Below are 66,533 nucleotides of genomic sequence, written 5' to 3'. Positions count from 1 at the left end.
ATTACTTCAAAAATCCTCTGATAGTGAAACAGTTCATTAGGTTTACCGTAAGAGTGAGTGAGACAGACACGCACTGTGCTTCAAATTTGCCTCGCCAAAATACGTTACACACGACTCGAAAGAATACAGTCTTAAGCGCCGCAAGCTTTCATACATATTACGTTGTTGTGATCCAAGCATCTCGTCAAGCTCGATAGGTACTATTATTGAGCTAACGACTTGACCAGTTTAACGTGACCTATCGGACTAATTGATTTGTATGACTTTTGTCACTTGTAATAAGGGAGCTCTCTTATACTGGACGGTGAAATATTTGTTATCGAAGCGTTTTGAAAACGCGGCGCCCTTGATATGAAACACGTGTTGACGACTCGCCGCCCGTTCCCGCTACTACTATACTAGCTATACCTACTCTGTGCACGACCTTATTCTGCAGGTAATAACGTTCATATTAAAGCGCAAGTAAGAAAAATATCAATTAAGTAATGAATCTTACATATTTGTTGTTTAATTGATTTCGTATAGTACTAAGAATATATTAACGGCAAAATTTACCATCTTTCAATTTAGTTAGGTATTTTTCCTTTCCTAAAATTATCAATATTTAAGATTTTGAACAAGCGCCAAAAGTATTGGTATAAGTTTTAATAATTTATCAACACACGTAATATTATATTCATAATAAATTGCAGGATTACGGTTAACAATATTTTCTAGTGAAATACGCCTGAAAATGTGTAACTTACTAAACCTTCTTTATAAATGATAGTTCTGTATGAATTATTTATAAAAATTAGATGTTTTTATATGAAATGCAGGTGTCACAACATAATACAAGCACTTTTTCCGGATTACATTTAATACTTTAGTTATAAAATCAAAAAATATTCAAAGTTCGTTTTTATTTTTTTTTAAATTGAATCAGAACCCTAATTTGATTAATAATTTGTATTTTAACTATCACTAATGATACTTTATACGACAGAAAAAGAAAATTACGGTTATCGAATTATGTCCAGGTCAAGCTATTTTTCCTGGTCTACAATGTTTCAATTGGTGCCGTGACCAATATGCAAAATACTAAGGAATTTACACGTCAACTGCGTAAAAAAGTGTGATCCCTCTGCGTCCTGTGGGTTATTCATCATTAGATATAAACAATTATACACACACGACATCCATACTAATACATATTATAAATGGGAATGTGTGTGTGTCTGTTTGTTTGTCCGTCTTTCACGGCAAAATGGAGCGACGAATTGACGTGATTTTTAAGTGGAGATATTTGAGGGGATCGAGAGATTCGAGAGTGCCAAAGGCTACTTTTTGTCTCTTACTAACCGCGCGAAAAGGTCTTTTCATAAACTAGCTACAGGCTTAACACAGCAGCGACACGACAGTATCTCCCCAAGTCCCCAGTGAGACACAGCATAAATTGACAGCACCCAATTTATGTAGTTCCAAAAAGACGGACAATCTATCTCTCGCGTTATAGATACTGTCGCGGATAGTGCGGAGCCTAGCCCATAGAGGTCGGCATGATTTTTTAAAGAATAAACTATCTGCAGATATCGTCTGGTAAGGAATCTCAGTCTGCCCCAGAAATTCATTAGTTTTTTACCAGTTTACATTTCTTGGAGCCTTAAACCGTTTTCAACTTTTCACATTATCCGATCCGATATCGTCGGAAGGATTTCAATAGAAAAAATCCAAGATGGCGCCTGTAATGTATGGGATATTGGTCCGACATCCGATATCGGATCGGATAATGTGAAAACGCACTTAAGGTAAGCATCCTATTCTTGGCTCTATGGTTGCTACAACTCACGAATGGAGTTCCTTAAAGAAAAGGTTAAGAGCGTCACTTTTATACTCAAAGTAGGTGTAAACCATTATACCCTCAACAACTTTCAAGGTCTCGGACGTCTAGGTCGTCTCTACAATATGTATATAAACATTTGACCAGATATAAAGGTCAAATTGCACAATACGCGAAATACTTTAGCAGTCCGTCTATCCGGTTTGCGAAGAAAGTAGAGGACTTAAATGGCTTCTTATACTCTTGTCATACTTTATAAGTTAAGTAGATGACGACCTACTTACGGCATATAGGATTAATATGTTAGACAAGCTAAGAACTTTTAAAAAACCTATATAGAGAAAGATGAAGGCATGTATGTACAACATAAAGTACAAGTTCTCCAGGATCCCATTTTGATTGTCAAAATTTAACCGCCAAGACGTTATCACATGACCATATTCTACGCGGATGATGAATTTGTGACGGATATCATCAGACCCTTTAGCACAACTTGCCTTGTCGCGCGCGAGTCCATAAATCACGCGATTTCAAGTATGGACTCGCCCGCGACAAAGCAAGTTGTGCTAGAGGGGCTGATTTAGTAAAGTAACTGTAAAGGACATACCTGTATCCTTTCAAAATACATACATATTTTAAAATATGGAAAACCTGCTTACATTGAAATACAAATAGCGTAATTCACGTTGACTTAAGAATTAGGTGCTTGATTTGAGTGACCCGTTGTATACCTTTAACATCAGACTCTCTCGGGAAGAACGTCCTCCTTTTATAAACTCAGATGAAAAGAGAAATCAGCCAATGGACCCAAACTACCTATATCATAAAGAACCAAAAATCTGGAACACCTGATGGTCATTGGCAAGGTCAGCGGACGACCAAACTCAGTGTAGGTATGGCCGCCAAGAGCTTTCACTTTCTTTTCAGGACAGGCTTGTTTGCCCTCTGTCGCCAATATTTTGTTATCAAACAAGCAAAACGTTTAAAAGCAAGAAATAAATCTTTGTGAACGGGTTGTATCCCCTACAATGATTTTAAAATTATATTTCTAAGGTTGAATTTTTTGTATAAGTGTTTAAGGAGAATCGAAGAAAGCTCAATTGAGGAGTGAAAAGTTTATAAAAGTCTATATGACTTTGAAAGATAAAAATCCCTGATTATTGATTAGTAAGGGCTGTCAATAGCACATTGATTCTAGTAAGTATGTAGTATTCTGTGATAACTTTGTCTTTGTACTGAAACTTTTTATTTTATTTAAATGTTTTGTATTCTTTTCTTGTAATACAATAATACAATAAAGTGCTCACTTATTTACTTATTATAAGTTCTTAGAAGTAATGCGGGAATTTTATCCCACTTTCCAAATTCAAAAGTAACAACTTCGCCGTCCAAGTACCACAGTTTAAAATAAGATTCAAAGTTCCTCATAGAAACCTCAACGTAATTATCCTGTACCCATCACTTAACCCAAGCCGAGCAAACATACAAACATTCCACATACATAATAGTGTTCAAACAGTACGTGCTAAAATAACGAGTTATCTCTTGCGTAACCGACCGCTGCAAGGTTGAGCTGGACTTGTGGATATCGGTTATGTTATGGAGGGGGAAAGGGGGGAGGCTTGGCAGCTTGAGAGTCAATTTAATTTCTCCAGGATTCTTTGATCTAAAATATGACGAAAAAATGTATGGGGAAAACTATTACACCACGCTTAGTACTAGTACGGTTGAAAATGTCGTTTATAGATTCTGTTGAAATATAAAGTGAACCGATCTTTCGATAACTTTAATGTCGATAAAATTATATTTTGTTTTTAAAAGCAATGGATACTAATATTTATTTCTGGACGTTATTTTACATTGTCCCAAAACCGAGCCCATTTTATATTGATTTAGACTAACACGATTTGCACTCATAATTTTAGAACAAAACGGGACTTAATCGCGTAAACACTTACATTTATATTAGGCCCGACGTTTCGAACATCACATTATGTTCGTGGTCACGGGTAGACTGGCGAGGAATTGCATCAACATCTTCTAGCCGCGCGAGTTTCCCGAACTACCCGCACTTGTTCTTGTAATATAAATATAAATGTAATGTAATGTGTTCTTGTAATATAAATGTAAGTGTTTACGCGATTAAGTCCCGTTTTGTTCTAAAATTACGAGCCCATTTTATCGGAAACATAACTGTTTTTTTTTTTTAACAATAGCATAGTAATTTCTACTAGCACTAATACACGCTGATTGAAGAGGTTATGTCAATATTCGTGTCTAATCTAAGTGACATTTAAAATGACGTTTACACTTAAAGATAATAAGTAAGCAAACGGGAAGCCATCACGTACCTATATGAACATTTTATTACATTAGAGTTCATAAATATGTGTACGTTTTTTCACCTTATTGCAACTAGTTAAGGTGAAGAAATGTACACATATTAATGAACTCGATTGTACAACATCAAACAATTTACTCAACCACATAATATTATTTCTAAACTCAATATTTCCAGTTGCTGTGATACTTTACATCATCCTGGACGCACTTTGGTATTGTACAGGCAATTTTGTACATTGAAACTTGAAAAGTACAAAAAAAAGACCACGACCTGACAGTGACACTTAAGAATACCAAAGACCGGGCAAAGTCAAATATTGAGTCGGAAAAAGCGGACCCAGGCTGAGAAAATGTGAACAGGTTGAGAAGAAGGCCTTTTCTGACAAATTCGATAGTGCTCATAAGGACCAATCTCTACCAGGCAATAAGGGCCCCATCTACACGGCGCGCGAGCTTGCAAGCGATTTTAGTTACATTGCGTTGCGGACTATTGAGTTGAAGTTAAAAACAATTTAGCATATCGCTTAAATACCGCAATGTAATGAAACCTACATGATGTGTTTCATTTTCATACTGTGTAAATGGGCTCCAACCCCAGGTCAACGGGTGTACATAATTCGATCCAAACGAAAGGTAAAGACATGTAGTTTAGAACTCGTAAAGAGAAACAGGTAACAATCCGACCTAACCTGTACAGCCAAGTTAGTTAAAGCAACGCAATGAAGAAATTACGAAATCTACTAATTATGACATGACTACTCAGAAGACTGGAATACATTGTGTACTTTTCCTAAATAATTATACGTTTAATTATCATTGTCCTTTATTTAAGATATCAAAGATATGTACTCATTTAGATGGAATAAGATCACGAATATATAAGGATTAAATGGGTAGACTTTCTGCTGACATTGGTTGAAATGTACCGCAATGGCTAAGTTACGAAATCTACTAATCGTGTGTAATGAGCTATTGTCCCGGATTTGTAAATTCACATTTTTGACACATTTGTTTTGAAGTATGTTGCGATGTGGCTAAGACGGGATACCCCCATTTGCCAGAATTTCATTTGCCATAATTTTATTTGCCATCCTATTCAACAATCATAATATTGTTTCTCATAACATCTTATGCCATAATCATTGTTTACTATATTAATCTAGTGCCAGAAACTTTGTTTCCCATAAAGTCAGTTTCCATAATGTAATTTGTCAGAATCATCGAAATCCGTAATTACCACATTCCATACCATCATTTTTCATACAAATTAGCGTCCAGAAAAGTAAATTTCCATAATGTGCTTTGGCAGAATCGAAAACTACTATAATAGGTACTAGAAGGACTAGAGAATGAAACTGCTATCAGAAAGTAGGTTAGGTTAGGTTAGAACTGTGACCCCCTGGAAAATGAAACTGCTATCAGAAAGTAGGTTAGGTTAGGTTAGAACTGCGACCCCCTGGAAAATGAAACTGCTATCAGAAAGTAGGTTAGGTTAGGTTAGAACTGTGACCCCCTGGAAAATGAAACTGCTATCAGAAAGTAGGTTAGGTTAGGTTAGAACTGTGAACCTCTGGAAAAGGAAACTGCTTGAAAAGTAGGTTAGGTTAGGTTAGAACTGTGACCCCCCGGAAAATGAAAATACTATCAGACAGTAGGTTAGGTTAGGTTAGAACTGCGACCCCCTGGAAAATGAAACTGCTATCAGAAAGTATGGTTAGGTTAGGTTAGAACTGTGACCCCCTGGAGAATGAAACTGCTAGAAAAGTAGGTTAGGTTAGGTTAGAACTGTGACCCCTGGAAAATGAAACTGCTATCAGAAAGTAGGTTAGGTTAGGTAATAATATGGGCAACAATTAATATCAATCAATCAATCAATCAATCAAAATATTCTTTATTCAAATAGGCTTACAATAAGCACTTTTAAATTGTCAACAGTGTACAATATTCATCTTATTCTAAATATCAGAGCAATTTATTGGTGCAATAAACAATATTGTTTTAAAACTACATTGATTTAATAAAATGATATCAATCTAAATTGTATAAAAAAATACTAGTATAAAAACTTCTAGAATAAATTCTAAATGTCAAAAAAATTGTGTAAAAATACATTGAATTATCAATATCATCATTAATAAGCTATATAATTAATGGTTTTCAGCAATACTTGTATCCCACAGTGTTTCATCATTCATGTAGTCTTGTGTGCTATAGTAGGCTTTAGAGATCAGTATACGCTTTACATAATGTTTAAATCGATTAAAAGACAGTTCAGTGATGGCATTAGGAAGTTTGTTATAAAATCTTACACAATTACCCATGAATGATTTTTTAATTTTATGGAGCCGAGTGAAGGGCACTGCAAGCTTATGCTTATTTCTAGTGTTTATATTATGTACATCACAGTTTTTCTTAAATTTACAAATGTTTTTATGTACATACATAATATTCTCATAAATATATTGACAATGCACTGTCATTATATTAATGTCCTTAAACTTATCTCTAAGTGAGTCTCTATGGTTCATTTTGTATATTGCTCGAATAGCCCTCTTCTGCAGAACAAATATGGTATTTATCTCTGAAGCACTGCCCCATAGTAAAATACCATATGACATAATGCTGTGAAAGTAACTAAAATAAACTAATCGAGCTGTTTCCACGTCTGTTAACTGACGGATCTTGCTCACTGCAAATGCTGCAGAGCTCAGTCTATTCGAGAGGGTAGCAATATGGGGACCCCACTGAAGTTTAGAATCTAAAGTTATGCCAAGAAAAACTGTACTATCTACCAGTTCCAATTCCTCATCCTTCACAACGACACTTGCTTGTTCATTTTTAGCATTACTCGTTACAAACTTAATACATTTAGTCTTTTTCTCATTTAACAATAAGTTATTAACACTAAACCAATTAACTACTTCGGAAATAGCATTGTTTACATTTTCACAAGTTTGTTGCTGACGTTTGACTTTGAAAATAAGGGAAGTATCATCTGCAAACAATACTATATCATGGTGGGTCTTTACAAGATATGGCAGGTCATTAATGTAGATAAGGAACAGGAAAGGCCCCAATATTGATCCCTGCGGTACACCCATAGAGACTAGTGACCCCGGTGAGCGCTGTCCATTCACGTCGACCCTTTGTATTCTATCGTGTAAGTAAGATTTGACTAAATTCAGTGCCGATCCTCTCACTCCATAGTAGTGCAATTTCCTGATCAGTGTTTCATGACAGACGCAATCGAAAGCCTTAGATAAATCACAGAAGATACCCAAGGCATCCTGTGACTCCTCCCAGGCATCGAAAATCTGTTTGATTAGCTCAACACCAGCGTCGGTTGTTGAGCGACCCCGTGTAAAACCAAATTGTTTATTGTGCATTAGATTATTGATGTTAAAATGTTGCAATAGCTGAAATAACACTAACTTTTCAAAAATTTTGCTGAATGTCGGTAACACTGATATCGGTCTAAAATTAGTGGGGTCGGATGTGCTACCAGATTTAAATAATGGAATGACTTTACTGTGTTTCATAAGATCAGGAAACTCACCACAATCAACACTGTTATTAAAGATAACTACCAAGTCAGGCGCTACAATTTCTATTAAAGATTTAACACCATGGACAGAGACTCCCCAAAGGTCACAAGTTTTTTTAACATTAATTGATTGAAATGCCTTAATTATATCTGAGGTACTAACATGTTCAAATACAAGGTCTCTACTACATTCTGTGACATTATCTTCTAACAATGTAACGGCAGATGCAGGTGATGAATTTAAGTGCCTAGTTGTGGAAACTGGTATATCAGTGAAGAACTTTTCAAATTCTGTTGCTACTTCTAAATTGGAATCTACAATTTTGCCATCAATTTTTAATTTCAGTTCATTTGTTCTTTGCTTTGATCGACCAGTCTCCACGTTAATTACTTTCCACGTTGCTTTAATTATATCGGAACTACTTTTAATTTTCTTGCTTAAATAATTACGTTTAGCGGTATGACAATCTAATTTAAACTGTTTCGAAAATTGTTTGACATGTTCTTTAAATTCATCACTCGTATTAAACCGCCGTTCCTCATACAAGGCATACAATGCACGTCTTCGTTGATGTAACTCTGCAGTTGCCCACTCACTAAAAACTGATGCATCACTAACCGTGACCGTTTTTGTTGTAAATATCGTATTATAATTTTCCATATATGTGTGAAAGAATGAATTATACATATCATTAGGACTCATGTTTGGAGACAGAACGGGTAGCGCCTGAACTAAACTCTGTTTCATTCTTTCCACGCGGTCCGAGGTTACTGGTACAAAAGTTATCTGTTTTTTCAAGGTATTTTTCCTAGCAGCTTCAAATACCATTAATTGACCTAAATGGTCGGACTCTAAATTGCTGATTACATTTTTTGTAATAGGAAAAATATCTGTGAAAATATTATCTATACAGGTTGCACTAGTAGCAGTCACTCTAGTAGGCTCCATAAAAATGTGGTTCAGATTACATGATTTGAAAAAATTCAACAGCCTACAACTTAATGTCGAATTTTCTAAAATATTTACATTAAAGTCGCCGCAAATAAGTAATTTCTTGCTGGAAGGCGATATTTTCAGTAGCACAGATTCCATTATGCTTTCAAATAATTCAAAATTACTTAATGGCGGCCTATACACGCACACAACAATAAATTGCTCCAATTCTACTGCACTTAGTTCTATAGTCCGTTCAACAGTATGGCAATAATTGCTTATGGCGTTTGAATATTCTATGAAACCATATTATTGCACTTAATAATATGGCTAACAAATAGTATGGCATTGTATGATTATGGAAGGTAATATTCGGATAAACAACGAGTATGTCATATGATTTTTATGGTAAACAAATCATTCGGGCAAATGAAATTCAGGCAAGTTAGATTCGGGCAAATGAATATTATGTTAAATGACTGTCGGGCAAACAATAGACAACCGGCTAAGACGTATCGTTTGCCAAATCTAAAGATTAATTTCGAATTGGTTGAATCGATTAGGCCCTATGTACAAGGAGGCGCTTAAACAAATATACGATTTCTATCAACTTACTGAAATGTCATTTGAATCGAAATTACAGACTCTGCCACAGCACTAGTTTAAAAATAAAAATGAATGATAAATGACAGAATAAGTAAATCCTGCGTGATCAATTAATATCGTAAAATACTCACTAACGAAGATACGCAAAAATGTAACATGTGTTAGATTATGTTTAAAGTAAGCGAAATATTGTTTTTAAGTACTTGATTTTTTTAAATATTATTACAGGATTTTATTTAAAATGTCATTAGGTTGCGCGAGTTTATGTTTTGTGGACGCTGCCATGTGTCAAAAAGAGGTTCTTACAGCTCTGGGATAGTAATGAGACAGCCTTGATTAGAATTCTGCACATAGTGCTTTAGTTTAGACGTCATTGAAGTTGTCAACAGGACACATTGCTAGGCAGAATAATGGCATGTAGACTACAATAAAATTGTATGCTTATAGTGCAGTGCAATAAGAACCATCTCATCTGAAATTCCAACATAAATTCGTCGTAATTCGTTCGGTGGACGACATTCGGAAGATTGCGGGTATAACTTCTTTAGAAGGGGGCCCGTGATCAGCTGTCATGCCACACAAATTGACCACGTGACCCCCTCCTGAGAGCGAAGCTGGATCCGCGCTTGTTAGCAGTTAGCGATAAATGGCTGGTATAATGAAGTTTAACCACAAATTGTAGCCGGGATGTCCCTTCGGAAATGTTGAGTTGGGGATATAAAACTATAAAAAACCGGCCAAGAGCGTGTCGGGCCACGCTCAGTGTAGGGTTCCGTAGATTTTCGTATTTTTCTCAAAAACTACTGAACCTATCAAGTTTAAAACAATTTTCCTAGAAAGTCTTTATAAAGTTCTACTTTGGTGATTTTTTTCATATTTTTTAAACATATGTTTCAAAAGTTAGAGGGGGGGGGACGCACTTTTTTTTCCTTTAGGAGCGATTATTTCCGAAAATATTAATATTATCAAAAAACGATCTTAGTAAACCCTTACTCATTTTTAAATACCTATCCAACAATATATCACACGTTGGGGTTGGAATGAAAAAAAATATCAGCCCCCACTTTACATGTAGGGGGGTACCCTAATAAAACATGTTTTTCCATTTTTTATTTTTGCACTTTGTTGGCGTGATTGATATACATATTGGTACCAAATTTTAGCTTTCTAGTGCTTACGGTTACTGAGATTATCCGCGGACGGACGGACGGACGGACGGACGGACGGACGGACGGACGGACAGACAGACATGGCGAAACTATAAGGGTTCCTAGTTGACTACGGAACCCTAAAAAAAGGTAAAGTATGGAGACATATATGCTAAAGTTGCGCTAATTGCCAGCTACATATATAAAATGGCGTAGTTACGAAATTCACTAATCATGTGTAGAGCGTCGGCGACCCCGTTGGACACGGAAGACCTGATTACAATTCTGCACACGAGTGTAAACACCTGTTTTGTTTAGCTGCCATTGACGCAGTTGTCATGTTTAACCATCGCAGTATTCGCTAATATTTATTATTTATTAACACACCACACCAGAGCACTGTGTAACTATAAATACAGCATAAAAATACCCCGTTGTCCCGGAACCGTCGAAAGACTACAGCTTTCGGCCAGAAGTTTGCGGTCGCGATGGTGTCCTGCAGCGGCCGCGGCACGCGCACCACAAACGAGCTGAAGTGCACGTAGCGGCAATATGTGCACTACTGGTACTGTTCTAATTTTGAAGGGCTTTGCAATCCATATTAATATTATAAATGAATGGGAAAGTGTGTGTGTCTGTTTCTTTTGCCCGTCTTTCACGGCAAAACCGAGCAACGAATTGACGTGATTTTTTAAGTGGAGATAGTTGAAGGGATGGAGAGTGACATAACATAAGCTACTTTTTGTCTCTTTCTAACCCCCCAATTCCCTAAAATGGGGGGGGGGGTGGAAGTTTGTATGGAGCATTCCGTAATTTTCGCGAGCGAAGCCGCGGGCAAAAGTTAGTTTTTTTATACTATAAAATGGGCTTACTCGAGGCCACAGACTAGCAGAGGTGAAGACGTGGCTTATGATGGAGCGAGCTCGCCCAGAAGGTGCCTGTGGATCCGCCGTAACTCTAAACGCCTTCTGGGAAATTACAAGTTCGACGGACAATAACAGCGTGTCAGTTCAGTTATTCGTCACTATTACCTTTTGCGATTAAGTGACAGGTAGTCGGACGAAGCGAAGATTTTTTCCCATGAAATTTGACTTAGCTTATATTTCGTGACAAATATCAGCTTGTCATCCTGGATACTATCTAAAATACACTTCACCATGAGGTAACTAATCGTAATCAGATATAGCATCATTCTCATTATTGTTATTACGTTTAATTTTGATAATCTATAATGATATAAAATGAACAGTAGCAATTTAAAATCTTAGCTGACAAGGACATTGTTTTATTTGCACAATCCTTACTTAGACAAGTATAAACACTTTGGATACCTACATATGTATGTATAATAAACGTTTAAAACTGACCTTAGACGTTTCGAGGACGGCGTTGTCCATATACGGGTCTCAGAGAAAACCCTTCGTGAAAATATTAGTCATCAAATAATATACCCATGCCTCCAGCCGTATTTTTGCCGTTCCGGATTAGCGACTGTTAGTTAAGAATGCTTAAACCTAAGGTCAAAATACTCAAAATCGTCACTTACCTGACCTCAGATATTCAATTGAATTTGTATAAAACTTCCTGAATCTTATTTTGAACGGACTCGCGAGACCTACTGAACTTATCTCAGTGCTCTTGGCATTGAAAACATGACGTAAGCGATAAAGCTATCGCTCCTCGTAAATCATTCGATTTCTTTATGTGGCGTTTTCGCCTATGGGTCCTCCCGTCCTGTGTTCGGTAATTTACCCGATTTGTATGAGATTACTTCCTGGCCTTCCTGGGAAATATTCCCTTATACAAATTGTTCCGCTGTGCAGTCAACCAATTGGATCCCTAGGCAATTGACTAGATAGATAGATAGATTTAGAACGTCACTGTGACATAGTTCTAAAGTGGCCTGGGGTTCCTGGTTGACTGTACCTTGTAGGTAAATAAATAATCAAATCATTCAAAATTAATTTGTAATCACCGGGCTTTGTTATTCACTTTCAAAAAATAGGCACACAATAATAGGTTGAATCACCAGTAACCCAGCATTAGTGTGTATCGTCGGATCTGTCATCGTTGGATTGTCCTCCAAGCTCCAAGATTGCGCGAACGGAGTGATTTGCTAACGTACGGGTTATGCTGTACTGCTAGCGATTTTTGTTCGCCATAATCACACTTCGTGTTAAGACGATACAGGAGGGGTCAATTCTCCATACAAACGCTCTCGACTATTTCCTTCCTGGTTTTTGTAGATAGAGCAATGATTTTTTTCAACACAGATTACTATTATTTTTATCTGTGTTTAGATTTTTTTGATATTTTTATTTTTAAAGACGCTAGCCAATCAAAAATGACCAAAAACGGCCTTTTTCATTTTGGCGCAAAAAAAGGTATCAGATACTCAAGATTGGTAACAATTAGCCAAAAAACTAAACGGTCCGACACAGATTATTTCATTGTTGCTCAGATTCTCAAATTTTGTTACGATTGATTAAGTTTTGAAGGAGGAAACAGTCGAGAGCGGAACCTCGATTTTAAAGATTATTTCGTAATATCTTACGGAGTTGTTCTTAATGGACAATTTTCGCTCCTGTAGCGTCTTAAACCGATCGTAATTTACAACCGCCCCCTGACGAGAACCCGCTAAGTTCACGAGTGCACACCAAGCGGGTTCTCGGTTACGAAAGTGCTACTCCACAATCGACCAATTGTGGCATTCCATTCCATCACATTAGGATTTCGAATATCAGATGCAATAAAGACGAATGAATATGCGTATGGACTCTACGCTTGGAACGCCATATTTAAGGTTATGGGTGTGAGGAAGAATTCGATGGCAAGCGGTGCGATGAAAACGTAAGTCGGCTCCTAGTGGATTGCAGACTTAACTTTATTCACTGAGCACTGATGAAATTTAGATTCTAAATCACTCCTACTTTAGGTAAATTGCAGTACCGAGGTCAATACGGTAAACGTTTTTCACAATCTTCACATTGAACCTTACTAGTATTAAAATTGAATTTAAAATTATATGACATATTTAAGGGATGTTAGGATTAGGACGTTACGGTAAAGAATTTTGAACGGTTTTGTCTCATATCACGCCTAATTATGAAGCAACTACGTTACATTGATGTACACTTATCATCATTATCGTCAGCAAACGAAACATAATAATTACCTATGTCTCATAGGCCATAATGTCCGTCCGTAACTTACTCTCATCTCATTGTACGAGTACATTGTAGGTAAGGTACAGCGGGGCAAATCTCGAGTGGGGGGCAAATGTAACGGGTCAATTTTTTCCATGTTTTACAATGTTTTGATTATTAAATAGAGTGTCCACCGGATATATATGGAAGGCCTGTTCAGTGGATACATGTAGAACTCAACATCAGTGTAATAATAAAAAAAAATGGATTAGTTACAATTGCCCCCCAGTCGAGATTTGCCCCGCTGTACCTTAGTAGTATTTTGGCGTAGCGAGTTCCGTCTAACTCTAGCCCCTCTGACTTAGATAAGATAAATATATCTTATGTTTAAAGTATGCACATCAAAATGCGCTTATGAACGCCAAATAAAGGCATGAACATAGAGAAGATTTGCAAAAAGGAAATCGGAACATAGAGGCAAAAAATATCAACATTTAAGGTACGTTAAGTACCCATAAAATCATGCCCAATTTGGGCACACGACTGATGACATATATTACGTAAGACGGCGAGCCCAAAACAGGTGGATTACGTATTTAATGCACAATGTATGCACACGCGTGTTGGATATTTTAGGTGCGTTCGGGCCACAGACTGAGTGCACAGACGCCGCATGTAGCGTTCACGGTTAGCCGGGTATCCACACAGAGTGATGCACGTCGTCGCGACTCGCGAGGCAATGTTCTAGGACTTCTAGGCGACAAACGTACAGTCGCCATCAGATATATAAGAGCGCCCGAGGTACTCAAAAATATCTGAACACGCCTCTATTGCCTAGGCGTTAGAGGCGTGTTCAGATATTTTTGAGTACCTCGGGCGCTCTTATATATCTGATGGCGACTGTACATAAGCCGAGAAAGGTTGCTCACCCGAGCATAACGCGCGTACTGCTTGAGCCGAGACACGTAAGCACGTAGCACTTTTGCCGCGCGAGGAAATCGCCTCGCGATGTGCCTCGCTGTGTGGACCCGGCTATAATAGATCGCGTCATACTTTTGACCACGCTGTTTATGACGTCTAGGGTGGTCACAGGCGTCTTTGGAACGTCAGCGTCTCGTCAGCTTTATGGAAAATTGCGTAGCTGCGTCATTCATAGAACTGAGTATTAGACGCAGATGTTCGAGAGACGCGAGTTTTATACAGACTACCTATCAAAATAGCTTTATTTAGATTTAGATCAAGTATCTTTTTGCTAACCTTTCGCCCGCGAAAGTAACAAGTTATACTAATTAGTTTTTCATTACTTATAAGAATATCCATTGTCGATTGGCAGGTAGCCAGGGTGTTTGTTAACCTCTTGCACGAATTAAGTTTGACAGGGGCGTTTTAAAAAAAACCGGCCAAGAGCGTGTCGGGCCACGCTGTGTAGGGTTCCGTAGTTTTCCGTATTTTTCTCAAAAACTACTGAACCTATCAAGTTCAAAACAATTTTCCTAGAAAGTCTTTATAAAGTTCTACTTTTGTGATTTTTTTCATATTTTTTAAACATATGGTTCAAAAGTTAGAGAGGGGGACGCACTTTTTTTTCTTTTAGGAGCGATTATTTCCGAAAATATTAATATTATCGAAAAACGATCTTAGTAAACCCTTATTCATTTTCAAATACCTATCCAACAATATATCACACGTTGGGGTTGGAATGAAAAAAAATATCAGCCCCCATTTTACATGTAGGGGGGGTACCCTAATATAACATTTTTTTCCATTTTTTATTTCTGCACTTTGTTGGCATTGACATACATATTGGTACCAAATTTCAGCTTTCTAGTGCTAATGGTTACTGAGATTATCCGCGGACGGACGGACGGACAGACAGACATGGCGAAACTATAAGGGTTCCTAGTTGACTACGGAACCCTAAAAAAGGCAAAGCAAAGACTCTCTTTTTTGAGGTCGTAGGTACTTATATCGATCCGGAAATAACGCAACTACAGAATCATCACAAATCACAATCGTGCGTTTTTTTCCCGACGAAGACGCCCAGATTTGTAAAATGTGAATCTAACCTAGCAGCATAAAGGTGCGTGCGAAAGCACTCATTTTTGTGAATGAACCGACCAGATGCGTGTAACGTGTTGCAAAAATGATCTGTGATCCGCACGCCTGACAGGATTCTACGCGTGCTTAATTACAACTATTACGAGTAGTGTGCGCACTGCGTTCCACATTTGGGACGTGTCATAGAATTTAGGACACCACTAATGTTTTTCAAGTTGAATGGCATTTTAGTTTAGATGTTTTTATAGACCGTTTAATGATCTGTATGTGTTTTACACTTTAAGTCACCCAATAATCCGGTTCATTTTACATTCCGTCTACTTACAAATAATGAGTAAGCGAGTACTAATACGGTCCGAAAGCTATTTTTAGTAAGCAAAAGCTCTTTGTTGCCAGAGGGATTGCACAAAAAATCCCGACGGGTCGACCGGGTCGACCTAAGGGACCGGCCACATCTAAGAGACGCATGTCCTGAGGTGCGGAACGGACGTCCGCGCCACGCCGCAAGACACGCGACGCCTAAGTGGGGTCGGTCCCTAAAGAATCCAGAATAAAAATTCAAGTCTTGAATGTATGTCTTCTGAAGGCCCAAAGTTCACCAGCATTTAATCTTTTCAAATACTGATAATCCAGTATTAAACACGAAAGATAAGAACGGTAGCACTGAAAGTAATCCTTATCTGTTTTACATGCAAAGAGTAAAGAATATGCTGTGAAATAAAGTTAGTTTAAGGCGAGATATGTCCAAGACTCTTTCTGATAACACTGATATTCTAGATTTTTTCTTTTTATATTGGGGTACACCTTCCACAGATCAACCTAGCCCCAAACTTAAACCTAGCAAGGTTCGAGAAACAGCCCGTCATTCTAACTCCTATTTACCTATCTTCTTCTTCCTTACCCTTATCCTACGCGTTATGTTGGGTCAGTACAACTTGTCTTCCTCTTCCATTCTCTATCTTTCGCCATCTCAGCACTCACTTCTTTCTCATATTATCCTCTTTCACACGATCCATTTATCGTTGGCAAATAGAACACGGTGTCAATAAGACACGGTTCTCGAGTGGCCTAAGATTCAAATTGGTTGACCGTACAATAAGCTTGTTTCCTACTAGTCAACTGTCAAAACCATTTGCTAATATGGAATTACTATGAAATACTGAGGAGTGACGTCACGGTCAATTCATTTACTTTATATCTCTCTTTTTGACTTATTAAATACATAGAAGTTATGTTTAAACATAACTACTGTCCACATTTTTCTCCTAATTATGGTGATGCTTTATTTCGTGCACTGTATAAAATATTTTATTTTAAGTATAGGAAACTAGCCTATTCCGTCAAATAAGGTTATTGGATTCCTTTACTTGGTAGGTAGACCTAGAAATTAGGTTAAGCGGCTATTAGTAAGTAGTTCTCTTTTGGCACACTCACCTAGTGACGTCGAAGTGTCTGCTGTACTGTCTGCGTGTCAATTGGTGGACTGACGAAAATAAAGTCCCTCAGACAAACGTTTTGCCGTATATTGTTAGCGCTTTGCTTCTTCTTTTCTTATGCGTACAACGGCAAGGAATTTCAGTCCTTGGCAGACCGGAATGCCTTGCCGGTGTCTGATTCCAAGTTCATATAGCAAATTTCAAATCAAGGCTGAACAGCCACCTTCTGGCCGAGCGAACTGCATCACAGTAATCATAGACCACGTGTTCGTCTCGGCCAGTTGAGTCGATCATGAGTAGGCCCATTTATGATCTAAAAAAAGTCGAGGAATGGTCGTTGATTGGATCTAACGTTCAACTTTTCTGGATGTCGAGGGTTAAACTTCTGCAAGGCGAGCACATGCGACATGTCTATCTATCAAGATAGACTACACCTCCCACTTTAATTAACACGGTTAGAAAAGAACTGGTAGTCCATATCGTGGGTGAGACAGTTTTCCATCTCATCACGTGCTTGCTCTGCTGGCAACCTGTCTCGTGCCAAAGAGGTTTTAGGATTTTCATTGGGAATCAAAACCCAAGCCAAATTGTCCAGCAGCAGGAAGTAGATAAATGTTGAATTATACATACACATACGCTTCTATTCTCTTATGGGGTAGGTAGAGTACATGAAACTGATTAACTGATCAAGTAACATTTGAACGCTTAAAAACACTGAATTATAAGTATTACTAGCTTTTGCCCGCGGCTTCGCCTGCATTAAATTCTTAAAATTGCGGAATGCTCCATACAAACTTCCACCCCCCATTCTAGGGCAGTGGCGAGTTAGAAAGAGACAAAAAAGTAGCCTATGTCACTCTCCATCCCTTCAGCTATCTCCACTTAAAAAATCACGTCAATACGTCGTTCCGTTTTGCCGTGAAAGACGGACAAACAAACAGACACACACACTTTCCCATTTATAATATTAGTATGGATAACACTTGAAAACCTTTGAGAGGCCTTCTTCTTACCCTTAGGCAGCGTTCCCACTTATGCGTCGCGTGTCTCGGGGCGCGCAAAGGGCGTCCGCGCCACGCCACCTGAGTGTAATTCAAAAAGCGTCTCCTCAGTACATTTTGTATAGGAAGGACGTAAGGCGCGCCGCCAAGCGGCGCGGCGCGCGCCCCGCCGCCGCCACGCCACCTGGGGCGCGTCTTACGTCTTTCCTATACAAAATGTACTGAGGAGACGTTTTTTGAATTACACTTAAGCGGCGTGGCGCGGACGCCCCTTGCGCGCCCCGAGACACGCGACGCATAAGTGGGAACGCTACCTTAACCCACGTTATTTGGGGTCGGTACAACTCATCTTCCTCTTCCATTCCTCTCTATATTTCGTCTTCTTTGCACTCACTTCCTTCTTTCTCATATCCTCTTTCACACGATCCATCCATCGTTGTTTGGGTTTAACCCTCCCGCTCCATCTCCCAACATTCTTCTCCAAAAGGTAGTAGAATAGTCATACGAGTAACAATATTTTGCTAACTCCTCATACGTCACCAAACATTGTTTTACTTGACAATGGCGCCTCTTCTGTACCATCACATCATAATACTAAGTAGTCTAATGTATACCTTATTATAAAGCAGAAGAGAGTATTAGTGCTCACTGTTGTAGTTAATATTCTCACCGCGTTGCGGTTCGTATTATGTAAAAGGTAAACTTATTTAAAACGTACTGAAAATAAATATGAGACGAATGGCCGGAGTAAATGTGGTAACTGACTAATATATTCATATAGAAATGTGTCACTGTGCGAATTAAAGATTGACAGACGGAAGACAATGTCAAAGGCAAAGGTGACCGCATACCTGAGTCATTATCTTTTTAAATAACCTAAAGACTAAAGTATATAAGAACAGTTCCGGATCTAGACTTTTGCGAGGTGGGGCTTAAACAAAAAAAAAATACCGTCCCCGTCTGCATACACAATGTTTTTCCAAGTCCGATCATTTAAAGGGTACAGTCAAATAATTAGAACTCTAGGCCACTGTAGAATTGTCATAGTGACGTTATAAATCAGATTGTAAGAAAGGTAAGAAATCTCTTACTGCTTGTCATTTTGAAATGGTTGTAAAGTGACGGTTTTTGAGCGTAAATTCAGTAATTTTATTCGCAGGAAGAAGCTGGTACTAATATATGATGTAATTTGTAAATGATAGGTAAAGTAGCTATAAAACGCAGAAACCACTATAGAGTGGTAAGTACTGGAAATAACTCATTAGCTCATTACGAGTATCGATCGAATTCAGATACTGTATATGTTCCTGTATCCGACTTTACAGTGCTATTGTTATGCAACTAATACCTATAACTTCATGATACGAACATAAACACACTAGGTTATTGGCTTAGATTTAACATTTTAATTTGAATTAGCTGTTTTAGTGCTCCACTGCTGGCCAAAGACCTCTCGCTTTTTCCATTCGACCCTATCATCGATGTTTTCCCACCATTTTAAATAGAATGCGTCCAAGTCCCGCCACATCTTTTGGTCTGTGATCTGTCCAACGGCCTGTGTGTGGCGCCGTTTTTGGTGTTCCGTGGATCCCACTCGACCATTTTGGCCCACGAATTGCAAGAATTCCCGACCGCCGTCAAATTAGGTTCAATAAAACTTTTCGGAAATTCCATCCTAAACTTTCTGAAATTTCAAAAACTTCAAATGTACAGATCCTTTGTAAAGTCTGCTTTCTCTGTAGTTGATTGTAGTATGTATTATGTAGTACACTCAGTTTGAAGTATTTTATCAACTTAAAAGAAGTTATAACTCAAACACGGCACAGAGACAGAGACTTCAAGGAATGGCACACATGACATCATATGCAAATCTTGCGTATGCGCATTGAATACTTAGTATAAGTACTGTACGCTTGCTACTGGAACCAGAGCATGACTAGTAGTTCTTGGAATCCCAAAATTCCCACTGTGAGTATCGGTAAGTTTTATGTCTGCAATAATTGATTAGATGGTCTGTACTCTGTACCTAATAACTTAATAAGTAAGATTTTTATTAGTGTAAATTCCCAATCACACTAATTAGGTTTGTACAGTAATAAATCATGCAATACATTTTGAAAAAAACCCCGACATTTATCAAACATGGCTAAGAACACTCCCGACTATTAAATCAGCTTACAAACAAAAAAAAACGAAATCTAAATTCGAAAGCTACGATGCCACAGACAGACACACACATAGACAAACACGTCAAACTTATAACACCTCGTCGTTTTTGCGTCGGGGGTTAAAAACGCGATAGAACGTCAATCAAACCCCTTTCTTTCCCGTGTGGTGACGGATTAGGGTTTCATCACCCCCTTTCTTCCCGTTGGTTTCGTAGAAGTCGACTGTGGGATATGAGTTTAATTGTGGAGTCTTAGGTGAGCTAACTACACCTTTCACTGTAATGGCACAATTTCGATTTCTTTCAACCCCTTAATTGCCAAGAGTGGCACTGAAACTTGAGTAGTTTCATCAAATCATCAGTTTCATGTGCTCTGCCTACTTCTTTTGTAGGAATACAGGCGTGATTAAAAGAGCTTTGGTATTTGTTTTTTGCGTATATCTAAGCATGTTTAGTGAGCAGATACATATGTCAACGCCAACGTAGGTCTTTATCATCTTATGTAAAATTAATATTTGTTTTGACACTATAAACTAGAACCAACATGCAATAAGTGTTTTGTCATGTTTGTATTATCTCCGTACTCTTCGGCAAATATCCTATTTATGTAATTCCAAATAGGGCTTATTACGTATCTTGGACATCTTGGTGTCATTTATATGTAGGTAGGTTGGTACTGTTGGTAGGTCAGCATCGCATATACTGTGGCAGCCACATCCTTATTTAAGACTCCGCGCACACGGGCGACAAAACTGTTTTGTCTCCGTCGCTCGGTCTATGGGCTAGTATGAAGGTGCGCACACGAGGCGACGCAACTTTTCATACAAATACGAAAGTTGCCGAGCAACTTTGTCGCCCGTGTGCGCGGAGCCTTACTGGTAACAATAACCTAACCACAAAATTAAAATTTTGAAACACCCCCGACCGCGACATAGTATACCGATTTTCATTAAATATGGCTAAGAACACTCCCGACTAATTCAGTTTTCAAACAAAAAAAATAAATCGAAATCGGTTCATCCGTTCGGGAGCTACGATGCCACAGACAGACAGACAGACAGACACACACAGACAGACAGACACGTCAATCTTATAACACCCCGTCATTTTTGCGTCGGGGGTTAAAAATCTGTTAAAGTATATTCGACGCTGACTGCATATATGTATGTATACCTTATACTTTGTAAATGTATATTTTATCTTTTACCAATAAATTACTGTATCACTGTATCACTTTGACCACCACCATCGACTTAAGTAACTGATCATTCTAGAACCCTGTTTCAATAACATAAGCTTCTATATTAGACATCTTGAAACGGTTTGAGAAATCGCACATCTGTATCCAGATTTAGTCCATGACTCACCCACATTCCTGGGAAGCCCACCATTGTTCTCATTCCCAGTTCTAAATGGGAGTAACAGGGAACTTAGCCAACGTCCGAATCGCTTGCTTCGTAAGCGTAGTAGCTACAGCTATCTCTCCCTATCGCTTGTAGTGTCGCGACAGAGACAGACTGCGTTTCGTCCGTCACGAAGTATCAACGAACCAACGAACTTAATTTCATGTTAAAAATATATCTTTTTTTAAGGTTTTGTAAGTAATTAGTATGTAATTGAAAACTTAATTTTGCATTCTTGTTTTTTATTATTATATGTAAGTACTTAGTAGTCGTCTTGTGTCACCGCCTCAACCGGGCAGGCTGAAAATCAGCGCCGAAACCACGCCGGAAGGTGAGGCTCCAGCACATACTCGTAGCTGAGACTGTCCACTTGTCACGAATACCTAGATTGTAAGTTAAATTTCCTTGTATTGTATAGGTTACATATAACTTTAGATATATCATAAGGTACAGATTGTAACGATCATGTTGTGACAATAAAAACAGACCTCTGGTGTTTCGGGTGTCCATGGGCGGCGGTGATCGCTTATCATCAGGCGACCTGTCTGCTCGTTTGCCTCCTATCCCATTAAAAAAAAAAAAAACATTTATCTATCATCTATCTAATCTAACGATTGCCACATCGGCTATAGGCTGGCAGGAATCTGACGTACCTAAATATCCTAAGCATTTATGGATCTTATACCATTGAGATAGGAGTCAATAGTCAGTTTAAAGTGGTTGAGGGTAGGACGTCATTTCTAGATGAATGAGGCATGGGTTTTTTGACTCGAAGGTGTTCCCTTTGGGCGAATCCCATTTTTTTTACACAGACTTTATCAATGTAAACATTGTAAACGATCGAATGTATTATTGCAGTGGTTTTCCAAACATTCGTTTAAATATTTAACACTTTCGCTACCAAGAACCCGACTGTCGGGTACACCGCTCGTAGAAGCGTAGCCGATTACATGGGTTTCCCCGTATGTAGCGAAAATGTCGTAGCGCCGCGTAGAGCCCGGTTTCGAAAGTGTTAATGAAATAAATTCAAATCAAACGCCTGAGATCAAGGCACTTTACAAGATGTACCCTATTTAAATATACATACCTACTATAATAAGTATGTATAATTGTATATGCAAATATACAATTATACATAATTGACGACCGGTCTGGCGCAGTCGGTAGTGACCCTGCGAGCTACGCCGCGGTCCCGGGTTCGAATCCCGGTAAGGGCATTTATTTGTGTGATGAGCACAGATATTTGTTCCCGAGTCATGGATGTTTTCTATGTCTATAAGTATTTATATATTATATATATCGTTGTCTGAGTACCCACAACACAAGCCTTCTTGAGCTTACCGTGGGCCTCAGTCAATCTGTGTAAGAATGTCCTAAAAAATATTTTAAAATAAATATAAATATATATCTTATACTTTTAAACGAGCAATTCTTGTATATTTATTTATTTATTTATATATATATTTATTTACACTGACGATCTCGGAAACCGCTCTAACGATTTCGCAGAAATTTGTTATGTGGGGGTTTTTGGGGTGAAAAATCGGTCTAACTTATCCTTAGGTCCCGGAAAACGCGAATTTTCGAGTTTTCATGCGTTTTTCTTCGCGCGCCATCTCGTGTGCAGTAGTTGTACTGTTAAGACAGAATTCTTTCGGTCGATGTAAGTACTATTTATTGCAAACACTAGATGGCGACACAGGTCAAGGCTAAAACGAATAGAAAATACACTATTTGAGTTTTTGTGGCGAAATGCGCGCCATCTCGTGTGGAGTAGTTTTGTTGTTAAGGCTGAGAATTCATTGAAAGATAATGTTTTAGGTAAAATCTCGATGTAGGTACTATTCATTTTTGAACTAGATGGCGACACATGTCAAGGATACGAAACAGAACCGAGCGAAGCTCGGTTGCCCAGATATTATTAAATAACGCAGCATTTAGATTTGTTTTAACATTTAGAATAATTGAAAATAACTAGATGCATCTCGGCCAGAAAAATAATTATTACCAAATGTTTATTAATTATTGAAATTCATAATTAGTAGGTATTAGCAAAATTGGTTGGCAATTAGTAATTATACCTCTGGTTATAGTTTCAGATGTTACAGGGGAGGAGATGCAAAATCTAGCCGAAAAAACCTCGAGTGATTTATGCCTGAGAGCCGGTTGCATGACTGCGTCAAACCGTCTGTCACCGTTAAAGCATTCGTTAAATTTTATTGTATAGGAAGTTCCATAGACATGTGCTGCGTGACGATGATGTGTCTGTCAAATGCGGTTGATGCAACTGGCCCTTAGTCTATTATGTTACGAGTTACGATCTACATCTCTGGTTTCGTTGAAAATGGTGCCAAAAGGGGCCTAAAACATATTATTAAGTTTTTTTAGCTTATTTTCGACAGTAAGGTTAGATAGCTAGTCAGGAGAGTTTTTTTAGCGGTTTCGGGGTTGATCCAATAGTAAATGTTTCTCAGTATTGTTTAATATGGTGTCGTGTCATTGTCAGGTAGGTTTTCAGTAGCTGGACTGGCTGGTGGAACAATCTGTACATTCCTTCGCTGGACCATCATAACTCGAGAATTCAGTGCAGACAAAGCAGACTATGGTATGAAATTGGTATTATCTAAGATGACGTACTTTTAAGTAGTTATTAGGTGTAAAAAGAGCAATAAACTGCTAATGAAGTAACGAGAAATTACATCACCTGTTTATGGGTTTTACTGTTACCCGCCGGACCTATTAAGCTAATTTTAGATTACGCTTTTGCATAAGGTTTTTTACGCGGATAAAGTAGAAAATTATGACTTTCGAATTTATTGAAAGTTTAAATCAGTGGGCTATTTCAACTCAGTGACATTGACAAAATGAGCATATTTCTGTCAGGGTTCGAAGATATATATCCGATATATATCGGATATATATCCAGCGGGGTTCGAAATTATATATCAATGGATGTAAATATCCGATAAAATATTTTTTTTTGTAACATTGTTAAAAACATATTTTTTTTTGTGTTTGTTACTGTTTTTCTACTAAATGTTATGTTTTTAGTAGAATTGTCCTTATCTAAAGTAGTATTCATAAATAATGCAACAAAATAATAATATGCCTTCCATACAAAATGGATATATACACCGTGTTTCACTTAACACTAAAAAAAAACCTGAAAACACTTTGTTCAGAATCGAGAGTAGAATCGATTGAGCTATATCTTGATGGGGGTAATATTTTTATTTAAATTAGTATTATTAGTTATTTTTTACGTGCCCATTCTATTGTACTCGTAATACAACATTGTGTATATCGTATATCGCATTGATAGAGGTTGTTTACCTTTTTTCAGTATTTAGGGGTATTAATACTGGCCGGTTACTTGGACGATTATTTTTTCCGCTACTAGTTTGACGTTGTTTGTCAGTTTAATCTTAATGTTTATCATAAGTCATAACAAATTGAACTCGTACCTAATTACAACCTTGTCATTTTGAATATTGAGTTTATTTGCTTACTGCGATTACCTGTCCAATTTGAAGTTTACTGTGACAAAGCTTTAAAGTGTTTTACAGTGACATCTTAGCTGTCTATTGGTAAACCTTATGTCGTTGCAGTAACGTACACAAATAAATAGTCTTATGGTTTATGATGGTAGTTAGCAATTATTTTATTGAGTGTAGAGCTAAAAGTCAAGTAGAGCTGTACAGAAAATTAAAAATTCAATTAAAAAAAAAGTAACGATCAGATTAAAAGATGAATACTCTAGATGAGTTTAAAAAAATAAAAATCAGTTGGGGTGTCTGAGGTTTTGAGTGATACCGGAAACACCGTGTATATCAAAGTTGATATATATCCGATATATATGATAAATATCCGATATTTTGATATTTATTATAAATATCGGATATTTTCGAACCCTGATTTCTGTAACATTGTTACTCAGCGTCAATATTTTTTCGTTGAACAGGCAATGAACGGCGAAGTATCACTGTCGGCCGACAAATTGTCACTGTTGTGAAATAGGCCACAGGTAAATCGTTAAACAATTTTTTTAGTACAGATGGTGTTTTTTCTTCAGTTACTTACTAGTGCTTGTAGTGGTTCATTATATGCCAGGCCGACACTTCGGAGGGCCCTCTGTACTGAAAAACGTCGTACGATACACGTGCAAAAAGGAAATTCGTCGAACTACCTTTTTTTACGCACTTGTATCGTAATGTACTATTTTTTATATGCAACTAAGCAGCAAACGGCGTTCTCAACCTTTAAGAATTCCAAATACCTGAAGAAATTCATGTCATCATAACTAATCAAATTGTTCGATGACAAGTGTTGAAATGATGAATGACAATTATTTATATCCGTGTCGCAATTTTTTTTCCAAATTGTCGTCACTAAACAACCGGATTCTCTGTCATTAGATCAGAAATCGACCCAGAAATCCTTAGGCTCTTGTCGGGTCACAAAACCGGTCAGTTGGGAAAGTACGGATGTAGTAGATGTACCCTAAGTACATTGAGTAAGACGAGTCGAGTGGAGTCAAATATAGACTCGTCTGGCCACTCGGTTCATTCATAAAACGCGTTATCTATGAGTGGTTGGAGTAAACATTTTAGATTTAACGTTTAAAAATAGTAAAGGCATGAACAGTCACCATTAGCATTAGCACAGTATAATAAAGAGTACTATCGTACAGTATGGCCACTCCCACTCACCGCTGAAAGCGCTGCCGACCCCTTCTCGGTTACCTCACAGTTATCGCCTGTCAAAAACGCGAACAGTCGGCCTGTCATATTTCACTCATACAAGCATAGCACGCGTTCACCTACACGAGCTCAGACTGTGCTAGGAATGCGCCTCTTTAATATATTTGATCGTCAGTATCCGAGGTGTGGTCGCGTGATAAACGATATAACTGTGTGGACCCGGCTAATCAGGTTCGTCCACACGCGCTTATTACCAAACGCTCATAAACGCCTATCGGGCCTTATTTGCGATAGGAACTTCTGTACCTAAGTCCTTGAATGTGACAACACGCTGAACTACATACGGTACTATAAATCAAGTTTCGGGCAGATGGTTGCGCGCCGTTTTCTCCGTTGCATAATTTTACGCATGATTTCGCGGCGCGCACGTGAGTTGTGCGCGTGCGGACATTGAGGGGTTCTGTATGGCCTTTCCTGCCCACTACAGTTTGTAGTTCCTGTCAGATTCTTGAGCACCCAAAGATATTTATTTAAGCATGGAATGCCCCCAGCCAATATAGCCCAAGCCTTTTTGTAATTTAGCTTTTTCAGAATATTTTTTAGGATTATACAGTATAGAATGTGGGGGTTCTGTATGGCCTTTCCGCTTTCGTACCTACTGTAGTTCCTGTCAGTATTCTAAGATATATTCGGTCAAGCAAATCTTGTCACTAAAAAAGATGCGAAATTCTAATTTTCCATGGGATTTAATATAAACCTTTGCTCTACATTTTTCAAATTCCCCGCATTTTAGTGACAAGATTTGGTAACTGTACGAAGATGTGTAATTTAGCAGTATCTCTTCAAAAGGGCTTGTTTTTATATGGTTTCCTTTTGAAAACACACAACCTCGATTATGGCTTATGGCCTTTTTAACCCTTTCAATATGTGTAGGTGTCACGAGGATTAGATAAGTTATTAAAATAACCTTATGAACTTATGAAGTATACTTAATTGAGGAAAATTCATTGCTAAAATAAAATTATGATGCTCCTTACTTAAAGGTTATTAAGTAAGCAGCTATGCTATATAGAAATAGAATAAAACTTACTAAAAGCTATAAATAATTATTTAAGATTAGAAATTTAATTCCTCATACATATTTTCATCAGATGAATTTTAAAAGCATTTCTGAATATAAGTTTTAACTCAGGTTTTCTTTTAGCTTTTCAGTCTAAGATTAAATTTCTACAAAACAGGACGGTATTATATTCAAATTTAGAACTTGCCATTAACTAGGCGAGGTTAAAATTTAATAATCAAAGTTAAAAATAACTATTCATAATTATGTTGATAGCAAAATAAAATAACAATCTTGTTGTTCAAGTATTAGAGCTACCATATGATATGCATGAACCAGTAATAAAACACTAAATAAAATTTGATGCATTTACTTAGTTAAAATGGAATGTTAAAAACTATGAACCACATTACATTACTTCTTAACCTTAACAGTTGTTGGCAGACATATTGGCAAATGGAACTGCGTGTAATAATAGTAGAAAAAGAATAACAAGAAATGAGAACAGGAATATACAGAAATAAGCAGCGGGAACAAATCAGGGAACTGAGGGGGAGGTGTAACGTAAACCGAGGCACCGGTTAAAACTACCATCCCCAGGACAGAAAAGAAGAAATTGACACTGAGAAGCTTAAGTAGAACCGAGTTTTCCATCTTTTCTGGGTGTATCGCGTTGTAAACCTTCTTAGCATTAAAGAATGTAAAAAAGCCTGCATTGGGCATCGCCAACTTCAAAGTTATACTATAGAAACTAACGTAGATTATGTTTGTAGCGATGAATGGCAGCAGCAACCCATCTTTTAATAGTAGAGGAAGCATACTGAATGTAGACACTAATAGGAACCAGAAACACATGAACGGGTCTTCGGGAAAATGAACAGCCACCGGAATGGCCGCTAATAATATTGTTTTCTCATGAACTTGGAACGAAAATAGAAAGAAGGCTAATGACACATTGATAAGACTTAGCACAAACTTCTTCCTGTTCATTCGGAAGAATAAATCTACACAAGACGGAAGTGCCACTGACGCTGTAGTTATAAGGCAAGTCTTTGCCATTTCTTCATTTGAATAGTAAGTTTTCAATTTGATAAACACATTAACCACACACCACACATTTGATACTTTATCTTCAAACACCCCTCGGCTAAGTGGGAACAATCTACGAATTAGTTGAAAAATATTCTCCCATGATCCAAAAAACGGATACCAGATGATAATAAAAGTGGCAATCACTGAGATAGCCAGCTTGTTGAAACGGTGTATAAGGTGAGCTGTTCTACTCCTGTGTGGAAGGTCTATAAATATCTTCCGTAACAAATAAAAGAAAAACGGCAATGCATGGTACAATTCCATCTGCTTATAGTTTAAAGCTAGGACAAAGAATATAGTTGCTAAAACATCATTCTCTATAGCCACAATATAAAATGTAGCCCATAAAAATAATCCTAAAGACACACAGTTGTACTGGAAATGGCCATGGTCTATGAGAATCAAACCCGGATACAACAAGAATAAAATAGTAGATAAGTCAGTCCGTTTGAATACATTGACAACCTCTTTGGGCTTCACGCGTTCAGCGTCTATACATATCACTAACACGGCAGACACGTAGAAGTACACATCACTCAAGAAAACAGTCCATCTCATAAACGTTTTGTGTGATTCGTTCTCATAACCTCTCGACGCGAATAGCCGCACAGATTCCGGGTCGATCCAGTCCGCTACCTTCCCCATCAATAGGCTGTGGTAGGCAGTCAGAGGCGGGTAGTCCAGTCCCCAGTACTGAAGGTCATTCTGGGTCGTGTTAAAGTACCACGTCGCTGCCGGAGTGTGCACGGTTATCTCCTGCCAGTGTCTCTGAGCTTCAAAATCACCGTACATGGGCGGTTTCTTGTACCCAGAGTAAGGATAGGAAGCCACACACCACCGAACAAGTAGAGCGAAAAACACGCCCGGCAACAGTGCATCTTTCGTCACGGTAAACCTATCGGGATCCGCTCTTCCTCTACCCATCGCGGTTATCACTAATTATCTAACTTTTCATTTATTAACAATGATAAAATACTAGTTTATAAACCTTAATTTAATGATTTTCGTGACAACACGACAGCTAGGAAATTTGACAGTACTTACGACGTGAACGGCGTCCAATTCCTTGGTCAGCTTTTCCTTCAAATATCCTTCCGTATACACCATATTCGTCAATGAAAGTCCAGAAATCGCAAAAATGATTACTTAAAACTCATCCACTGATCACAATTATAATATTACACCGCGCGCCTGAATATACAACGCGGATACCAAACCCGAACTGATACAGTATTTAGTGTTTTTTTCGAAAGTGAAATGAGAAAGTGGCACGAGAAAGTGAACTTGAATTGCGGACGATTGACTGGATCGGACGAATTTCACACCGGATGACTTCCGTAGGCTAAAATCCGACTAATTTCCAATTGCCTTTGTTGTCGGTCAAAGATCACATTACGTAGGATTAACGCAATTCTGTTGCATAGCCATGGCCATGACCTTGAAGAATAAAATTGTAACATAATTCATTATTTATTATTTACAGTAGAAATGGATATTCTTTGTACAAAAACTATTTCAAAAAACTATTGACAAATATAAAAAAATATTAAATCAAATAAATTTAGATTTTATCGAAAAAAGTGACACATGGCAACACCCACCATTGATGTACCATAGATAGACTATGAGAAATTATTCAGAAAGGTTCATGCCCGCATGGCGGACAAATTTAAAATAAGTCGATACAATTTTTATTTTGTTCTGGCTCACTCGCATTCTCTGAAAGTTTAAAATTGTTTTACAATGAAGATGGAAGGAGAATTATCAGTGTTAAAGAAAAATTTAACAGAATGGAGATTCAATCAATATCCAAAATACATATTATTGCCTATTGACGAAAACAATGATCAAATTTGTTCTAATATAAAGAATGTTGTTTTTTCTGAGGTAAGTAACGATTAAAAAGTAATAATTTTACGCTTTTGTGGTAATGGAAATATTTTTTGTAGGTTACACCATGTCCGCTAGAGCGCAATATCCAACTAGTGTGCGTCTCAGAGGATGCGCTGATCAGTATTTTGGATATGGATCCGGATATTGCTAATCGGGAGGAGTTTGCTGAATTTATTGCCGGTCGGAAGTTACCGTACGGCGCCTTGCCAGTCGCTCATCGGTAAATATTTATCATACGATCCATAGCATAGCGCTTGTTTCTTAAATAGGTAATTTTATTGTATTACAATAAAGTACTTTACTACCTGTTGATGATTAGGATTTTTGATTATGATGATGATTAAGTTTAGTATTCCTCAAACCTCTTCTCACACTTTTTTTCTTGACAAATTCAATTTAAACAAATTTAAATCTACTTTAGTTGGTAATAAACATGACGAAGCGCCTATAGAAACATATTAGCATAAGCAATATAAGCATACAGTATTTTGCTAGATTTCGAATTGTGCTGCTAGTAGGTAACTGTATAATGTACCGTCTGTATCACTTTACAAGCACCAAAAGCGACTACTACCTATATTATTTTGAATTCGTAAAAGGAACAAATGTAACGTGAGTTTTCATATGTCTGCAATAAATTTTATACGGATGCGAAAATGGAATATAAGCTATACAGTTCCTCTAGGTGCACTACCACATGTTCTATTTCCGTTCCTTATATCTTTTTACATTTTAGATATGGTGGCCACCAATATGGGATGTGGGTTGGTCAGTTAGGTGATGGAAGAGCACATATCCTTGGGGAATACATAAATAGGTACGCTACATACACAAGTGTCAAGAAATATTTGTCTCATCTTGAATAGTCTGGCTTTCTTCTAGAGATAAAATTTGATATCAGTGATATAATATTTACTACTTATTCATAAATTTAAGGTCACTAAGCTATACTTGTGGAGATTCCTAATAAGGGCGGGCATCCACTAGGCTCGCCGAGTGTCGAATCTCAATAATGAGCCTTCTGAATTTACTATTCGAATTTATAACGGCGTTCATTAGCGACGCGTCGAATCGAATTCACTGTTCATAGTGAATGTATGGAGAACTCGATTCGACGCGTTTTATCTTTAACTTTTCTCAATGTGGCAGGTTAACTTTTTTTTAATGATTGCCAAGTTAGTGAAGGGCGAAAAATAGTACTTATAATATAATCATAGTTTATGTTTACAGGCTTGGTGAACGCTGGCAGTTGCAGTTGAAGGGATCTGGCCTGACGCCATATTCACGAGTGCATGATGGTCGGGCGGTTCTCAGGTCCACTTTGAGGGAGATGATTGCTTGCGAAGCATGCCATTTCTTGGGCATACCTACAGTGAGAGCGGCGGGTCTTGTCGGTAGAGTATCTAATGTTTTACTCTTTTTTTTCTGTTTAACAGAAACAGAAAACTGTTTAATATTTGCATCCTCTATTTGTATTGTAGTAAGTGACGAATCAGTGGTCCGGGACGTGTATTTCACCGGCAACCCGAATCGCGAGCGTGCGGCCATCCTGCTGCGGATCGCTGAGTGCTGGTTTCGATTTGGCTCACTGGAAATACTTGCTAGGAATGGTGAACTGTCTGTATTGAGACAGCTCTCTGACTTTATTATAAAGGTTATTTTGTTCATTCATTATGATTTTGTAAGTGATTATCATTTTGTGAGTAGGTTTAGTAAAACGTCCCACTCTGTCGGTTACCATAAGGCGAGATTTACTTGTTGAGAAACTGACAAAGTGGCTTCCCGTTTTTCCCGTGCACACTCACATTTTATCTTTCAACCCAGACGGGACTCCGAAAAAATTATACCTACTTACTAAACTTTATTATTTTAGGAGCATTTTCCAGATATTCAACTGTCGGATGAGAATCGTTTCATAAGGCTTTTCTCTGAAGTAGCTCACCGCACACTGGATCTTGTGGCAAAATGGCAAGGTAACTAATTGTTATAGTTTACTCAAGCACTTTATAACTTAAATCTACGTTTCACTTAGTGTTCTGAACAGTTCTGAGCGAGCATTCGTTCGTTGAGTTCGTGCACCGATAAAGGTAATATGGAAGTCAAGTGTAAATAATTTTCATCTGCGCACGAACGGACGGATGCTCGCTCAAAACACTAAGTGGAAACGCAGCTTAATAATGTAATAAATGTATTAAACAAGGTATTTTAAAATCATTACAATAAATTATAAAAAAAAAATATATGGGACCGTTTTCCAATATTTATTTATTTTCTAGGCTTCGGTTTCACCCACGGCCTCCTAAACACGGATAACATGAGTATCCTGGGCATCACGTTGGACTACGGTCCCTTCGGCTTCGTCGACTCGTACGATGGTGGATTTGTGGCCAACTGCTCCGATGGCGAGGGGAGATATTCCCTGGCTAAACAACCTGACGTAAGAATTTAACTTTTTGATAAGTAAAACGTTTATAATGGATGCCTTAGAATAAATTTAAATTTTCCCGTTGATGAGTTTTGAACTCACTGTTTCTGGATGTGGGTCTGAAGAGCTCTGGAGTATCGATCCAGTGGCCATGAGTTCAAGTCTCAACCAAGGCCTTCAAGAAAAGAGTGTACACCCACCTTAAAGCCGGCAGAGCACCTCCAACTCTTGTATCCACGGACGTGTTTCAAGTAAGTATTCATGGATTCCATGAGTACTGAAACACCAGATTCACAACATTTGTTTACTACCAGGCGACCTGTCTGCTCGTTTGCCGCCTATCGCAAAAAAATGCACTTTTTAATTTATAACGTCATACTTTACTGAAATAATGTTATTATTTTAGGTAGTAGTGTGGAATGTGGGACAGCTGGCTAACGCACTGAAGCCGCTGCTAACTTCTTCACAGCAAGTTCACATGGCGCATATCTTGAAAACGTTGGATACCTACTGCAAGAACAAAATACTGTAAGATTAAGTTATTTTATACGGTGTAAGGACTGTACACGCAAGAACTTTAATTGTTGAGCCATTTAGATACAATAATTTTGTTATCATAGTTAAGCTATAACGTGTCCATAGAAGAAGCTAGAATTGGATCAACAATAACAATTAAAGTCCGTGACCTCTAAAAATAATTGAAGTTCAAGTAACTGATGTATAGTATAGCCATTATGTTGATTTTTCAGGGAAACATTCCTTTTGAAAATTGGCTTGAAAGAAGAGAAATGGGGAGATGAGCAACTGATCGAGAAATTACTTGATATGATGCAGAAAACTGGAGCAGACTTCACAGCAACATTCAGGCAACTTGCTGAGGTGAGATTTTTTTGTTTTTTTTTTGTGTATACTTACACTGCTGTGCGGCGGCACGCGTTAATAGTGTTTTTGAGACAGAATGAAAGGGGTAAATTCAATGTGTAATTGAACAGAATTCCATCATAGGCGTAAAATATTGCCTGTTATAAAAATTAAATCCCAATAATGTCGACTTTCGGTTGTTTATAATTTAAGATATTTTACATTGTATCGATATGATATACAATATATGGTCTGGTTTGTTTACCTAATTACTTATAATTATTTTGCAGTTGGAACCTTGCGAAATGGTTAACGAAATCAAACTGAATGAGAAATGGTCGTTGAAGCGCTTGTCATCGCATGCTTCGTGGGGCTGCTGGTTGGACCAATATCGCGAAAGACTAGACAAGGAAGCTGGTTAGAGCACTTAATTATTCATTATAAAAAAAAACCGGCCAAGTGCGAGTCGGGCTCGCGCACAAAGGGTTCCGTAGCAGCAAATATAATAAACCAATAACTTAACCAAAATTACAGTTAAATCAACCTATCTCAAAAACTATAAGAGATACTTTGATCAAACCAAAAATCGTTGAAAGAGTTAATTAGCATGCATCACCTCTATTTTTTTTAGAATTTTATACCCCGTAGTTATAAAAATAGAGGGGGGGGACATACTTTTTACGACTTTGAGAGCTGATATCTCAAAAACCGTTCACTTTAAGAAAAATGTTTTTTAGAAAACTTTATATCATTTTAAAAGACCTTTCCATTGATACCCCACACGGGTATGTACATCGAAAAAAAAATTTTCATCCCTCAGTTACATGTATGGGGGCCCCACCCCAATTCTTTTTTTTTACTATTTAGTGTCATAATTTTGTAGCGGTTCATACAACACATATTCCCATCAAATTTCATCACTGTAGTACTTATAGTTTCCGAGTAAATCGGCTGTGACAGACGGACAGACGGACAGACGGACAGACGGACAGACGGACATGACGAAACTATAAGGGTTCCGTTTTTGCCATTTTGGCTACGGAACCCTAAAAAAATGTGAGATCATGTACAACCACATCTTATAGATGTAGTGTAGGGACGTCCGGCTGGAAGCACGCGGGCTGTCGATAACTTGTCGTGTTCTTTCAACCTAGCTCTCTGGAGTTAGAGCTTCAGGTTACTGTTCTGGCAGCACTCCCACACTTATTTCTTCGAATCTTGTTTTCCTGAAGACCAGAAGGACATCTTTGAGTTCGACATCATTGAGTTCATCTTCTCTCAATCTGTCTCTACCGAATTAATTGTGTCTCAATCTGCCTCTACCCAATACGTAATACATTCTACTAGCAAATGCACAACCACATTTGTAGTACCAAGAACTCATATACTTTCCATGGACACATCCATTTCCAAGGTAAAAATCTTCAAAGTGGTGAAATTTAATATAAAAATTTTACCTTCCAATAAAATTATTATTATTTTGCCTGGTATATCCGAGGTCTTTATAGAGAGTACGTCGTAGACGTCGCATCGGACCGATAGATGGCGCCATCGTTCGTTGTAAGTCGCTCCGGCGTCACACCGCCGCGATGTTGGTAGTCCCGTTTTCCCCACCTGCAACATAAGGCTCCTCGCGCCCCGACCCGCCACCAGCCACCCTCATTGTTGAGGAGAAGTGCCGATGGTATATTAAGCCTACCAGGAAGGCATCACTCAGACCTCGGATATACCAGGCAAAATAATAATAATTTTATTGGAAGGTAAAATTTTTATATTATTTGTGCCGTTTGTATATCCGAGGTCTTTATAGAGACCTGTTTATTATCTCCTGGTGGCGAGTCAGCTGGCGCGCGAGCCTTTGGTAGCCCTATCGGCATAGCATAGAAGAATAAGTGAATCAGTTGTTGAACCGATTTGACAGATGTATCAGTCGAAATCGCCTTCGATCCGCGAATATCTCGGTGCCAGAAACGCCTAAAGAGATTTTCGTGATGACGTTTAGCTTTAGTCAGCGAATAGTTAGAGAAATAACATTATACATCGCAGATCAAAACCAAAAAAGATGTAGGCGAGGCTTTAGGTTGACTTGAACAAGATACAAAAACTTTAAATACACTATTATTATTAACAAAGACGTTATTTTATCAGGTTATAAACCCAATTTCAGACACAAAGTGTGGAAATTAACTGTAAAAGTAGTGTAACTATCTGTACTGTAGCAGGGTAACGTAATTGATACTGCTTTTGTCAACCCTTCGTAAAAATTATCAAAATTTCAATATTAGCTTTGATATGACTATTTAAAGTCCAACGTCTTACGTCCATATCAAACACAGAAAAAGGTCATCACTCACGCGCCCAAGGGCTATTTGTTACAATATTGGTATTTTCGATCAGACTATTTCGCGTCAAGCGAGCGCGGTTGCAAGCGAGACTCCTGAACTCTGAACTCTTTTTAGTGAGGGCATTTGAGGATACTGATCGCTCGGTAAAACTAGCCTAGAAGATGAAAGTTACGAGCGTTGTCGATTGCTACTACACTGGACGGAGGTATCAGTCGATTTCTTCAAGTCAGTCATTGACACTTAGGGTAATCCATTACCTAATCCAAAACCCGATGCGACGGATTTCTACTTCGTGCAATGAAGGTCGACAGCGTAGACTGAGAGGTGACGTCCGTGTCGCATCGCTGGTGGTTGCTGAACACGTCGTGGTAGCAGGTCAAGGGGTGAATTAAAACACCGCCACACATGCGCGCTTTGAGAGCGTAGGCGGAGCGCAATAATGGCGGTGCACCGCACAAACGCTGGCGTTGCGCCCAGTGGGCGCTAGCGGGAACTAATGAGCGCGGATTGCGAGCGCAACGCGCGCGGGACGCGAGCGGAATGCGCGCGCATTCAGCGCGCTGATAGCGTAGCGTTAGCGAAGCGGAATGCGCTTTATGTGTGGCGGAGGCTTAATACGTACCGTTGTACGGCGTAATGCAGGGCTCTCGCAGACGAAGAGGTACGATGACGGGCGAAGCAGAAGAAGGCGAGGTCATCGAAGATCACTTGGCTCCCAGGGGGTGCATACTGACCTCGTACGACGTGTTGGAGTCAGCAGTTACTGTCGTAGTTACTCGTAACAGAAGAGATGTAGTCCTGCCATCGTACAGCATAACATAACATACAACCGAAACTGTGCATAGCATATAGTGCTATGCGAACCTTAACCCGGCTGCATGTCACTTCAGTCGCCAGCGCCACCGCCTGTTGAAGATTTTTTTTTTTTTTTTTCATCAGAAGAGCTTTACTTCGTACAATGTTACGATTATTGAAGGTCTTATCGGGCTGCAGATGCAAGCAAAACAGGAGCGATTGGCCTACAGCTATCGGCAGCTGTACGAGGTAATGCTGGAAACTGCAGCGGTGCAACCTTCCTCTGTAGACTACGAAAGTTGTGAAATTGATGAAATCAGGGTCTACGATCGAATCAAGCACTATTAATTCAGTATAGTCGAGCCAGATGATAACTACTGAAGTCCTCCTGAGTTCCTGGCCCCATTCGCTTTGAGCTGGAATCTCAAGTTCACTAAGGCGAAGCGGGTTTATTTTTCCCAATTTGTTTATTAGAGGCTCGGCGAATAAGCTCATCTCTCGAATGGACAGGGGGCGCCACAAGCCTCCGGGAAATCCTCGTGTACTTGGAACCCCCGCAGCCAGATTACCGATCGGTTTTGGTGTTCGCCCGGTAAACAGACGCACGCTCAGGACGCAGGACGCTGGCTCGAATTCAGATCTGAACATTCTGAAAGAGATCTTTTTTTTTAATTCCGCAAACCTTTACGATGTCTTTGACCTACACAATGAGCGATGTACAGGAATCACAGGGTCGTCTCGCGAGGCGCCTCTCCGATTAGATAGCTCGCGAACATCGTCAGGACACCCTCGCAGCAGTGCGGCTCCTCGTCCGGTTATTGACGTCTTACCTCGTTCAACTATGGGTGGCCAAGCCACGTTAGGACGTACATAGCATCTTTAGAATTTATCTGTTCTCACTTCGGCGACGGAGGAGTCCTTGGTCAAAATAGACTGGAAAGAGAAGAGTGGATACCATAGTGTACGGGATGTCAGCTGATAGCGGCGCCCAGCGTCACATTGGAGGGTAGTATCAGCCTGGTCACGTCAGCAACAGAGTCTGCAACGATACCGTAGCAGACGGGGCCTGGATAGTCGTGGTCGTGGCACCATTGTAGCGGAAGGCAGTGTGCGCGGTGAGCGTGACATCTTAGGCGCGACGGCGGCAGCCGCCGACGTCGGCGTGGCGGCCAGCGACACCAAGGGAGCACATCAGCAATCTTACCAGCTTGTTACTGCAGCAGACGGTGTTACGTTCGGCGGTGAGATTGAGACGACCGTCATCAGCTCGAAAGGCGTCTTCGATGACCCTGTCGCGTCACGCAGTATCGTGCTCGGTGGCCCTCTCGAGGTCGCCGCCGTCAGCGCGGGAGGCACCGGCGCCAGCGTGGCAGTCAGCTACATCGGTGAACAGCATCGACAGAGTTCGCGGCGTCGTCACGGCAAACGCGGCAGGAAAATTAGCGACGCCTTCGCGGCAGCCGCAGTATTGCGCTCGGTGGCGCGATGAAGGTCGCCGCGTCTGCAATCTTACCTCGTGCGATCGAGGCGACATCAAGGCGCCAGCATCAGCGTGGCGGCCGACGATACCGGTGGAAAACTTCAAGTAGCTTGCGGCGTTGTCACGGCAGACGCAGCAGAAGGATTGCGACGCCTGTGCAGCGGTTAACAGTATTACGCTCCGCATCAACACTGAGGCGCCAGCATAAGCGTGGCGGCCAGCAATACTGGTGGACAGCTTCGGCAGGCTCGCGGCGCTGTCACGGCAGATGAACGCTCTACATCACCATCGAGGCGCCAGAATAAGCGTGGCGGCCAGCGATACTGGTGGACAGCTACAGCAGGATCGCGGCGTTGTCACGGCAGATGAGCTCGCTGCATCACCATCGAGGCGCCAGCATAAGCGTGGCGGCCAGCGATACTGGTGGACAGCTACAACAGGATCGCGGCGTTGTCACGGCAGACGAACGCTCTGCATCACCATCGAGGCGCCAGCATAAGCGTGGCGGCCAGCGATACTGGTGGACAGCTTCAGCGGGATCGCGGCGTTGTCACGGCAGACGAACGCTCTGCATCACCATCGAGGCGCCAGCATAAGCGTGGCGGCCAGCGATACTGGTGGACAGCTTCAGCAGGATCGCGGCGTTGTCACGGCAGACGCACGCTCTGCATCACCATCGAGGCGCCAGCATAAGCGTGGCGGCCAGCGATACTGGTGGACAGCTTCAGCAGGATCGCGGCGTTGTCACGGGAGACGAACGCTCTGCATCACCATCGAGGCGCCAGCGTAAGCGTGGCGGCCAGCGATTTTGGTGGGCAGCTTCAGCAGGCTCGCGGCGTAGGTGGCCGCGCTGGTAGCCTGCGTATTGACGACTGATCACTAACGGCGCGGCGCTCGCGTCGGGGCAGCAGCAGACATACTTACAGCGTCGCACGCGACGCCTATGCGGCGGCCACAACGTTGTTCAGCGGCACCGCAGAGGTCGTTAACGAGGAAGCAACTTCTACGCAACTTCGGCGGCGCCGACGTGGCGGACAACACTGCCGCGGTCAGTGGCGCTATCGCAGCGCTACAGTAAGTTTCGGCGCCGACACGTGTCCGCCGTCCTCCGCACCGAATCGGAAACCGAACATGTTCTTTCTAAAATAATATGAAGCTGCTCACCCATTCGTCGGAGAAATTCAAACCTCCCTGGAGCGCGGTATTCCTTCACCGCGCCCTCCGCCGCCGCAGCCCGCAGGTCGCGCAGCACGCGGTCGCGAAGCACGTGGTCCCCGGAGCACGTGGTCCCCGGCGGAGCAACTTACCTACGTTACCGCTTATATTCTCGCGCGAAACTTTTAATACGCGGATAACACTTCCTACTTTAGTCTCGGAAATGCGAATTTTAAAAAGAAAACTGATTAACGGTAACGATTTTTGCAGCATGGAACTTTCTTACAAAAAAGGTGGGTAGAATCATAAAGCACCGCTCGTTCATTTCTATCGTGAGAACCCCGAAAGACGAATAATGATCGCTAGCGAGGCATAATATATCTCATTATTCAAGACGGACGAGCGTAAATTAAAAGGGAAGAAAGAATTGACGGATGAAATTGAAAAATTTCATAATTCCGAAATGTTATAAGCCACTTTTTAAATAAAAACACGAATAACTCTGGTTTGACCAGAAGTAACAAGGAAATAGAAACTAAAAGATTAATTTCGAGACACCATGCTGTAAAAATGTTCGAACGGAATACGCGACAACCGGTCACTTCGGCGTTCGACGAAACAAAGGTGGCTGGTGGCGGGTCGGGGCGCGAGGAGCCTTATGTTGCAGGTGGGGAAAACGGGACTACCAACATCGCGGCGGTGTGACGCCGGAGCGACTTACAACGAACGATGGCGCCATCTATCGGTCCGATGCGACGTCTACGACGTACTCTCTATAAAGACCTCGGATATACAAACGGCACAAATAATAAAGCTTCACTTTTGGTTCTTAGTTGACGCTAGCACGGTCGGACTGTTCGAGGACGAGCGTCGCAGGCGCATGTTGAGTGTAAACCCGGCGTATGTGCCACGGAACTGGCTGCTGCAGGAAGCAGTGAATGATGCTGAAAAGAATGACTTTCAAAAGGTAACATAATTATTTAGAATTATTTTAGTCAGGGTCAGTCCTCATTAGAAACATTTAAACGTCGTAATTTCATAGGTATTTAGCGATTATGATTTAACTGAAATTTTCTGTGCTATCAAATTCGCTGCGGAGTTGGCCAGGCCCGACTTTAAGCACTTTTGATGGTACTTCGTAGGTGACTTGACGATGAGCGCCTATTTCCATTATGCGGAACTAAGTATTATGTTAAATTGGCCTTAACTAGTCTACACCGTCTATAAGAGGTATTTTAAAGTTAAAGTCTGTTCAATTTACCTCGTATACGTATACTCGTTCCCATTATTGACTTATTTTAATGATGCTTATAGTTTCTACGGTATGTGTTTTGAATGGTAGGGACAGGGACCATTTATTCCTTAATGTTATGGGATTTAGTTTGTTACAGGCACGTTTTCTTCTGGACGTTATGCAACACCCTTATGACGTACAGCCGGAAGCCGAGGCTCGAGGGTTCTCATCGCAGCCTCCGCAGTGGGCGTACGCTCTGAAAATAAGCTGTTCTACATGAATTGAAACTTGTAATATGATAAATGTATAATTGTTTCAGTATTATTAATACTAAAGTTGTATCTCTATCTTTTATATTAATATAATCCTAAACTAATTCTCTTGTATTAACCATCATAACCATGCCAGAGGGAGAGTCAGACAGAAGGTGGTCACATTCAAGTCACATCTATCAGCATCGAGCCTCATTTTATGTATGTATGAGAAATTACTCGTTATTATGAAGGCGCTTACGCATCGGAAAGCTGAAAGTTTGCGCACGCATGTTCAACGATCGATACACACAATCAGCGGATCAACTGACTTATAGAAACGTGAAAAGTGGTCACTTCACTCTACACACAATGCTTGCCTATTTCACCCTTAGTCGACATCCGTTGGATGCATATTCCACGATTTGGTGACATCACTATGTCTCGTCCATCGTTCATCACTAAACATCCATTGGCGAAACTGTCACTGTCACTGTCAAACTTGACAACCTAACTTATTGCACAACATTTCAATCTCAACAAAAACTTGTTTACAAAATCGTCCCAATTTCTGTCATATCAAAATATCGTAGCACGATGATATGCAAATTTTAATCGCTATTGCAATAGCTCTTAATTATAACTAGATATTCTAATGAAGCGGGCCTTCTGTGTGTTTGCCGCTCTCCTAAACGATAGCACTGTGCGCGCTGTTTCTAAGATGAAATTAATGAATAACTTTAAAGAGTGGAAGTTTAAGTATCCGCCGAACTACGCGGAGCTTCCTATTGATGAAAATCCGGCGTACAACGAGCCTGTCGCTGTGAAGAACGCTGTGTTTTCAAAGGTAAATTGTCAAGGTTTTTACTGAAGTTTTTTTTACCATTGTCATAATCTTTAAAACATATTATGGGTCCTGTTCTGTGCCTGACTGCCTGTACTGTTTGCCAGGACCGTATGGACCGTTGTGACTATCCTGAGTCAGAGAGATCTTTGGTATTTTATTTTTGGTTAAATTTTCTAGCAAACTTATCACAATTCAATAACTATCAATGTATTTTGATAGTTTGAGTCCTAAACTGGTTCAAATGAAATTTATGCTTGAATACCATAATTCTGTTTGTTATTTTTAGTAAGAAAATAAATAAAAGTGATACAAATGTATGTGAGCACCCAAGAATGTAATTATTTAGAAATATCTCTTGAGTAGTTGGTTTCTGAGGAATGTCTATTGAAAAGAGTTTATTTTTGTATGGATTTCATGGAGATTTTAACCCTTTGAGTCCCAAGCATTTGAAACTCAGAAACTTATCTGTAACAGATTACATTGACATTATAATCTTCTGTAACACTGACATCATATGATGTCGCTGGGACTCAAAGGGTTTAAGTCCTTAAGAAAAGACACTCCTTATTTTCCATTCATAATGCTCAAAAATAAATTGTTGTCCATGTATTTTATTATTCATAATAAATTCCTTGTCCTAAAATTTCAGGTACCAACAGAGCCTTTAACTGGCAATATCCGTCTAGTCTGTGCATCAGAAGATGCCTTGAAAGACCTGTTTGACCTGGACCCCAGTGTGGCCGAGACGGAGGACTTTATCAACTTTGTGGCTGGGAGGTACCAGCCGCCTGGAGGGCTGAGTGTTAGCCATAGGTATGCAAAAGGTTTTCAAAATAAGAAACTGTGGTCAAAGACATAGATAACTTCACCTACTCTTTCTGATTATGTTTTTTATTTCCCTACCCAAAGGTTGTCTGGTGAGAGATATACATCTTTTTGATGCCCGATAAGACCGCCTGTTGTCTGCCTCAATAATCATTTGTATTGTCTCCGCTGTATCTTTTTCTGTATTTATTATGTGCCAATAAATATACATTCTATCTAATCTATCTATCTATCTAACTTATATAACAGATAATGATTTTTTATTTATTATTTAAAACCAAGATACAGAAAAAGGTACGGTGAGCTAGATGGCGATACACCTTTATGGGATTTAGGCTAGATTTTTTCGGGCGCTAATTATTAATATTTGACATTTTAACACATATCAAGCTAAGAATATGGGCCAAATTGTCAAAACTGAGTTTCAAAAGTTTTAAGCCTGTGTCAAGAGATGGCAGTCTATGCACTATGATTACACATTTTACTTCGACAGTAACTCTCTTTAATACTCCATCCTCTTTGGTATGGTTAATGGGGGTCTGACGTAGATCAACATATTAAGACAACAACTACAAGGATTTAATCAAAATAAGAAAGTATGGTCAATGTAGGAACTGGAGAAGATCAGCATATAGATGATAATAAGGACAAGAACTAAATTTCTTTACTGTTGTCACTCGTTTAGTTGGAAATCAAGAGCTTCACTCCTTCTCTATCAACCTCATGTTTCAGGTATGGAGGTTATCAGTTTGGTTTCTGGGCTGATCAATTGGGCGATGGCAGAGCACATGTCCTTGGTGAATATGTTAACAGGTACCTATCATTATTATCATCATTACCAAACCAACTAGGAATATTTGCAATTTGTTTTTGGTTAGGTCTAACCTCTGGGAGAATAACAAATAACATGTTCAAGCTGAAAATACATCAAATTCTTTGGTAATAATCAAACACCAGAATGGGATCACAGAATTTTAATGTTATTTTTTTACAACCGTTATGTTATGTAGTGACCCTGCCTGCTTAAAGCTGCGGTCCTGGGTTCGAATCCCGGTAAGGACATTTATTTGTGTGATGAGCTATTTGTTCCTGAGTCTTGATGGATGTTTGTTCCTGAGTCTTGATGGATGTTTTCTATGTATATAAGTATGTATTTATCTATTTAAGTACCTATGCATATCGTCGCTTAGCACCTATAGTACAAGCTTTGCTTAGTTTGGGGCTCAGTTGATGTGTGTAAGGCACAGATGTCATATAAACCATAGATCAAGCAAACGTATCTACTTAGCGTGTCAAATGAACTCAGTCAAATCCACTGAGTTGTCCGTCTTTAATCGCAGCTTGCAGCTTTCGGGCGTCAATTTTTGTAAGTTGAAGTCAACAAAAACATTAAAAATGCCTCGTTACATGATATTTAATTGCAACAACATAAAACTTATCAACACTCAAGGGCCTGAGACATATTTAAAATCACAGGCAAGTAACAACTTCAGTACAAAATCTGACACGCTCGGCCGCCATACAAATAAATGAACTCGTTTCTTCTATCTAAATCTAATTCTGTGGTGTAAGGTGTCCCCAATATTTATTTATTTATTTTTAAATACTATTTTTTCAGCAAAGGCGAAAGCTGGCAACCCCAGCTGAAGGGCTCCGGCGAGACCCCGTACTCGCGCTTCGGCGACGGGCGCGCGGTTCTCCGCTCCAGCGTGCGGGAGATGCTCGCGTCGGAGGCTATGCTCGGGCTTGGCGTGCCCACCACCAGGGCCGCTGCTTTGGTAGGTAAGACTCCTTGCTTACTATGTTGCCCTAGTACTAGTGCGTTACACTCAATATGCAAGGGTGCTTGCGAGGAACCCGCATAACTTTAACAGCGGGTTTCTGATCACATTTTGATACTTTAGGGCCAGTTGCTTCAACTCCATTTGACAGACACATCATCGTCACGCAGTAGAAGTCTATGGAACTTTCCATACAATAAAATTTGACGAATGCTTTAACGGTGACAGACGGTTTGATGCAACCGGCCCTAAAGGCTTTTTATGTCAAAAAGTGACTACAAAAAGCTTTAAAAATTAAGGTTTTTAGAAAAGAGGAATAAAAATTAAAAAAAAATTGCCAAAAGCCAATGACGCAAAAACGACGGGGTGTGTTACACATTTGACGTGTCTGTCTGTGTGCATCGTAGATTTCGAACAGATGAACCATGTTTCATGAAAATCGATCCACTGCCAGGGTTTTTTTTTTCAGTATTTAAATTTTGTTTCGTGGCTATTTTATATTTAAAGCGACGTGCAAATATTATATTATATTTGGTAAATAAGTTCCTATAAACGCATTGTTACAAGCCAGGATTCGTACTCTCGAAGTCTCGACCTCCAGGTAGAAAGTCGCACGTTCTTACCGCTAAGCCTGACCTAATATTTATAATTGACTAGCTTTTACCCGCGGCTTCGCCCGCGTAATAAAAGTATTCATTAAGATTTTCATTTGGATCCTTAGGTTTCTCTGTAGGTATATTTATCTGCGATTATTTCGATTGCACGTAATACTTTTGCTTGCAATGATTGTAGAAATATTACACATCGACCACAGCGTAGGTAATTCTATATACGCTGGGGAAACCTTTATAAACATCCCACATAGCCCGTATTTCGACACTATGATCGGTAAAAAGTACTTTTTTCTATTATCCCTTACAATTTTTTACATTTTGCTTATACTTATCGCAAACGTAATCTTCAAGCAAGCAAACAACGATCGTCTTAGAGCACATTGATTGTAAGAGACCGCCGACCAATTATCCGTATCCCTCTAACGATACCCATATCCGTATCCGTATCCGTATCGCTATCGCTATCGCTATCGCTATCGCTATCGCTATCGCTATCGCTATCGCTATCCCTATAGCTATCCCTATCGCTTTCCCTATCGCTATCCCTATCGCTATCCCTATCGCTATCCCTATCGCTATCCCTATCGCTATCCCTATCCCTATCCCTATCCCTATCCCTATCCCTATCCCTTATCAAGATGTTTAATGATATAACACTTTAAGTTCTCGCGCTTTGTACACATATTTAAAGTCACAACATACAGGTCGAACGCGATTAATTAACATTATTTTTACCTTTTTTCCCAACGTTTCGATTTAAAGTCACATACAGGTCGAACGCGATTAATTAACATTATTTTTACCTTTTTTCCCAACGTTTCGGCCAGGTTGCACTGGCCGTGGTCGCGGAAGACTGACGTCCCAGCAAAATGTCACCGAAGATGTAAACAACACAAAACTACCCGATATTAATTTATATAAATGTTCGGGGTAGACAAATAAATATAATCTACCCGCTTTTAGTTAATGTTTATTTCCCACCATGTTTATTTTAAAGGTAATAATCGCGTTCGACCTGTATGTGACTTTAAATATATGTTTAATGATTTCTTATCAAGTGCTAAAATATAAAGTTTCATGGTTTTATCTTTTAAAATTAAGAAATACCATACAAACTTTCAACCTATTTTTCAACCCCTTCATCCCTTTTTTTCGAAATAAAAAGTAGCCTATGTTCTGTCTCAGGGTCTAAAGATTGTCTGTTCCAAATTTCATCAAAATCGGTTGCGTGGTTTAAGCGGGAAAGCGTAACAGACAGACAGACAGAGTTACTTTCGCATTTATAATATTAGTAGTATAGTATATAGTATGGATGGATTTCAGTGAGCGACGACCACATGGTATGGCGCGACAAAACCTACTCCGGGCGAGCAAAGCAAGAGCGAGCGGCTATAGTAATGCGAGTATGCCATGCCTGGTACAGACTCGGCTCTTTCGAGATTCTCGATAAACGGAAGGAGCCTGACACTATGAAGACGCTTTTCGAGTTTATTATAAAGGTAATTTTATTCCTTTGACTATATTGTACTGAAACAGAGCTAGCGAGCGAAGCGAGCAGTCTACCTAGAATTTAGTTACTGTGGTTATCATGTGGAGCAGATGGTTCTGGGTTCAAATCCCGGTAAGGGCAGTTATTTGTGTATTAGGCTTACTCTTGACATCCGAAGCGTGAGCGAGTAGGTATAGTAATGCGAGTGTGCCATGCCTGGTACAGACTTTAGTCTTTCGAGATACTCGATAAACGGAAGGAGCCTGACACTATGAAGACGCTTTTCGAGTGTATTATTAAGGTAATTTTATTCCTTTGACTATATTGTACTGAAACAGAGCTAGCGAGCGAAGCGAGCAGTCTACCTAGAAGTTAGTTACTGTGCTTATCATATGGAGCAGATGGTTCTGGGTTCAAATCCCGGTTAGGGCACTTATTTGTATGTTAGACACTCTTCACAACTGAAGCGAGAGCGAGTAGGTATAGTAATGCGAGTATGCAATGCCTGGTACAGACTCGGGTCTTTCGAGATACTCGATAAAAGGAAGGAACCTGACACTATAAAAAAAAAGATAAAAGATATTTTATTGAGTCAATAAAGGTGCTTATTCTACTTACAATTTTAACATTTTACTATGGTACAAAACCAAAAGATAAGTGTCATCTGACCCCCGTACTAATGTGAACTGTATTACGGTGGGTACTATGAAGACGCTTTTCGAGTTTATTATAAAGGTAATTTTATTCCTTTGACTATATTTTACTGAAACAGAGCTAGCGAGCGAAGCGAGCAGTCTACCTAGAAGTTAGACTGTGGTTATCATGTGGAGCAGATGGTTCTGGGTTCAAATCCCGGTAAGGGCAGTTATTTGTATATTAGACTTACTCTTGACCGCCGAAGCGAGAGCGAGTAGGTATAGTAATGCGAGTATGCCATGCCTGGTACAGACTCGGGTCTTTCGAGATACTCGATAAAAGGAAGGAACCTGACACTATAAAAAAAAAGATAAAAGATATTTTATTGAGTCAATAAAGGTGCTTATTCTACTTACAATTTTAACATTTTACTATGGTACAAAACCAAAAGATAAGTGTCATCTGACCCCCGTACTAATGTGAACTGTATTACGGTGGGTACTATGAAGACGCTTTTCGAGTTTATTATAAAGGTAATTTTATTCCTTTGACTATATTTTACTGAAACAGAGCTAGCGAGCGAAGCGAGCAGTCTACCTAGAAGTTAGACTGTGGTTATCATGTGGAGCAGATGGTTCTGGGTTCAAATCCCGGTAAGGGCAGTTATTTGTATATTAGACTTACTCTTGACAGCCGAAGCGAGAGCGAGTAGGTATAGTAATGCGAGTATGCCATGCCTGGTAGAGACTCGGGTCTTTCGAGATACTCGATCAAAGGAAGAAACCGGACACTATGAAGACGTGCACCTACTTAATCTTTCTGGTTTAGCCCATTGGTTGACTGGTAGAGAATGCCTTAAGGCATTAAGTCCGCCATTTGTACCTTATTTTGTTGTGCAATAAAGATTAAATAAATAAATAAATAAGACGCTTTTCGAGATTATTATAGAGGTAATTTTATTCCTTTGACTATATATTACTGAAACGGAGATAGCGAGCCTAGCGAGCGAAGCGAGCAGCTATAATTACCGGTCTTGCCTAGCAGTTACTGAGCTTATCATATGGAGCCGTTGGTTTAGGTTCAAGTCCCGGTAAGGACATTTATTTGTGCGATGAGCCCAGGTATTTCTTAAGGTATTAGATTTACTCTTGGCGGCCGAAGCGAGAGCGAGTAGGTATAGTAATGCGAGTGTGCAATGCGTGGTATAGACTCGGGTCTTTTGAGATACTTGATAAGAGGAAGGAACCGGACACTATGAAGACATTGTTTGAGTTTATTGTAAAGGTAATTTTATTCCTTTGACTATATTGTACTGAAACAGAGCTAGCGAGCGAAGCGAGCAGTCTACCTAGAAGTTAGTTACTGTGCTTATCATATGGAGCAGATGGTTCTGGGTTCAAATCCCGGTAAGGGCAGTTATTTGTGTATTAGGCTTACTCTTGACATCCGAAGCGAGAGCGAGTAGGTATAGTAATGCGAGTATGCCATGCCTGGTACAGACTTTAGTATTTTGAGATACTCGATAAAAGGAAGGAACTGGACACTATGAAGACACTCTTCGAGTTTATTATAAAGGTAATTTAAATTCTTGGACTATGTCGGCTCCAATGTAAAGACGCTAAGCATGACGCATTTAGTACATTGATCTGTCTGATCCTATTACTATTGCACAGTGCCTACCATCTTGGCAAAACAAAAATAAGTTCTACAGAGATTTGCGACCAGTCTGGCCTAGCAACTAGTGACGTTGCCTGTGGTCCTGGGTTCAAATTCATAAGGTAATCCATACTATAATATTATAAATGCGAAAGTAACTCTGTCTGTCTGTCTGTCTGTTACGCTTTCCCGCTTAAACCACGCAACCGATTTTGATGAAATTTGGAACAGACAATCTTTAGACCCTGAGACAGAACATAGGCTACTTTTTATTTCGAAAAAAAGGGATGAAGGGGTTGAAAAAGAGGTTGAAAGTTTGTATGGGATTTCTTAATTTTAAAAGATAAAACCATGAAACTTTATATTTTAGCACTTGATAAGAAATCATTGAACATCTTGATAACGGATAGGGATAGGGATAGAGATAGGGTAAAAGCTAGTTTATGATAAAAGGAATAGAATCGGACACTATGAAGACCCTCTTTGAGTTTATTATAAAGGTAATTTTGTTATACTTTTGGATAATTTTGTACTGAAACTGAGCTAGCGAGCCTAGCGAGCGAAGCGAGTTACAGCGACCGGTCTTGTCTAGCAGTTACTGAGCTTATATGTAGCCGATGGTTCTGGGTTCTAATCCCGGTAAGGGCATTTATTTGTGCGATGAGGCCAGATATTTCTTGGATAAAAAAATTGCTTCTCTTGAGATTTAGAAACTAATTATTTGTTTTTGTTGCAGTATCATTTCCCGTCCATAGACAATGAGGATGAGGACAGATTCGTTAAATTCTACACAGAGGTCGCTCACAAGAATTTAGACATGGTTGCAGCTTGGCAAGGTATGATACTAAATATACGTTACGCTGACAAGTCTCACTTCAATAGATTTTTGCGTGAATTGTCAATTTTAGTAGTCTTAAAAATATATGAAAAATGCTGTAATATTATCTCTAACTAATTGTTAAGATTTTAGATTGCATTTTTACATTTTGTAGGGTTCCGAAGGGTTTAAATAAATAAAGTGCTCGTGCGTTTACGGAACTCTTGAGGTGAAGAATATCACGGCTTTTTTCAGTAGGAAAAGGAAAGATTTAGTTTTTTTTTATTGCCTAATAATAAGTATTTTATTTCATCATTTCCCAGGCGTCGGATTCACTCACGGTGTCCTAAACACAGACAACGTTAGCATATTAGGTGTGACCATAGACTATGGCCCGTATGGGTTCATAGACCACTACTACGGTAGCTACGTGCCTAATACCTCTGACGATCTTGGACGCTATGCATTTGATAGACAACACCAGGTTAGTATTCTGTATATACCATTAACTTTAGTTTTAACCATTTGCACTCCAAAGTCCAGGAATAGGCGAGATGACTAAAAAAAAACTAATTAGTCCGTCAGTTAGATTATCAAAGAAGTTTAGACACGTATTTTTTCTTTTTTTTCGTAAACGAAAAATGACGACGGTACAGTGCGACGTACAATTTTTACTTAGAAGTGACGTCACAAGCCCCCACTCCGGAACTTTGATGCTATATATCTTTGTATTTTTTCATTAATTAGAAAAAGCGAAAAATATGTGTTTAGTATTTTCGGACGGTCTAACTGACGGACTAAACAGAATGCCATTTTTTTTATGTAGTCGTCATCCCTATTGCGACCTCGTGATACTTAAGCCCTCGATTTTGGCTTCCAGCTTTAACAAACAAAATAAATCGCAGAAGTTTTTGTTCTTTAACATTCAATTTAGTATTTGGAGAATGAATTGTAATGTAACTCCGGCAGCCGTTTTTAAAAGTACAAATACAAACAAATACAAATACAATACGCTCTTACGTTCCTCTGAGGCCCATGTGGTAGAAAACTTCCCTTCCTATGGATGAGGTATTGGTGGCTCAGTTGGCAGAGCGATGAATTAGTCATCCAGAGGCTAGAAGATTCTAAGTATTCTAACCTTTAATTCTTTAACATAAATAATAGTACATTACGATACAAGTGCGTAAAAAGGAAGTTCGAAACGAGTGGCGATAAATTAAAACACGACCGAAGGGAGTGTTTTAAATCGACACGAGTTACGAATTTCCTTTTCGCATGTGTATCGTTTGACGTTTTTCAGTACAGATGGCCCTCCGAAGTTTTGACCTGGCATATAATGTTAATGAACCACTTCTCGCACTAGTGCGTAAAAAAACACCATCTGTACTGAAAAATAAATAAATAAAAATAAATATTGGGGGCACCTTACACAGATCAACCTAGCCCCAAACTAATAAGCAAAGCTTTTTAATACCACGTCGGTGGCAAACTGGTATACGTTCCGCCTGATGGAAAGCGGCCACCGTAACCTATGGACGCCTGCAACTCAAGGGGTGTCACATGCGCGTTGCAGACTCATTAGAAACTTGGGTGCTAGTAATATCTATTTCTTAACAGATTCTTCTATGGAACTTGGAAAAATTCGCTCTCGCATTAGAACCCATCCTTCCAGAAGATCAGAAGCAGAAGATCAAAGAAGTTCAAGCCACATTAGAAGAATACGTCAAGAGGAAAGTGCTGTAAGTGTATTCAATAAGTATTTGAGCATGTATAAGGCATACTAGTATACATTTTACTTGATTTTAACCCCCGACGCAAAAACGACGGCGTGTTATAAGTTTGACGTGTCTGTCTGTCTGTTTGTGTGTGTCTGTCTGTGGCATCGTAGCTCCCGAACGGATGAACAGATTTCGATTTAGTTGTATTTGTTTGAAAACTGAGTTAGTCGGGAGTGTACTTAGCCATGTTTTATGAAAATCGGTCCACTATGTCGGGGTTTTTTCAAAATTTTAATTTTGTGGTTAGGTTATGTACTTACTATTTTCGTGTCGATTTAAAACACCCCCTTCGCTTCGGCGGTGTTTTAATTTACGTTTCGAATTCCCTCTTTTCCGCAGATACATACATACAATCACGCCTGTATCCTGTAAAGGGGTAGGCAGAGCACATGAAACTACTAAAGCTTCAGTGCCACTCTTGGCAGAATAAGGGGTTGAAAGAAAACGAAACCGTGGCATTGCAGTGACAGGTTGCCAGCCTCTCGCCTACGCCACAATTGAACCCATATCAGTCGACTTCTACGACACCCACGGGAAGAAAGGGGGTGGTGAAATTCTTAACCCGTCACCACACAGGCAGGCAGGCAGTTTTCCGCAGATGTAGCGTAATAATTACAATATATTACCGCAGTAGTTAGGTCACACCTCGGACACTGGCGATCAAATATATGAAAGAGGCGCGTTCCTAGCACACAGTCTAAGCTCGTGTAGGTGAACGCGTACTATGCTTGTATGAGTGAAATATGACAGGTCGACCGTTCGCGTTTTTGACAGGTGGTAACTGTGAGGTAACCGAGAGAGGGTGGGTCGCACTTTCAGCGGGGAGCGGGAGTGGCCATACAGTACGATAGTACTCTTTATTATACTGTGGTAGTACTAAGATTTCATATAAGAAGAAGCTCTTTGTTTGAACCACGTTTGAAGGTCGTCAAATTCATTTGCACACATTCTTTTACCCGTTTCACCCGTGTGGTGACGGGTTAAGAATTTCACCACCCCCTTTCTTCCCGTGGGTGTCGTAGAAGTCGACTGATATGGGTTCAATTGTGGCGTAGGCGAGAGGCTGGCAACCTGTCACTGTTCACAATTTCGATTTCTTTCAACCCCATTTTGCCAAGAGTGGCACTGAAACTTAGTAGTTCATGTGCTCTGGGATTTATGGGATACAGGCGTGATTATATGTATGTATGTATGTATGTACATTCTTTTAACAAACAATATTTGATCAGGTCCACTTACCTTCTGAAACTGGGTCTGAAAGAAATCCAAGATGGCGACGGAGCCCTCATAGAGGACCTGCTCAGTCTGATGCAGGACACCATGGCTGACTTTACCTGTTCATTCCGACAGTTATCTGAGGTAAGAGGCGGCAACTATGAGGTAACCACAGTCTAGAGCGTACCATGCTTGTATGGGAGATATGACAGGTCGACTTTTTTTGCAGGCGGCAACTGTGAGGTAACCGAGCGCTTTCAGCGGGGAGCGCGAGTGGCCTCACTGTACTGTGACCAAATCTTGGCATTAAAATATAGCGCGAAATTTGTGATGTGTAAGTTGCGGAAACTTTCCAAAAAAATCTTAAATTTCTTGAAAAAATCACGAAACTTTCACGAAAAATAAAGAGAATTTAAATTTATGAAATGGAAAGTTTCCACCCATACAATAGGCGAGACGACTAAAAAAGATTTTTAGTCCGTCCTAAAATTTTGGACACATATTTTTTCTTTTTTCTCGTAAACGAAAAATGACGACGGTACAGTGCGTTGAAGATTTGCGTGACGTCACGCCTAGGTACAGTTTTTACCTTACAGTGACGTCACAAGCCCTCACTCCGGAACTTTGATGCCCTGTATCTTTGTATTTTTTCATTCATTAGATAAAGCGAAAAATATATGTTCAGTATTTTTAGACTATCTAACTGACGGACTAAATAGAATGCCATTTTTTTAATGTAGTCGTCATCCCTATTGTCCATACAAAACAAAGTATGGAAAGTTTCCGAAGTTTTCCTATGTGAACATTTCAGAATTTTGGAAACTTTCTGTCGGCACATCAGTACGCGAAATTCAAATTTTCTATGGGAATTAAACTTTCGCCTCTACATTTTCAATCATTTTTTTAAGTGTCAAGCTCGTCAATGATTCCTCCTACGTCAAGGCATGCGTTTTATGTAAACAATAGGCCGGTCAGGTCAGGTTTTTTTAGTGCCAACATTTGGTTGACCGTCTATAGTGGAATTTTTGGTATTTGGTGGTATTTGGTGTTGTGTTTCTGAGTAAAAATTCCAGAGCTCAATGAGGGTGCGGAGTGTTAGTCCGTTTTCACATTATACGATCCGATATCGGATGTCGGAAGGATGTCAATTTAAAAAATCCAAGATGGCGCCTGTAATGTATGGGATATCGGTCCGACATCCCATATCGGATCGGATAATGTGAAAACGCGCTTAGGGTCGACAACGTGCTTATATATAATACCTCTGAAGTTGAAGGCGTCATATACTTACACTATGAAGATTGCTTACTACTGTTACCGATGTGGTACTACTTTTAGTACCTACTATTTTAGAATCCCTCGCTACGCTCAACAACATTGCAACTTGCAACTTTGTTTGAGCTCGACGAAAAACAAAAATGAATCATTCAAAACAATCTACTCTTAATAGCCATTATTAAATATAAAAATACGTGACAGACATTATTCAGGCAGACAGAAAGCAAGGTTATCGAAATCTAAATACGCAGCAAAAATATGCGAATGTACATTTTTATGCAAATGAAGTAAAACGTTGTCTGACGCAATATTCATATAATTATTGTCATAGGTTGTTGCATTTAGCTGTCGAACTAGTCACGATATATCCTCTGAGGAGGATTATATAATATCGAACAAAATCTGGTTTTTTAACATGTGATTCAACAAGTGAATACGAAGTCGACAAAACTTTGTTTATTGCAAAATTGTCATAATATTACGAATTAAAATTCTGTGGTCATCATCTAATGAGCTGCGGAAAGTTCAAATGTATGATGTTTCTATACAGCTTTTACCAACAACATTTTCGCGTCTAGTTAAAAATTGTAGGCGGTAACAATCACAAAACAAACAAAGGCACTAGACAATCGGCAATGCGGCATCGCTTCATGGTCAGTATTCCAAAAATACGCACTAAGCGTTTCGCTTCAACATTTCTTTTGCGAACCGCCAAGGAGTGGAATGCCCTGCCTAAGTCTGTGTTTCCGCACGAGTACAATCCAGGTCTCTTTAAAGCAAGAGTAAATAGGTATCTCATAGGTAAGCGTGCTCCACCGTAGACCGCATCATCACTTACCATCAGGTGTGATCGTGGTCAAACGTCTACCTATCTATACTAAAAAAAAAAAAAAAAAAAAAAAGGGAGACCGTGGTTAGTTGTGACCGAGGCCAGTCGTGACAACGTCGATTTTTGAAAAGTATTAATTATCAGAGCTTGATAATAGTTCATCCCAAAAAAAAAAAAATCGACGTTGTCACAACTCTCCTCTGTCACAACTCACCTCGATCTCTACACAAACTGTTTAAGTGCTAGGTCGTCTGTTAAAATCAATGTCATGTTTATTACATCACAAAGTAGGAAATTAGCTAGTTTATAATATAAATGACATAAACCAACATTAACAATCAACAAACAAAACAGACGAATCGAGCTAACCCCACAGTAAGTTCAACACGATTTGTAAACACAACTAAAAATAATACGGATGTCATTTTATTTACCAATCATACTTGTTTACATACATAAACGTAGGCAGTAGGTAAACATGTTGACTGATAACTGTTTTTTTTAACCTTTGTTGTAAGTTTAAAATTCCTCGGAGTCGATATAATTATAAAGGATGCCAATTAGGAAAAAATACACGAGAGAATAGGGATGACGGGGATACCCCCATTTACCAGAATTTCATTTGCCATAATTTTATTTGCTATCCTATTCAACAATCATAATATTGTTTCTCATAACATCTTATATAGTATGAATTTTTTGAAACGAACGTTTCTAAACAAAGGTATTGTTCCTTTTGTGTTGAGCGGGAGCTTCTGTATTTGCACGCGCTAAGACAACAAGAAGCAACTGTATCCTGATAATTGTAAGGTTCAAATCTGTACAGCAGCAAATTTGAGATAGATTATTTTGGAAATGTGAAGCGATAGACCACACCGCTATAGGTGCGGAAATACAGCGCTTCTAATACTTTGATACTTGAAGGTGTAAGTATAGTACATATAGTTATAATAATCATCGGTAATATGTCAGTCTGTATAATAAAAATAACACGTTTAAACAGCGAAACTGCCAGATTAAAAGGTTGATAAGCACCTGGCACCTTAAGGTGTCATCGCAAAGTGACAATAAACACTGATAAGGTTTTTCAATCTGACCGCCATTGTTATGTTTTGTTATAAATACGGTTTACGGTTTGTTTAGTTATTTATGTTATTTTATTTATCAAGACTTGTACCTAATATTTATGTAATTACTATTTATATATTGCTATATACAATTGTTGATTGTTAACAAAATCATTAATAAAAAATAACAGTGATAATATACGTGTTTCATTACTTACAGCACCACCACCAAGTATCAAAGTATTAGAAACGCTGTATTTTCGCACCTATAGCGGTGTGGTCTATCGCTTCACATTTCCAAAATAATCTATCTCAAATTTGCTGCTGTACAGATTTGAACCTTAAAATTATCAGGATACAGTTGCTTCTTGTTGTCTTAGCGCGTGCAAATACAGAAGCCCCGCTCATAAAAAGGAACAATCATTGTTTCAAAAAATTCATATATTAATCATTGTTTACTATATTAACTTTGTTTCCCATAAAGTTAGTTTCCATAATGTCATTTGTCAGAATCATCGAAATACGTAATTACCACATTTCATAACATCATTTGTCATCCAAGTTAGCTGCCAGAAAAGTCAATTTCCATAATGTTATTTGGCAGAATCATCGAAATTCGTAATTATAACAGAGACACTACTAGAGAATGAAACTGCTATCAGAAAGTAGGTTAGGTTAGAACTGTGACCCCCCTGGAAAATGAAACTGCTTGAAATGTAGGTTAGGTTAGAACTGTGACCCCCTTAAAACCGAAACAACAGATAATTTCTTATGGCGTTTGAATATTGTATTAAAAAATATTATTGCACTTAATAATATGGCTAGCAAATAGTATGGCATTGTATGATTATGGAAGGTAATGTTCGGATAAACAGCCAGTATGTCATACAATTTCTATGGTAAACAAATCATTCGGGCAAATGAAATTCAGGCAAGTTAGATGCGGGCATATGAATATTATGTGAAATAACTGTCGGGCAAACAATAGACAACCATTTTTCGCTTTTTCTAATTAATGAAAAAATACAAAGATATAGAGCATCAAAGTTCCGGAGTGGGGGCTTGTGACGTCACGTCTAAGTAAAAATTGTACCTAGGCGTGACGTCACGAGAAACTTCCACGCACTGTGTCATTTTTCGTTTACGAAAAATTACGTGTCTAAAATTCTTTGATAATCTAACTGACGGACTAATTAGTTTTTTTAGTAGTCTCGCCTATTATAAGAAACAAAATTTGTTCAAAATTATTTTTTATCTATTATTTATTGTTCAAAACAGAAATTATGTAGTCTCTGTGTGACGGTCGCCTTCGGTTCCATCTTGAGTTTTAGGCCCTGGTCCCACCGCGAGCTATCCGACTACAAAACTTTGAGCACCGAGAACTATGAGCTATCGGATACAAAAACGAACAAAGGATAATTCCCGTGTAAATAAAAGAGACACGGTGATATTGATAGCTCACCGCTGGGCTATTAACTATAAACATCGCCGTATCTCGTTTATTTACACGGGAGAGATTATCTTTCGTTCGTTTTTATAGCCGATAGCTCATAGTTTACTAGCTCGCGGTGGGACCAGTGCCTTAGGCGCGTTCCTTCTGTCAGCGATACTCTTATTATTAGAAGTAGGACTATTTGAAAGTTAATGGAATGTAAAATGAACTAGGCGATTGGATGAAAGTGATGGACTAAATACTGGGCTATGGGATAAAAAACCGGACGCCTGCCTAATAAAACGGTATCCAATTTTAGTTCCGGCAGACGGTGACTCGTCCCCACAAGATGGGCCCCCACAAAAAGCGTAACTGTATTGTATCATTACAACGTTACTTCTACTAGTTCTACTATCCATTACTTCTCCCTCTTAGTAAATCGTAGTTTAACTCCTCCTATAGGCTGAGTGACAGTCGCCTTCGGTTCCATCTTGAGTTTTAGCGGCGTTCCTTCTGCGAGCGACACTCTATACTTGCGTAGGACCGCGGTTAGCCCGGAGATCACTTGCATCTTGGCTAGGAGGGATCCTGAGAACAATATTATTGAATTATAATGTTATTTTCCCCTCACTAGCTCGGAAATACGTGTTTTATCCTTCAATGCCAGCGGGTAAACACGCATTTTATCCACTAGTGGATAAAGTAATTTGACCTTGAATATAATCAAATTTTCTACTTCAAAATTGATAAAAGTGGGTGAATCTAGCGATGAAGATGATTTACCACCCGTGGAACTACTGAAAGCAGTGATATACTCGTTTTTTGCGTTGTACTTTCCTCGCTATAGTGAGGGAAAATTTTTGTGTTACACACGGGTGCAAATGTATTTTACTTCTCGTGTGTTGAAAAACTCGCAAGTTCAGGATTCTATTTTCTAACCACTCGCTTCGCTCGTGTTTCAACTATAGAATCCTTTCACTTGCTCGTTTTTTCAATTCCACACTCGTCGTTAAAATACAACTTTGCACCCTTGTATTGTATAACAAATAACTATTTCTTGTAATATTGAAAAAGAACATATTTATTTCAAATTTCTACGTGACGTGAGTAACCCGCTTAAATTAGTGTAAATATGTTTGAGTCTTACGGGAGTTCCAAGTGTCTAGTTTAACCAAAAGAATCCATTTCAACGAATAAGGTACTACTCTTTTTGATAGGAAGTCATTAAAACACTCCAGTCATGTTTTTATGAAACTCTTATAAACCCACTGGTATTTAAATATATTTGATTGTAAAGCAGTCACATAAAGTACTATCCAACAAACTGTCCTGCAGATTGGCAGAAAAATTAACTGTAGCAAAAACGGTTTATTTTGAGAAAAAACTATATTTTTTCTTCTAGTAATACTTTGTATGAAACTTGTTTCTTAATCGGTGTAAAACATACCTAATATTGTTATCCTTTGTAAGCATTAAAGAATATCGATGTCCTTCTTAACAATTAGACAGACAGTCAGACACCTAATACAAGGAAGTGATTTAGATTTCTTTAATAATCTTGTCCAAGGTCAACTACATGTTATTTATATTTAAACGGTTAGTTTTTATGTTTAAATAATATTTGTAGGCAAACAAACGCTACTGTTTTTTTTACCCGACTAATGCCAAATAGAACAATCATTACTTGACCAAATATTTAAATGTTTGTTATCGAAGCGTTAACTGAACTTGAAAAACTCGAATTATCTTTGGCCGAGGTTTAATACGAAAACAAATGTCTATACATATGTTAATCACGTCAGTACAATATTACATAAAAATGACTTACCCACACAAATCCTCTGGCCGTCTCCAAACGGCATAAACGTATACGGCCTCACTTTCCCCTCCCGCAGTCTCTCCGGTCGGAAGCTCTCTGGGTCCTCGAACCATTCCGGATTCCTGTTCAAATGGTAGATGGGCAGGTGCACCCGACAACCCTTCTCCAACACCACCCCTGTAGGCAGCGTGTAATCCGCTATCACCTCTCTAGTTATCACCCCCAGCACAGGGTAAAGACGTATCGTCTCCTCCATGCAAGCCATCATATAAGGCATCTCAGTTATACCCTCATAAGTCACTTTACCATCAGTTTTCTTCAAATACCCATCCACTTCTTCATGCACTTTCGCTTGAGCCTCCTCGTTTTTTGCCAACTCGTATAAACACATACTCAAAGTAGTACTCGAAGTCTCAAAACCGGCAGCGAAAAAACCAACCACCAAAGCTATAATCAAATCATCGTCAACTTCAAGCTCTATTTTCTTATCCCCCCAAATATTGTCACCGGCAAACGTAAGCTTACCATCTGTCTTCATTGCTAGTATCAGGTCTATAAAATCATTTCTAGAAGTCGGTTTATGTTGGCGCTCCTCGCAAATTCCGTTCACTAGCTTACTGAAGAAGCTTTTTATTTCCGCTGGAAAATTCTTTAAGCCTAAACCATAGAAAACTCCAGGCCATATCGCACGGGCGGTCGTTTTTAATGCTCTGCACGTAGATATTTCGAAAATCATATCACCCATTACTTTAAAAGGATTGCTAGACGATACGTCTTTCTCCATTAGATTTGTGTCAACGCCAAAAGACACGGAACATATAGTATCCAAAGTATATCTTGTCATCAAATAACGTACTTCTGCGACTTCTGTATCTTTTAACTCGTATTCCAGCATGTCTTCTAACATGTTGGAACACTTCTCTATCAGATGGAACATATTCTTCATCTTCTTTATCGAGAATAAAGGGGAAAGATTCTGTTTCAATACTTTCCATCGGTCCCCGCCCGAGAAGAAAAGATTCTCCGTTATAGTTTCACTGTGGTAATAATCGGTGATTTCTCTGCCACTGAAATAAGCGTAGTCCTTCGTCAGTATTAGCTTTATAATTTCAGGGTCTTGTGGTATTAACACTGGTTCCGTGCCATAAAAGGCTCCAAAGTAAGGTTCATTCGGGAATTTCTTGCATAATTTCTGCACTTCCTCACCTATATATTCTTTAGTTAATATATAACTGGCGTAATTTCCAAGTAAAGGAGTAGGTTTTGCGTATGGAACTCCCTTTTTCTTCCAGTAGTTGAATTTCTTAGTGGACACATAGTACAAATAGGCAACTAGGAAACTTAGACACACGAGTAAGATCGTAGTGATCATTTTGTGTGCGTTAGAGCGACTGCGCGGTATCGTTTGAAAAGTAATGTGTATTATTATGTGGTCGGTGGCCATGATTCTAAAAGTTGTATAGACTGGTATTCTGATAGGAATATATATTTGGTTAAAGGTCATTGATCCATTGACACTGACCACGATCACATAAGACAATTGAGGTCTCCAATGCATACTGGCATGCACAATTATTACACAATACTTTTTCTATGAGTCATCATCAATGGACGAACAATATCATCATTCAAGTTAAAATTAATGTTAATAGCGTCGTTCAGCGTTGTATCAACATCGAATTTCAACCAATGTCTGTAATAACCGTCTGATTGGTCGATAATGATTGACTGGTAGAGAATGCCTTAAGGCGTTAAGTCCGTCATTTGTATTTTTTATTGTTAATTTGTACAATAAAGTTTATATAAATAAATAAATAACGCGATAGATAAAACAAATGTGTTTGATATGCAGAAAAATTTGACAGGCATCGCAAATTAGTATAGAACTTGTATGAAGTTCTATTTTTGAAATTATTACAGTTAACTAAAGTGAACTGTAATGAAATATTATAGTTGACTAGTGTCAAAGACTATCCAACACTGAAAAGTCAGCACTTATAATTTAGTCTGTGGTATATCCTAATTGACAGATTAAAGTCGACGAGTAGAAAAAAGCCCTTTCAACTTGGTCACAGTACTGTTTGTGAACCGTAATAGAGTCCCATTAATAATAATTGCCGTCTACGTCTCCCTTATCGAGACAAAGTTGTACAAACAAATAGGTCACCCACTTATCTACTTCACTCGAGAATATGCGTTGAAATATTTGTAGCGAATGATCATGCAATAAACATTAGGCTTGTATTTTGTACGCCGTACGCGACAACACAATACATCTCCATCATTTAGATGGCTGGCAGTCCTCAATTGACAACATTTCATATTTTTGAGTACTACTTTTTATTGTTTGGTTTGAAAGAACTCAATACTAAAAGATACACGTATTTTTTAATTTTTCCAAAAACTGCTATTTTAATGAGAAATTCCCTTTTTATTACTGCTTCGAGCAGAAAGAGCGTAAGTTACAAACGTCAAGACACAGCTTCGTGACGTCACATGTGTTGTTTCATACACCTAAGAAAACGACAAAATCATTCCTAAAAAAGAAGTTTTAACAGTCAGCTTAAACAGTCCGGTATGTCTGACTGTCAAGTGTCACTGTCAACCACTAGTGAATGACTACGAATCATAGACTAAGCCATGATTTTTTAAATATCTTTGCTACGAACTGTGATAAGTTTCACTGTCAAACTCATGTGACATCCCAACTGGAATTTTTTTTAATATAGTGGCAGCTCTCAATCAGCTATTTGACGTCACTTCCCCTTTAAACTATTTTTAAGATTTTTTATACTAAAAATGCGGAAAAAAAAATTAAAAAAATGATTTATGTGATCTACAAGCGTATATCTCGAAATGGTTTTCGATTTAGGGACATTGAAAATTTTGAAACGTTGTCAATTGTGCATTTCTCCAGAAACTTCCCGCCTCGCTAAACTATGGAATGAACTGTCGCCTGCGGTATTTTCGGACCGATACCACCTTCAAACCTTCAAGAAAATAGCTTACACCCATCTTAAAGGCCGGCAACGTATCTCCAACAGTTCTGGGTGTCCATGGGCGGCAGTGATCGCTTACCATCAGGCGACCTGTCTGCTTGTTTGCCTCCTATCGCATAGAGAATAACATGATCTATTTTTTTTACACCCAAAAATTCCCATATTGCAAATATTATCGGAACCGTAAGAGCCGTTTGCTGTAAAAAATATTTTTCATATTTGACCATAGAATATATTACGAGTATATAGTACAAGTACAGAAGGCTCACTCCTTTGATATTCACAAAATGCCGCCATTCTAAATTTTTACCTGCCATAACAAACGGACCGCACGCGAGCAGCCGACATTGAATTCTATTGCGCCGCGCGAAGGTCGTCACCACTGAATGGGCCGCGAACTCGCGGCTCCCGGCATGTACTTGTAGCGCGGCGATAGAATCGCGGAGTGAGCCACCCCTGATTTGTTGTGTTTTGTTTACAGATGGAACTAAAGGATCTAGAAGACGTTTCTAAGCTGGAAACCAAGTGGTCTCTCAACAAGATCAGAGAAGCTAATGGGTGGGGTAAATGGATGGAGAGGTATAGGCAGAGGGTCGGGAAAGAAAATGGTTAGTTTCAAAAATTATTTTATTTATTATGTCTGTCGCGTACTCTTAGAGCATTTGCAGCAACCTAACGGAAGTATGTGTCAGTTGGGGACAAAAAAAGGGCGCACTACGTCAGAATAAATAAAATAATAGTTATTTGTTTTACAAGGGGGCAAAGTAGTTGTTTAACCGCACGTGCCAATATTGATACCAGAGCAAGCGAAAGATTCCAATATTGAACCGCGAGCGTAGCGAGTGGTTCAAAAAGTGGAATCTTGAGCGTTGCGAGGGTATCAAGGCACAAAGGTTAAACAAACTTTGCCACCGAGTGAAACACAAAATTTTTCACCACACCAACACGAACAAAATACTGACCATAAAACATCAAAATAAATGAAATCCATCAATTTATTCAATATTTATGATTCAAAATCATCATTTATAGGTAAAATCTGGCAGCCAGATTAAGACATCGAGTTAAAATTTGTATGAAATTACTTTGCCCCCTTGTGGATAAAATGCAATTTTGCTATCTGTTTTCGAATAGCAAAGAAAGCCTTTACCAGTTGGTGTGGTGAAAAAATAATTATTATAGGACATTCTTACACAGATTGACTGAGTCCCACGGTAAGCTCAAGAAGACTTGTGTTGTGGATAGACAACGATATATATATAATATACAAATACAAACATAATCAACACAAATACATCAGGAACAAATATCTGTGCTCATCACACAAATAAATGCCCTTACCGAGATTCGAACCCGGGACCGCGGCTTAGCAGGCAGGGTCACTACACGCTAGGCCAGACCGGTCGAGAAATCGGTCGTAATACTCGTAATTTATAACCGCCCGCCCGCTTGTATGGCGAGAACCCGCCTAGCGGGTTCGGCATCTGAGCAAAGTTCACGAGTGCCCATCAGGCGGGTTCTTTTTCGCGAGTGTTTACTGGCTGGGATAACTTTTGATATATTTTCAGTATCAGAGGAAGAGCGCCGGTCGCGTATGTCGGCCGTCAACCCTGTGTATGTCCCGCGAAACTGGATGATGCAGGAAGCTATCGCTGATGCGGAAAACAACGACTTTACAAAGGTAAATAAAAAAAAAGCGTTTATTTTCAGACAACATTCAATTCAATTCAATTCAATGATTTATTCATAAAATTTACATTTTATACGTCAACAGGTATTATTTTACACTTCAAATAGGTACAAATATGTTATTCAATTAATTTGCTTGGTCAACATTGGTCCATAGCTTTGTTAGTAGGTAAACTTGAACTTAAAAACTAAAAATAACTAAAACTAAATGTGTCAAAATAACATAAACCCCATCTCTTTGTCTACAATCACCTTTAACAAAAATTTAAATTTCCGTCTAGATTTTAGTGCGAGCTCAAGTTCCAATTATCGTTTTTTAGACGATAATTACAACTTTTCCAAATTTTATCCGAATTTTTGGGAAAGTGCAAGCTATAGGGTTGAGTGGGGGAAAAGAGGGCCTTTGCCCACCAGTGCCACTAAAATATCTTCTTCTTCTTCTCAGCATATTTGCGTCCACTGCTGAACATATGCCTCTTTCATGGATTTCCATTCTGTTCTGTACTAAAACAGTTTAATAAAAAATATATAACTATTATACCGCCAAGCTCCCAAGTTTTACGGTATTTTAAAAACGTCGTTCGTTTATCAATATTAAGCTTGAGGTAGGTATCTTGAGTTTGAAGAAGGTAGACCCTCGAAAGCACACGGTTTCTATAAAAAAATGGAATTTTATACAGTGTTGAGTGTACTAAGGATGATTTATATAGGTTTTACAATCTAATACTAAGAATCGTACCTCAATTTTTTTAACGCCACCTATTAAATCCTATCGTAACTACACTAATGATGCCTACAAATTATTATTTTTTCAAAATGTGTATTGACGTGATATCATGATATTAAAATAAAGAAACATATCATTTGTTCTTATAAAAAATAAAAAGACGCAAAAATATTTGGGGAAAATTTGATTATGGCCACTTCCAGGCTGCGAAACAGCGCCATCTAGTTTTAAGCCTAAAAGGCCCATACATTCCAGGATTTCCAGGGATACGCTTTTTTGTATGGGCTTTGTCAGTCCTGTATTAAATCATCGCTGATGGTAAACGGGCAGTACCTCTCATATTCATTGTACCTCTTTATTGCAGGTGCGGTTTCTTCTGGAGCTGTTCAGGAGGCCATTCGAAGTGAACGCTGAAGCTGAGAAGCTGGGGTACTCTTCACAACCTCCCAGTTGGGCTTACGGACTCAAACTTAGCTGCTCTAGTTAAACCTTGCTTTTAACTCATTCACCACCAGATAAATAACCACAATATGTTATTTATCTGGTGGTGGCGCTGAAGTGTTACCCATGTGGGCTGGCATTCTCAGCATCATGCTGACGCCAAAACCATTTGCCACATTTTTGTTCAATATAAGATATAATAATAGCTACATTTAATTTAGTTTTTTAACATATTTACATAATTATATAAGAAACTAAGACTAAACTTTAGTCTAAATTTAGTACTTGGATTTAATTTAGTATTTAGTTAAGTTTTTTTTTGTACCTACTTGCTAATTTGTTAATTCGTTTCTGTGGCAATAAAGAAATTTCAATTTCAATACAACATTGAAATTTTGATAAAATCCCCGACAGGACCGGATTTTTAAATTTGAATAGGTAGACGTTTGACCACGATCACACTTGATGGTAAGTGATAATGCGGTCACCGGTGGAGAACGCTTCTGGTCTGGTCAAACGTCTAGCTAAATTAGTCGGGAGTGTTTTTAGCCATGTTTGGTGATAATTTAAAGCAAGAATAAAATTTAAAAATATTTTAAGCGGGTTACTCACGTATTAAGTCGATATAGCGTTCGACATGTTTCGGTTCAATTTCGAGAACCTTTCTCAAGAGTAGCGACACCCCGCCTTTACATGTCGAGAGCGCGACGCATACTGCGGGCGCTTGCTCGGTGCGCGCGGCTGCTGAGGACGGGCGCAGGGGGGCGAGGCGGCGCGGGCGACGTCACCGTGGCGAGAAATATTTTTAAATATGTATGAGTCTCACGGGAGTTTTATAGTTAAAGAATAAAATTTATTCTTGCTTTAAAGAGACCATTGCCATCAAACACCAGAGACCATGGTATATTTGCGGCGCTCTCAGAGGATGGACCTGTGTCAGTTTTCTCCGCGTGGTCACGTGTCATTGAAACAAGGGGGAACAAAGCTTTGAGGAGGCAGAAAAAATAATTGCGTGCTAGAAAACAAATAAATAAAGAAAATTGTAATCAAAGCCCGTGAAAAGGTAAGAAAATGATAATTTATATATACACGTAAGTATTTCATTTTCATATGATGTTATCAAGTGACATTTACGATATCTAAACATCATAGATTTTAGAAACCCCTAGATGACGGGTCTGTGACGTCATTACAGCACAACTTTTCCACATAGAAAATATATGACTGATGTCCAGCTAGTGAACAAACTTACGCAAAATTTTCATAAAAATATTGAATTGTTCGAAAGACAAGGCGGCGGTAGGTACAGTACTGATTGAAGATCAGGTACGGTAGGCATTTCTGTCTTTCAAAATTTGGTACAAGGTTAATTAGATCGTGCTACCCTCCGTCTATATTTTTTCTGTGTCTATGCCAAACATGTGGCCAGCCTGACAGAAATTTTGTTTGACAACTATCGCCATTTTTCGACAATAGTTAAAAGATTTCAGTATTTTAACTTCTCAATAAATTTTGATGAAAGTCCATAATCATACATTGATAAAGCTGGACAATTTTTTATTTTTAACACGCTTTTATTAGGTCGTCGTGTATGTAACTATGTATGTAATGGAATCTAAGGAAGCTAATTTAACCATCTTCCAGGAGTCGTAGCGTAATGAAAATTGGCATCTATATGTAGTTCCGATGACAATACAA

General features: G+C 39.0%; 4 protein-coding genes across 4 annotated transcripts; 2 read left to right on the top strand and 2 right to left on the bottom strand.

The window, feature by feature from the left end:
* Positions 1 to 27,719: 27,719 nt before the first annotated feature.
* Positions 27,720 to 29,486, bottom strand: LOC125236300 (dolichyl pyrophosphate Man9GlcNAc2 alpha-1,3-glucosyltransferase). Its single transcript, XM_048143039.1, has one exon. It carries the CDS (start codon positions 29,379 to 29,381, stop codon positions 27,780 to 27,782), a length of 1,602 nt encoding a protein of 533 aa, XP_047998996.1. The 5' UTR covers positions 29,382 to 29,486; the 3' UTR covers positions 27,720 to 27,779.
* A 680-nt stretch (positions 29,487 to 30,166) lies between these two features.
* Positions 30,167 to 41,006, top strand: LOC125236627 (protein adenylyltransferase SelO-like). Its single transcript, XM_048143504.1, has 12 exons — positions 30,167 to 30,344; positions 30,407 to 30,570; positions 31,087 to 31,167; positions 31,581 to 31,744; positions 31,832 to 32,004; positions 32,224 to 32,323; positions 32,627 to 32,787; positions 33,182 to 33,303; positions 33,525 to 33,654; positions 33,927 to 34,053; positions 40,245 to 40,378; positions 40,803 to 41,006. Exons 1-12 carry the CDS (start codon positions 30,201 to 30,203, stop codon positions 40,923 to 40,925), a joined length of 1,623 nt encoding a protein of 540 aa, XP_047999461.1. The 5' UTR covers positions 30,167 to 30,200; the 3' UTR covers positions 40,926 to 41,006.
* Positions 41,007 to 41,400: 394 nt separating this feature from the next.
* On the top strand, positions 41,401 to 65,486 carry LOC125236788 (protein adenylyltransferase SelO-like). Its single transcript, XM_048143714.1, has 12 exons — positions 41,401 to 41,743; positions 42,393 to 42,556; positions 43,301 to 43,381; positions 44,187 to 44,350; positions 46,287 to 46,462; positions 49,481 to 49,580; positions 49,885 to 50,045; positions 51,179 to 51,300; positions 52,569 to 52,698; positions 62,460 to 62,586; positions 63,547 to 63,659; positions 64,759 to 65,486. Exons 1-12 carry the CDS (start codon positions 41,552 to 41,554, stop codon positions 64,879 to 64,881), a joined length of 1,653 nt encoding a protein of 550 aa, XP_047999671.1. The 5' UTR covers positions 41,401 to 41,551; the 3' UTR covers positions 64,882 to 65,486.
* LOC125236398 (cytochrome P450 6B6-like) lies at positions 56,973 to 60,438 on the bottom strand. Its single transcript, XM_048143187.1, has 2 exons — positions 58,989 to 60,438; positions 56,973 to 57,748 (listed from the first exon to the last, which is right to left on the bottom strand). Exons 1-2 carry the CDS (start codon positions 60,421 to 60,423, stop codon positions 57,579 to 57,581), a joined length of 1,605 nt encoding a protein of 534 aa, XP_047999144.1. The 5' UTR covers positions 60,424 to 60,438; the 3' UTR covers positions 56,973 to 57,578.
* Positions 65,487 to 66,533: the final 1,047 nt, after the last annotated feature.

Source organism: Leguminivora glycinivorella, chromosome 19 (genome assembly GCF_023078275.1).
Source record: "Leguminivora glycinivorella isolate SPB_JAAS2020 chromosome 19, LegGlyc_1.1, whole genome shotgun sequence".
Lineage (NCBI taxonomy): Eukaryota > Metazoa > Arthropoda > Insecta > Lepidoptera > Tortricidae > Leguminivora > Leguminivora glycinivorella.
This window is presented reverse-complemented; position numbering and strand designations above follow the sequence as displayed.

Excerpts from the sequence above, each read along its gene's own strand:
- LOC125236300 (XM_048143039.1), bottom strand. The coding sequence starts at position 29,381 with ATGGGTAGAGGAAGAGCGGATCCCGATAGGTTTACCGTGACGAAAGAT.
- LOC125236627 (XM_048143504.1), top strand. The coding sequence starts at position 30,201 with ATGAAGATGGAAGGAGAATTATCAGTGTTAAAGAAAAATTTAACAGAA. Across the intron at positions 31,168-31,580 it reads CTTGGGGAATACATAAATAG|GCTTGGTGAACGCTGGCAGT; the intron begins GTACGCTACATA and ends TTATGTTTACAG. Across the intron at positions 32,788-33,181 it reads CCCTGGCTAAACAACCTGAC|GTAGTAGTGTGGAATGTGGG; the intron begins GTAAGAATTTAA and ends TTATTATTTTAG.
- LOC125236788 (XM_048143714.1), top strand. The coding sequence starts at position 41,552 with ATGAAGCGGGCCTTCTGTGTGTTTGCCGCTCTCCTAAACGATAGCACT. Across the intron at positions 49,581-49,884 it reads CATGGTTGCAGCTTGGCAAG|GCGTCGGATTCACTCACGGT; the intron begins GTATGATACTAA and ends ATCATTTCCCAG. Across the intron at positions 63,660-64,758 it reads AAAACAACGACTTTACAAAG|GTGCGGTTTCTTCTGGAGCT; the intron begins GTAAATAAAAAA and ends TCTTTATTGCAG.
- LOC125236398 (XM_048143187.1), bottom strand. The coding sequence starts at position 60,423 with ATGGCCACCGACCACATAATAATACACATTACTTTTCAAACGATACCG. Across the intron at positions 57,749-58,988 it reads CGGCCAGAGGATTTGTGTGG|GATCCCTCCTAGCCAAGATG; the intron begins GTAAGTCATTTT and ends TATTGTTCTCAG.